This window comes from Lithobates pipiens, unplaced genomic scaffold (assembly GCF_037356315.1).
Source record: "Lithobates pipiens isolate NorthernLeopardFrog02 unplaced genomic scaffold, aLitPip1_a1.2 Scaffold_16, whole genome shotgun sequence".
Lineage (NCBI taxonomy): Eukaryota > Metazoa > Chordata > Amphibia > Anura > Ranidae > Lithobates > Lithobates pipiens.
This window is the reverse complement of record NW_027507748.1, coordinates 294,380,804-294,452,892: the sequence shown is the minus strand read 5'-3', so window position 1 is coordinate 294,452,892 and position 72,089 is coordinate 294,380,804.

The window sequence follows — 72,089 nt, the reverse complement described above, 5'->3', positions numbered from 1 at the left end:
TTGGTGAGGACCTTGGTGTCAGCATTGAGCAGGGAGATGGGTCAATAGGGGAAATACAGCTCCGGGTCCCTGCCTGGCTTGGACATAACCACTATAATTGCCTCCGCCATAGATGTTGGGAGAGTCCCCTGCCCCGGAGCCTTGACTATCATATGGTGGATTTTGGGTGTCAGTTGGTCCCCATATTGCCTGTAAAACTCCGGAGGGATCCCATCCATACCCGGAGTCTTCCCTGCCTGGAGTTCACCCAGAGCCTGCTGGACCTCCTCCACAGTTATGAAGCCATCAAGGTGTTCATGAGCTGTGTCAGATGGATTGGGGAATTTGATCTGATATAGAAATAGATGCAGTTCCTCATTAGTGTAGTCCACCCTGGAGGCATAGAGATTGCTGTAGTAGGAAGAAAAGCGGGCATTTATGACTAGGGGATCCACCAGAACTGCCCCGTCCAAGTCCCGAATATGGGCAATCAATGTAGTTGGCTTTTGCTCTCTAGCTAACCAGGCCAGAAAGTCGTCCGATTTTACCCCCCGCTCAAAAATGCGTTGAGTTTGCGCCAACTGTTGCTTTTTGGCTGTGGAGACCCTAAGGAGAAATATAATTTTTAATACCTCCAATGGCTAAGACCTGAATTGATCAGGTAGATTCTGTGGTATTCATGTATACATACCATATACCATATCCGAATGTTAAGTTACTTGAAGGAATGACTACAGCTTTTACATGGAAATCTTGTTCATCTTTGTTGTTCTAATGCCATGGAATCCCCTGATTAAGGCACGTGATGTAACGTAATGAGTAGGGCGCGGTCAGGTGTTGTAATGAACCGGACGTGACGTAAATAGTGTATTTCATTTTTTTTTTCTGCTTTTAAGTAAGGATTCACTTGGCATTTGAATAAACGGAATCATTTTACGTATTAAACTATGAGAGGCTTTCTTTTATGTAAACGGTTGGAACCAGAGTGGCATCCAGTCACAGTGGGGTCAGCAGACCATCAGCATAGTGAGAATACAACCTGGCTGGACAACACCAGCATCTTAAAAATACCTCCCAATATAGCTATCAACTGGAGTCCCACTGCGGTGCATCCATTTCCACTACAGGATACTTTCAAGGCTTGTTATACTCCTAATGGAGGCAAGCGCTCTTGCGAAGATTCACATAAGAAGAAGAATTGGTTGTCACTTTTCAGAAGAACTATTTCACTTTTACGTGTTTGGACATTTTTGTTGTATTTCACTTTATTGGTATTTATTATTATATTCACTGGAATTTTAGATTTGATCACTTTAGGATATTGCGCATATCACTTTCCTTTTAGTCCAGGTGAATGTCAGGAGCATATTGGGGGAAACAGGGTTTGTGATTTTCATGTTCGTAACAAAAGAAATGATTAAAAGAGTTATGGAAAAAGCCCCCCTTATGTTCATATTGTGTTTTGCAATCTAATACTCGACTGCACCTTTAAAGTTTATCATTTTGCTGATCAAGTGAAATGATTGATGTTGAAGAAGTGAACTTGTGTTGAAGTCAAAACCAGACATAGGGAAGTTATGTTTGTCATGAGATGGTCTGCAGTTATATCTGTCTGGGTGACATAATATGATGTGACATAATATAATGTGACATAATGAGTTATAATGATAAAGAGTTAATGACTATGACTGGTTGAATGCATGTTAAAAGGAAATATGTCAGGAAATATGTCATTTGAACATGTACCCCTTATTGGTGGAAGATGGTCGGTAATGCCCATCTTTTATTCATACTTAAAACCTTGTCTGAGCCATAATAAAGTGGAACATTGTATGAAGCACCATGTTGTGTCGATTATTTATATACTCTTTAGGTGTGGGAGAAATGGAATCAGCCAACAATCAGGTAATTATAATTAGATAATAAGATAATAGTCAGGACTAGTGGTTAAAGGTGCAGGTGCACCTTTCAACACCCATTGAGCATACCACTGAGTGGAGCCCAGAGCTGTAACTTGTTCCAACCCTGGGACCCGAGACTCCAGCCCAGATTTTTGGGACTCCAGGACTTACTTCAAATCATGGGATGGTCCCGCGGAATCCGGGATGGTTGGGAGGTATGGACTGCTACATTTACACTCACAGCTGCTGGAGGGGAGCCTGCCCACTGCGCAAGATTCAGAGGACACTATCATTAAAATAATTATATATATATATAAAACACTATTGATAGTTGGTTGTCCCTGAGACTGCATGCTTCACATAAAGTTTCACTTGCCCCCATTGCCCCCCTTCCCCCGTAATTCTTCCTAAAACAATAAGAGCGTTGAGTGCTTTTCCAATATATAATCAATAGAAAAATATGTTAAACAAAAAGTGGGTGTATTTTAAGAACATATGGCATTCAGCAGGGCATTCCAATAGGCAACAAATAAAAACAAGAACAAAAGTTAAACCTGGGTGGATAAATGCTAATATAAAAAGGCATATTAACAAGAAAAAATGGTCTTTATTTAATATAAGACCGAAGGGTCACTATCAGCATTTCAAAATGAAAAAAAATGAACTCATTAGATAATTTTTTTGCTTAACATATTTTTTTCTATTGATTATATTTGTTTGGGTGTTGCTATTTGTGATATTTGGAAGTAGGGTGCACTTCTCGGGATATTGGTACACTAATGTGGGTAAACTAACAAATACATATTGCAGCAAAGAAGCAGCCAAAGGAGTATTAGGATGTATATCATACATTATATCAACTAATTTGCAATACTGTCAATCCGACTCCCTTGGGGCTGCAGAGGACTCAGTTAAAGAAGTCCTACTACCATATCATTGTTTAACTATAAAAATACACTGCCGAGGAGTGTGTGAACAAGAAACAGTAATAAAGGCAAGAAAGTAAAGAAGGGGATCAGGGAGGGGGCGGGGAGGGTGTAGGTGGTCTGGTCTGGTCCGGATGATGGGGATACTGATCAGGTTAGGGGCGTACATCAGTCCCTATTTTTATACCAAGTTGTCCAACTCTTCCATTTATTATCAAAGTGTTTTTTGTTTCCTCCTGCTGCTGCTATTAGTGACTCATATGTATAGTGGGTCTGCGTAGTAGTAAACACTTCAGCCACATCAGGGGCCTTGTCCAGTTTCCAATGTCTTGTGATCAGGGATCTGGCTACTAGGAGTACGTGCGTGACCACCACTCTAAATTCTGGTGGGAAGGAGTCTATGCCTATGTTTAGTATTGCCAGGTTAGGGTTAGGAGGTGTGATGATGTCCGTGATGCTGGAGAGCGAGCGGAATACGGAATTCGAGTAGCTAGTAAGATTTTTACATGTCCAAAACATATGGAGTAAGTTACCCACTTCTCCACAGTTCCTCCAGCATAGTGGGGATCCATCCTTACTGAACTTGGCAAGTCTATACGGGGTAAGATACCATCTAAGGTCTATCTTTTGTGACAATTCCCAATGGTTAACGCATTTTGAGGCTCTATATAGCCACCTGAAAGCTTCCTTCCACTGTGAAACAGTAAAAGTTGTCTTAAGGTCAGCTTCCCATTTTTGATGAGGGGGCGATTTGACAAATTCCATTTTTTGTTGGAATAGGTTATAAAATAAAGAGATACCTTTGCAAAATGCAGGGACAGTATTATAGAATTGCCAGGCTTCCCTAGGGACATGAATGGTGGGCGATTTAATGGGCCTGCAAAAGTGGTGGACTTGGTTATATTTGTATTTATCTGAGGACGGTAAGTTGAAACAAAGTTGGAGAACATCAAATGGAATAAGGGAGTGCCCATCATACAAGTCAGTGATAAGTTGTATACCTTTTTCCTGCCAGCTTATGAGTGAAAGATTGGGAATGGCCTGTTGGAGGGTCAATAAGGGTATCGGAATGGCAGTTAACCTATCAGATGGAAGAGAAAGCTTCTGAAGAACTCTCCAGGCATCTAGGGAGGCATGGAGAGTGGGAGGTAGTTTATGAATAGGGATTGGATGGAGAGCGTCAACCATCAAAAGATGTTTGAGATTCTTGGTCGGGCTTAAAGCTTGTTCGACACTGTACCAGGGAGTGTCTAGTGAGTGATGGAGCCACTTTTTGAGTTATATAAGGATAGAGGCCCTATAGTAGTCCTGCATGTCAACCAGACCCATCCCCCCGGCTGATCTGTGTTTGGTTAGTAAAGGTTTTGCGCATCTAGGCCTCAAATTTTTCCAGATGAAGTTCTTAAGTAAAGAGTTCAGAGCTTTGATATGTTTCGATTTCAATGGGATTGGTAGGGTCCGGAAGACATACAGCACTTGAGGGTGAAGTAGCAGTTTAAATGTAGCAAGTCTGCCCGACCAAGTCAGTTTAGTGTTTGTTAATCTTTTGGCTTCCTTGTTAAGTTTGTCTATGATGGCCACGTAGTTGGTGTCCGCTAACCCGCCTAATATCAGTAATTTTTAGGACAAGGTATGTTATACTGTCTTTGCTCCAGGTATAGGGGAAGGCGTTCTGTAGTGATTTACACAGGGGGGGGGGGGAGGCCTAGTTGGAGAATAATCGATTTCGTACAATTGACCTTATAGTAGGATATATTGCTAAATTCTATTAGTGTACTTTTGGTTTTGGAGAGAGAGGTTCGTGGTGAGGTTAGAAACAGAATGATATCATCTGCGAATAGATTTATAACGTGTGAACTATTTGGAAGGTCAAAGCCACAAATATGGGGGTGAGTTCTAATTCTTTCTGCTAGGGGTTCAATGAGTAAGTTAAAGATGGTGGGGGAGAGGGGGCACCCCTGTTTGTACCATTGGATATAGTAAACGTGGTGGACAGCATATTGGACGTATAGACTTGTGCGCAGGGGGACGAGTAGAGGGCCATTATAGTCGAGTAGATAGGGCCTGAGAATCCAAACTTTTGCAAGGTGAGTCTCATGTAACCCCAATGGATCCTGTCGAATGCCTTCTCCGCATCCAAAGAGAGGAGCAGAGAAGGCATCTGACAGGTCCTGGCATATTGCATTATGCCAATAACTCTTCTTGTGGCATTGGAGGCCTGCCTACCCAGAGTAAAGCCCGCCTGGTCAGAGTTGACAAGCCCAGGCAGTATCGGGAGCAGTCTATGTGCAAGGATTTTCGCAAACAGCTTAACATCAGAATTAAGCAAGGAAATCGGTCTAAAATTGGCTGGTGAGGTAGGTTCCTTCCCTGGTTTCGGGATGGTGACCACGTAAGCTTTAAGCATTTCTGCAGGAAACGAGGCAGAGGACATTGCTGCTGAATAAACATGCTGAAGTGTTGGTATAAGGTTTTCTTGGAAAGATCTATAGTAATCATTGGGGAGCCCATCTGGGCCTGGAGACTTTCCCAAAGGGAGGGTCCTAATGAGTTTCCTATTCTCAGGCTCCGTAATAGGGGAGTTCAAAGAGTTAAGTTGGTCAGGGGTAAGGGAGGGCAAATAAATTTTTGCTAAAAACTCCTTTATATTCTGCTCATTCGGTTGTGGGGTGTTAGAGTCTGTTTTTAGGTTACAGAGCGAGGAATAGTACTCAGCAAAGGGAGAGAGGAAAAAAAAAAAAAAAAAAAAACAAAGTTCTGTAAGAAGAGAGGTGCAATCCTGCACTCAGAGGCATAACAGCTGCCCATGGTTTGGGGGGGGGGGGGGGGAGAACAGATACATGGAGCGGGGTCCTCAGTGCAACAGGAACATTATTGTAAAAAGAATATAATCGCATCTATGATGTGTATTCAATACTGACGTTACTTGTGCTTCTTCTTGTGTACCACCTTTTGCCACTCCATCTGTAGGTGTTCACTGGAGGAGAGGGAGGCACCCTCTGAAGTCAGGGCAGGGAGAATGTCCAATGACCGCAACAGTGTAAGGCCCTCTTCAATGGAGGTAACAACTGTAGCTTTGCCCTCGTGGGTGACTGTTAATTTAACTGGATAACCCCATCTGTATGGGATATTGTGATTGTGCAGGGCCTTAGTTACAGACAGAAGGGATTTGCGCTTCTGCATGGTGAACTGTGAGAGGTCTGCAAATAGTTGGATGCGAGCATATTCTGCAGGCGGGTTCTGGTGTTTGCGGAAAGCAGACATGAGTTGTTCTTTTGTTTGAAAAAAGTGAACTCTCATTAAGACATCACGAGGAATGTTATCAGGGAGGAAAGTAGGTTTTTGGCAACCTATGTCAGAGATAGGTTTATCTGTGGTGGGGAAGGCAGTAAAGGGGTCAATCAGCTCCCTCGTGTCCTCTAATGGATCCCGGCCCGTGCTCACCTAGGTGGTGTCTGAAGCCATCCTTGGCTTAGATTTGGCCGGGCTGCGAGAGAGTGGTGTGGAGGCCTCCGGGGATCAACGGTAGTCCGTCTCATGGTTCTCAGGGCTGGGTGCTGCAGAGCCGTCCGAGAAGGAGGCCGCGCGGGAGCAGGGGCCGGCGCCATTTTGCCGCAGATCACGGCCTTCCCGTCTGAAGAAATCGTCCAATTTATTTGGAGCCGCCGCTCCCCTCTGCTTTCTGGACATCTCTCTAAGGTGGCCGGAGCTTTGGATGTTCGGCGAAGGGCCGTCTGATCAGCAATGCAGTCTGTAAGTCGTTTGGTTCCCGTTGCTGGAGTGGAGCTGTGTTAGCAGACGTCCATCCAGCAGCGCGGTAGCCATGCCCCCAGATACCATCACATTCTTGTCATGTTGGGCCACTTTATCAAGTTTGTGGTGGCTGTACTGACCCACATTCTGACCACCAAGACCACCACCGGGATAGTGTGGAAGCAATTCTGACCTCCATATAGCTGTCCGTAGAAGGCAATGCATTTTAACAAAAGGGATCCTGTTTCAAAATTAGTTCTTCCAAGAATGGTGTACAAGATCCAAACAAGATCTCACTAGGCATTTGGAACCTCTCCCATCACCCTTTACCACTTACAAGGCAATGGAATATATGAGAAGTCCAATCACACCCTGATACAACTGCTGGGAGGCTTAGCAAGTGAAAAATGAAGGAAATGTACCCATTAGTTCTCGACAGGTTGCTTACCCATTTATGTTATGTTATATTACTTTTGAAGGTACACAGACCTATGGGCCACAGTGCCCAAAATGTAACTTGAACAATCTCTAATGTCCTTGATTTGGGAGTGGAAACAACTCCTTTATGAAGTCCAACAGTTCATTAAAGACCAGTCATGAGTGGAGCAAGAAGAGTTGAAAGCACCAGACTTTGAGCCTCAACCAGGGGATAGAGTGCTACGCCAACATAAAGGTGAACACCAGCAAGTAACATTGCATCCACTTTGGGAACGTCCAAAATATATGATAAAAGCTAAGGGATTACCTCATCCTAAATAGTGTTAACAAAAAAGTAAAGGAAAAAGACGGACTATATCAGTACCTGAACAAGATATACAGACAAAAATTAATACATTTCTAATTTTATTGATACAAAACACAGACCATATACATATAAAAGTTAAAAATAAGAACACATGTTCAAGTATACTTTAACCACTTTCAGACTGGACCAATTTGCTGGTCAAAGACCAGACCACTTTTTGCGATTCGGCACTGCGTCGCTTTAACTGACAATTGCGCGGTCGTGCGACGTGGCTCCCAAACAAAATTGACGTCCTTTTTTTCCCACAAATAGAGCTTTCTTTTGGTGGTATTTGATCACCCCTGCGGTTTTTATTTTTTGCGCTATAAACAAAAATAAAGCGACAATTTTGAAAAAAACGCATTATTTTTTACCTTTTGTTATAATAAATATCCCCCAAAAATATATAAAAAAACATTTTTTTCCCTCAATTTAGGCCGATACGTATTCTTCTACATATTTTTTGGTAAAAAAAATCGCAATAAGCGATTATTGATTGGTTTGCGCAAAAGTTATAGCGTTTACAAAATAGGGATAGTTTTATAGCATTTTTATTAATAATTTTTTATTATTTTTTTTTTTACTAGTAATGGCGGCGATCTGCGATTTTTATTGTGACTGCGACATTATCAGGGACCCATCGGACATTTTTGACACATTTTTGGGACCATTGTCATTTATACAGTAATCACTGCTATATAAATGCAGTGATTCCTGTGTAAATGACACTGGCAGTGAAAGGGTTAACCAGTTGGTGGCAGTGTAGGGGTTAAGTGTTCCTAGGGGTGTGTTACTAACTGTGGGGGGTTGGGCTTTCATTTAGTGTACGCTGATCTCTGCTCCAATCACATGGAGCAGAGATCAGCGTCACTAGTTGCTAGGCAGAATGGGAAAATGTTGTTTATACAGCATTTCCTCCATTCGGCCGCTCCGTGAGATGATCGCGGGGATGCGCGAGGCGATCGAGTCCGCGGGTCCCCGCGACCGGACTCACGGGGGTCCCGACCAGCGCGGGAGCGCGCCGCCGGCGGCACGCTCCCGATGGCATGGCGGCAACGAATATTGGACGTACATGTACGCCAATATGCCTGCCCATGCCATTCTGTCGACGTACATCGTCGTGCACTGGTCGGGAAGTGGTTAAAATATAACTCATAATATCCAATCTCCTTAAGAATAATCAAATAACCATCATTATAAACTCATATTGAAAATACTTACAACTGTCGTATCCAAATATCCCCTCTGATTAACCAAGGACACATGTGTGCAAAAGAGAAAACACAATTGGCAACCTAAAAGTTCCAGAAAAGACAATGCATACCTAATTAAATACGGGAGCTATACCAAATACTCTCATATCTACCTATAGGACAACTAAATATAGTACATTATAGTACATTTAAATTCCAAAAGGAAAATGCCTTGTATTGGCCACTAGAGGGCCTCTCCCATACTGGAGACAATGTTCTCAAACAGCTAGTGTTCTCAGATGATCAGTCCATAGACAAGATCCAACTTATAAGGAACACATCAGTGTCCCTGATAACAGATTAATATCAAACAGGAAAACCCCACTATAGAAAACAAAGAAAAAAGAGAAAGTGATCCCAATTAATCATCGCATAAAATGACAAATGATCCCAATCAGATGCACATAAAACCATAAGAAACAGATAGTAAACAGCTCCTTACCTACAAAACATCCATCCATCAGGTGGATACACCACACACAGAGACTGGCAGTCCAGCTGTTTATAAATGTGCATTGGTGTCAAAAACACCTGCACATTAATCTAATTCCTAACAGCTGGGACTTCACTTGTATCTCCAAGGAGACACCTAGGCGCATCGACATGCGCATTAGCGCATATATAATTCACCCTTGCGCATAAATTATACATCATTGCGTACGCATACTCTATGGCATTGGCTCATATCTAATGCGTCCCCGTGCACAGAATATACATCATTGCGTGCGCCTATTCTATGGCAGAATCTGCGCATGCGCAAGAACACACCAGTATGCAACAGTGCGTGTGCCTTTTGTGGCAGAATACGTATCTGCACACAAGTAATGATCCCAATCGTGTCAATCACATGCCATCTGAGACCATACAAAAGGTGCTAGTTGGACCAAAATAGATCCCAACATGTCCATACCATCAGCGCTAACGCCCAAAGGCTAACAATGCCCTAGTATTAGCCTAAAATCAAAAATGGATGCCTAGACCGTCAAAATAGACTACTCAGGGAGAATAACAATCACATATAAACAACTGTAGATTGAAACAGTAATTTAGGAAGAACTAGTATATCCCTTCGTCTAGAATATTACAAATGCCATATCGACTAAGGAAAGGGGAGGTCCTCTCAATGCCACCACTGCAACACCACCCCCAAAGGTGAACGGAGAGCAACTACCATTGTCTTCCAACCCCCGATGCTATCCAAGCCAAGAGCGACACTCACCATCCGAAGTCGATAACTCAGAGTCCTAAGCATGCACAAACATGCGTCCCACCTGTACAAAAGATGAAAGTTATAAGCCCCATATAGGGACTGTACAGAAATTCTTTAACCTCATTTCTTACTCCCATATTTTGTCCAAAATGAATATACCAACAAATCAAAAAACTATATATAAAACCCAAAAAAATCAATAAATTATATACATCTCATTTACATAATTGGCAGAACAGTATATCCCCCCACAGAACAACAAAAGAACGGACATACAGGTTAACAAGCATCAAAATAAAGCATCCTCATAACAGATCAACTCCGAAGTAGGCATACAGAGGAGCGCTGCTCTTTAGAAAGGTCTCAATTTCAGAGAAAGGGTCTATAGTTAAGAGAGTCATTCAGGCTCGGTGCCCTCGTAGAATTCAATTTAAATATCCATTTAGCCTCTCGTTGGAGCAACTTTTGATCAATGTTGCCCCCTCTCGTGTTTTTCTGACCCTTTCTAAAGCTGTAAAGCATACCATGGATGTGTCATTCTTGTGTTCTAGAGTGTATGTCTTCCTATGGGGGTATAGAGAAAAATGTTCCTTATGTAATATATATGGTCATAGACCCATCTCCAGAAGTTCCTAAACAATTCCCTTGGTCTGGCAATTGGCAAAACATTTCATATTGTAAACCTCCCCATTAGGAAGCATGTAGGACGAACCTTCTAGCATCCAGTTACAATATTCACATCCATGGCATCTGAACATGCCCATTGGTTCATCCTCACCCCCAGCCAAATCCTGGAAGTGGGTATGAACCAGTCTATCTTTGAGAGATTGGCATCTTCTATAGGTGATTTGAGGAGCAGTACCAATATACTTACTGATGATGCGATCACCCGTTAGAAGATGCCAATGCCTATTGATTACGTCACGTATACTTTCGTGATTACTTGAATATGTGGTTATCACTCTCGTAACATCTACACATTATTTCTGATACTTATCTTTCTCAATCAATAATTTGATCCTATCTCTATCAAGAGCTTTTTTAAACGCCTTTTTCAGAATAGTCTTACTATAGCCACTTTCACTGAGACGATTTCTCAATAAGTGGGCCTCAAATCTAAAGTCGTCCTCAACTGAACAATTTCATCTGAGGCGCAGATACTGTGAGTACGGGGTGCTTCTGCATGGAGAAGGGTGTTCCCAGCAGTAGTTTTTCGAAAAAGTGATGTGTTTATAGTTCCATCCTCTTGTTTAAGGATCATTAAATCTAGGAAAGGTAGTGATCTCAAACGATGTTCCATCATGAATTTCAAATTATAGCTATTGATGGCTAACTGTTCCAAAAACCTATTCAGATTGTCCGCACCAGCGTCCCACACCATAAATATATTGTTGATAAACCTGTGCCAACATCGGATATTGGCCAGGTATACCAACAAATCAGGGCTGGAAAAAAAGTGACTGCTCCCATCCCTCCAGGTACAGGTTGGCGTATGATGGGGTACAACATATCCCCATCGCCACCCCCTGCACCTGGAGGTAGTGGGAGCCATCAAAAGAAAACACGTTCTTAGTCAAAATGTGCCTCAGTAATTGCATAATAAATGCATTGTAGGGTCAAGCAATTTCCTCGCTCTCATTAAAGAAACTCTCTACCACTGAGACGCCAAGAGAGTGAGGTATGCTACAATACAATGCCTCAACGTCTATAGAGAATAAGATACTCTTAGCTAAAAATTTCTTATTGTGTAGGACCCTTAATAAAGCCAAGGTGTCCTGAAGATAAGAGGGGAGCTTCATTACATATGGTCATAAAAACGCATCCATCAAACGACTTCCTTTCTCACTTTTAGCTCCTATGCCTGATATAATCGAGCGTCCGGGGGGTTTTTGGATATTTTTATGCATTTTTGGTAAAGAATAGAACAACGGTATTCTAGGATGGGTAGTTCTTAACGCTTCAAAAATATCTTTATCTATTATCCCATTATTATAAGCCTCAGTGATGATTATTTCATAGTCTCCTCCTCCATCTCCTCATCCTCCACCTTGTCATCCTCCAGAACTGTGCCCTTGCTGGACAATTGTGTACCTGGTGTTTGTTGGTGCAGGAACCCACCCTCAGAGCCACTTGTGAATGACTGCCCTGAAAGCCTTGGAAATTATCCCTCTTCCTCCACCTCTTCCTCCTCCTCCTCCTGTGCCACAACCTCTTCCATCATCGCCTGAAGCGTTTTTTCAAGGAGGCATAGAACTGTGATAGTAACGCTAAGAACGGCGTAATCGGCACTGGCCATGTTGGTGGAGTACTCGAAACAGCGCAACAAGGCACACAGGTCTCGCATGGAGGCCCAATTATTGGTGGTGAAGTGGTGCTGTTCCGCAGAGGGCTGCATGCGTGCTGCAGCTGAAACTCTGCTACTGTCTGCTGCTGCTCGCACAGTCTGGCCAGCATGTGCAAGGTGGAGTTCCACCTTGTGGGCACGTCACATATGAGGCAGTGAGTGGGAAGGCCGAAATTACGCTGCAGCACTGACAGGCGAGCAGCAGGGTGAGAACGCTGAAAATGTGCACATACGGCCCGCACTTTCTGCATCAACTCTGACATATCGGGGTAATTTTTAAGGAACCTCTGCACAACCGAATTCAGCACATGCGCCAGGCAAGGGATGTGCGTCAAACCGGCTAGGCCCAGAGCTGCTACGAGATTTCGCCCATTATCGCACACCACCAGGCTGGGCTTGAGGCTCACTGCCACCAATCACTCATCGGTCTGTTGTTCCATGTCCCTCCAAAACTCCTGCGTGGTGTGGGGTTTTTCCCCCAAACAGGAAAGTTTTAAAACTGCCTGCTGTCGTTTACCCCTGGCTGTGCTGAAGTTGTGGTGAAGGTGTTATGCTGACCGGATGAGGAGGCGATAGAGGATGAGGAAGTGGAGTAGGAGGAGTTAGCAACAGGGGGCAAACTGAAGCGCCCTACAATCCTTGGTGGTGGAAGGACATGCGCCAAACTGCTATCCGCCTCAGGCCCAGCCGCAACTGCATTTACCCAGTGTGCTGTTAGGGAGGTATAACGTCCCTGACCGTGCTTACTGGTCCACGAATCCATAGTTAGGTGGACCTTGCCACAGATGTTGTTGTGCAGTGTACACCTGATTTTGTCCCCCACTTGGTTGTGCAGGGAAGGGATGGCTCACTTGGAAAAGTAGTGGCGGCTGGGCACGACATACTGTGGGACAGCCAATGCCATCAGGCTTTTAAAACTCTGCGTCTCCACCAGACGGAATGACAGCATTTCAAAGGCCAGGGATTTTGAAATGCTGGCATTCAGGGCCAGGGATCGCGGGTGGGTAGGGGGGTACTTCCTCTTTTGCTCCAGTGTTTGGGAGATAGAGAGCTGAACGCTTCCATGGGGCATTGTGGAGATGGTTGGTGACCCAGGTGGCAGTGTTGCTGGCAGATTCCTCTGTTTGTGGGGTGGCAGGTGCCACTGTCACTACAAAGGTGGATGAAGAGGCTGAGACTGTAGCAGAAGAGGAAGCTGGAGGAGCCAGAGACCTTTCTTGGTTTTTGAGGTGTCTACTCCACTGCAGCTCGTGCTTGGCACTTAGATGCCTGGTCATGCAGGTTGTGCTCAGGTTGAGAATGTTTATGCCTCCCTTCAGGCTCTGATTGCAAAGCGTGCAAACCACTCATGTCTTGTCATCAGCACATTGTCTGAAGAACTGCCATGCTAGAGAACTCCTTGGACCTGGCTTTGGTGTGCTTGGTCCCTTGCTACGTTGGGCAGTAGCAGATGTACTGTCTAGGGGACGGACGCTCTGCTTTTGCACCCTGCTCCCTCTTCTGATGTGCTGGTGGCTCTGTGCGACCACTGCCTCTTCCTCCGAATGACACAGGTCACCTGCATGACGTTGATGTGGGGTCGAGGACCTCATTGTCCTCCACATCATCTTCCACCCCTGCCCTCCTTGTCGGTCTGCACAATTGCGAAAGCAGCATCAGTTGGCACCTGTGTTTCGTCATCATCCGAGAAGTGCTGCAATGGTCCTCCCATGTACTCATCTTGAAACATAAGTGGTTGGGCATTGGTGCACTCAATCTCTTCCACTTCTGGGGCAGGGCAAGGTGGATGGCCCTGGGAAACCCTGCTAACAGATTCATCAAAAAGCAGAAGAGACTGCTGCATGATTTGGGGCTAAGACTGCTTGGTTGATTTGCAAGGGGGTGAGGTGAAAGACTGATGGACATGGGCTGCAAATGCCAACTCTGATCTTTCAGCAGGAGACTGGGTGGGAGACAATGTGAAGGAACTGGAGGCACTGTCACCAACCCAATCTACTATCGCCTGTACTTGTCCTGGCCTCAACATTTGTAGAGCCAAATTAGGCCCGACCAAATACCGCTGCAGGCTCTGTCGCCTACTCGCACCTGAGGAAGGTGTTTCACTTGTGCGTGTAGCTGGCACAAATTGACCATGTCCCCGCAACAGGAGCTCCCCCAGCATCACCATTACCGGGGCCACGTCCCTTATTTGACGTTCTCCTCATATTTCTCACATTTAGGATCTTGCCCTAAATGGGTGTTTTTGAATAGCAGAATAGAACAATAGTATCTAAAGGGTGTATCTCGCAGGTACAGATATGCAGAAAATGCACCAAAAATTTCTTTTTTGCCTTGATTATTATTTTTTTGAATAGCAGAATAGAAGTACAGTTTCTAAAGTGTGTATCTCACATGTACAGATATGCAGCAAATGCTGCAAATTTTTTTTTTGCCCTAAATGTGTGTTTTTAGAATAGCAGAACAGAACAGTATTTAAAGGGTGTATCTCACACGCACAGGTACAGACTAGGCCGCAATTTAAGATTTTTTACCTAAATGTGTTTTTTGAATAGCAAAATAGAGCAACAGTATCTAAAGTGTGTATCTCACATGTACAGATATGCAGGAAATGCTGCAAAATATTATTTTTTGCCCTAAATGTTTTTTTTTTTTTGAATACCAGAATAGAGCAACAGTATCTAAAGGGTATACCTCACAGGTACAGATATGCAGAAAACGCATCAAATTTTTTTTTCCCCTAAATTATTATTTTTTGAATAACAGAATAAAACAACAATATCTAAAGTGTGAATCTCACATGTTTAGATATGCAGGAAACACAGAAAAATATATTTTTTGCCCTAAATGGGTGTTCTTAGAATAGCAGACTAGAGCAACAGTATCTAAAGGGTATATCTCACATGTACAGATATAAAAAAATTAAAAATGCAGCGCTAAAAGTGAAAAAATCACCTACTTGTGAGAAAGGTGAAATTTTTTTTTTTGCAAAGTGGCATAGCATAAGCCAAGCATAATAGAAATGACACAAATGCAATATGTATAAATAAACAATACCAAAATCCACTTGAACAATGTGTAAAGATCCACACAATATATGTAGATAACTAATAAAGAGATCCATGTGAACCGTACCACGTAGATCAAACAGCGTGGCCACTGATCCCAGCTCCACCACTTGCAGAAAATTCTAGCCCCCCTGGCTGCCACCAGCGGCACCCGGCTGCTTTTCTCCTCCCAGTCCTTCTGACTGGCACACACATGAAGATTCCACCAATGTCTTCAAGAGACCACTGCTACAGCTGCCAGCCTCTCCACTTGTCTGTCCATGCACCGTTCTGATCTACTCACTGCCTCTCTGGCTTGAATCCCTTCAACTGTCTCCTGTGGTGGGATCCTTCCAGGTCAACCTCCCAAGCTGCAGTCCAAGGTTTATCCCAGAGCCAGACTGTTTTGTCTGCAGTACACTTCTAGTAGCACGCACTAGAGGGTGCTACACAAAGTTCGAAGATTACATTTTAAAAGTGTAGTCTGTAGGCCAAAGCCACAATTTTTACAAGGTAACATTTAAGCTACTCTAGACTCACTGAAAAAAGTCAACACAATTATTAATAAGGAAAGCTAGAACAAAAATATGTTAAAATCAAGAAGTATATGAAAATATACCCTTAAAGTGTATTTATAGAAACCAAAAGTTGATTTTTGTTTTGAATAAAGCAGGGAACAACATTTTGATACTGTATAAGGCCCTATGATTTTCAATTATGATTCTGCAAAAGAATGTCAATTAAAATCAGCATAGTCTTGCTGTTCTATCTTGGCATAACTTGAAATAGAATAGAATCAGCTCTTTACTTCATGCACTAAAGTCCTGGATTGCTTAATTTTTCTATTTGTTAGCTGCTCTGGAATAGGGTAATTTTTTATACACTAGAGTTTGGAAGGCCACAACTTGTCTCTTAACATGTCCAGACATAACCACCATCCCCCATGAATTTTGTAGTCTGCAGACTAGAACAGCTGTCAAGCTGGTCCATTTTCCCATATAGATGCTTTCTTAACTCATTTAACTCATCCTCCAACCTCCAAATGCCAGAACTTTCTCTCTACCACAAAAAAACAAGCCCTTACAACTCTTTAGCACATATATCCCAACAATCCCAGATATCAGAGGATTGCCCCAGGAGTTTAACAAAACCCCTGAGTCTTGCAGATCATGTTTCTGGCTGGAACACTGACTTCTGTCCACTATCACAGATCTTTTGTGTAACTCTTGGAGCCTGTCCTGTGCAATGCAGATCCAGTGCTGATAGGTGTGCCCCTTTCACTACAAGACACATGTACACACTTTCCTGGTTACCTAATGGATGTTAGCGCCCTTTGGTGCTTGTACTGTCGGCAGTAATAACATTCTTTCTAACAGTCCGAGATTTTGTCCAAATCTTGGTATCTCACATATCCAGGCTATCCAGATGCCATCTGGATGTTCGATCCCTCATTCTTGCGCATGGGTTTGGCTTCTTTACTGCTCTTTTGGATGTAAAGTTCTCCTGCCTGAAACACTGAAATTCTTGCAGAAGGAGGCAGCAGCATGGGGTGAAGAGCATGGAAAATTAAAGTGAATGCAAGCCCTCACATATAGCCAGTGAAGTGAACAGCCTCAGATGATACACAGGGATGAAACAAATCTCCCTACATAAGTTTTACATATATATCTTCTGTCTTCAGCTTTATATATTCTTTAGAAAGTTCCGATCGTGTTAGGAGATTTTTGTTATCTGTTCACTATTGCAAAAAAAGAAGAAAATTGGGCTATGGACTTTCTAGGCACAGTTACAACAACTTATTGGTTAAAAATATAAATTTTATTTACAAAAACACTAAAAAACATAATCAATACAAGAAATAGTCATCAGTAATCAAAGAATCATCCCCAATTGTGTTACCGCTATTTGTAAACTAGTAATACTATATTTGGTGGAAACCACCACAATTCACTCTCAAAAATAAAGTAATAGATAATCAAAAAGTGGGTCTCTCACGTGCTTTTTTATTCATATGGTCCTCCGAGAGTAAAGTAGTTCTATCAATATTTGCCACCTCCTCCAATGTTTTCTCCAATACACCACCCTCATAACCTTTCTCCTCCAATCTATCTTTGAGAATCCCTGCCTGGATCCTAGAGTCGTACAGAATCCGATCAGATACCATCCGTGGCATCCCCGCCCCTCTCATTGGCACACCGAACTCATAATCATGACCATCTCCTTCTCTTCCATATTGTGGGTGGTTCCCGTAATATGGACCCTGGTTATAGTATGTGTTGGGGCCATAATTGCTATACAGTATTAGTTCAAATCCCCTCATATCATGAGAAAAATCCCTATTGGGCTGGTAGTATTGGCCATGGATAGGTGGCTGTCCATAGCCACGATCCAACTTCTCTCCATATCTTTGGGGGGGTGGTTGGTTCCTCATTGGGCTTTTAAAAGAACCCCCTTTGCCGTCTTATCTTAAGAACACCAGACAGGTGATTAATATGTTATCAGGATTAAAACCAAATAATCGGACTATATTAGTAACTGCAGATGTAACATCTCTGTATACCATTATACCACATGATCTGGGGATAGCGGCAGTACAGCACTATTTGAGTAATCTCTCCACTTTGTCTAGAAAACAACAGGCCTTTATTATTGATCTTCTGCAATATGCAGTGGGTCATATCTATTTCTGGTCCGATCACCAGTATTATAAACAACAATGTGGCGTGGCTATGGGGGCTAAATATGCCCCCAGCCTAGCCAATTTATTTATGGCTAAGTGGGAGGAGGACGTCATCTATAAGGACCGAAACCCACACCTATGGCTCTGGGCTAGGTATATAGATGATGTCCTCCTCCTATGGGAGGGAACTACTCTGGAGTTGAATGATTTTTTTTGCTCCTTGAATAAAAATAATAGGGGCATCAGATTTGTACATGAGGCAAGTTTGGAGAAAATTAACTTTTTGGATATCATTATCTCGAAGTATGAGGATACCTTTAAGACGATTTCATATTTTAAGTAGTCAGGTCGGAACGCCTATATACCCTTGGGGAGTTGTCATCAGGACTCTTGGCTTAAATCAATCCCCAAGAGTCAGTTCATTAGGATGAGAAGGAACTGTACGACTCTGGAGGACTATAGGATCCAGGCAGGGATTCTCAAAGATAGGTTGGAGGAGAAAGGTTATGAGGGTGGTGTATTGGAGAAAACATTGCAGGAGTTGGCAAATATTGATAGAACTACTTTACTCTCGGAGGACCATAGGAATAAAAAAGCACATGAGAGACCCACTTTACCCTTCATTACCACCTTCTCAAGTCAACATTATTGTATCAAGAAAATTTTCCGGAAACACTGGCATATATTGGGGAATGATAGAGTTATTAAAACCTTTCTTCCAATACAGTCGCAGGTGATATTTAGGGGGCTCCTTCTCTTAGGGATAGAATTGCCCCTAATGTAGTGAATCCCCCTAACAAAAAGGTCTCCTTCTTTCAAAATCTATCTGGATACCATTGGTGTCGCAGGTGTCAGGTCTGCACACTGAATGTGAGTAAGCAAAGAAAAACTGAGACCTTTGTTTCCACTAGTACATCAGTTACACACAAAATTGAACCATTTATCACCTGTAATTCAACGGGCGTTGTCTACTTGTTACAATGTCCATGTGGGTACCAGTATATCGGTAGAACCAAGCGATCCATGCAGGTTCGCTTGGGTGAACATATCACCAATATTAAGAATGGTTTTAAGTACCATTCTGTTTCTAAACACTATGCGATTCACCATAATCACAATCCAGCTAACACACTGTTTTTGGGAATCGACAAATACAGTGCCCACTGGAGGGGGAGCTCCCTAGTTAGGGAACTTTCCAGGTTAGAAATGATGTGGATATACAAGGTACGGTGCTACACCCCCCATGGCCTCAATGTTGAGACAGATGTCAATGGTCAATGCATTTATTGACAACAGTTGAGCGCATGGGGGGATTGTTTACGTAGGGTGTCACTCATGGATAATGGCTGAATTTCTATGTGAACTAGCGTTGAATTCCTGGTGAACCTTAATCAAAAGAAATGTTTACCAACGATGGGGGATTATTTCAGTATGAAGGGTGTGGTACCTCACCTTCCCCTTCTCCTTGGTGAGATGTTTCCCCTTCCCTTTCTTCCGTCTTTCCTTTTTTTTTTTTTTTCAGCTATTTCTCTACTGTTGAAATAATTCTCACAGTATTGAACATTTTTTTTATAGAATGTTGATGATTCGTCTTCTATTTGGGAATCAATTTGACAGATAGAGACACATTTTAATTTGGCGATTAGTTTGCCTCTGTTTGAGGTTAAATGAATCTACCGATGGTCTCTTCTTATACTCTTTATAACCTCTTCTACATTTTCTTTTTGAGATGTAGTTTTATATAAAAAAATTATATATTTTATTATGGTATTAATTCTACCTCTGTATGTCAGCCTATGGTGATGTGGATACACACGTATGGGCTGCATATGAATTATAATGTACTTATATACAATGAGAGATCACTGGGGGAGGGCATAGTTGCAAACCTAAAATGCCCACTTAGTGAATGGCGGAGGTAGAGGTTTGCCAGGAGTTCAGCGCTGGGAGTCCACTTCCGTGTCTTAATGTGTTTATATGGCGGTGAGTCAGCACGCCGCCTGTGCCCCTGGAAGATGTCATCTGTGATGAAACGGTGTAGGGAGGAGTGACGTGCTGACGTCACCGCATACCGCACTGGACCCGGAAGACACGGGCAGCATCTATGAGCCGGCCGGCTTGATGATTTTAATTGAAGTGTTTTTATGAAAAAATGTTTGTAAGTGCGATAAATTCTTTTATTTAATAAATATTTTGTGTAAGACCCCGTACACACGGTCAGACATTCCGGCAACCAAATCTGTCGGATTAATTGTGCATCTTCCAAATTTGGCTTTTTGTAAAATACAAAAGTTGTTTTTTCAAAACACAAAAATAAAACCCTAGCTAGTTTGGAGTGTTTCAGACTCTCCCCAAAACATCAATGATGTTCTTCATTTTATTTTGAACATATTTTCAAAATCACAATTGCACCCCATTATCTCCTCAATCACTATCTGGGCACTTTCACTGTTAAAGTGGAATTTTTCTTCCACATCCCCTAAAAAAAATACAAAAAAAACACCATGTATTATAAATATGACGACATACATTGATTAGCTCACCGGAAACTGTGGTCTCCGACACTCACCTGTTGTGGTGACAATTTGACCAACTTCAACGATCTCTCCTTCCTCCTCCTCCTCCTCTGCTTCTGGTGTTGGAATTTCGCCTTCTTTGGAAGGTGTGGGGTCCCTGGTGTCCTCAGACTTCCCGAGTCTTCTCTCCCCTATGAGATGATGTAAAAAAGGAATACTTAGCACACAGAGGGCAGAATTAGGAATATGAAACTTTACTTGGAAGTGTCGTACAATTGTGTTTTTTGGCCGAGTTCAAAGGTGAGAACATTATTTTGGACACTTTGGAAAGCTGGAATACGTACCTGCAGTGTGAAGAAATGTAGTGAAGTGTAATTTGTGAAAACATCGTGTTGCAAGTGGGCTAACGAAAAATGTTTCTTACGAACATTTGAACCATGAACTTGAAAGTGGCCATTTTAAACTGTACAACATTAAATCCAAGCACATGGAGCAGTATGCAAGCAAGAATAATCATATGAACACACAACAGCTACTTACTTTTTTTCCTCAGTTTCAGGTCTGACCAGCGTTTTCTCAGTTGATCCTTGGATCGTCGTACCCCAAAATTCTTCTGAAGACTCTTCACAACTTTAGTCATGATCTTGGCCTTTATGATATTTGGGTTTGGGTACGGTCCATACTTCCCATCATAGTCGGTCATCTTCAATATGTCCACCATCTCCAACATATCAACAAAAGACATATTTGAGGCCTTTAAAGCTTCTCCTCCAAGATCGTTTCAGGCTCCGGGCTTTCCTCGGCCTCCTCGTTAGTAGTGATGGCCGAACGGTTCGCCCGGCGGTCGTTTCGCGGCGAATTTCCGACATTCGCGGTCCGCACGTTCGAACGCCTTTTTCCGTCGTTCGCCGCGGCGGACTTACGTGTTTAATGTATACAAGAACTTTAACCTTTGGTGACACGTTTATCATGTGATACAGGACAGCCAATTGAGACATGACAGCACATGGACACTTGTACATTCCCCCTAACCTATAAATACACCCGATCCGGTGGCCATTTTACATTCTTTCTTCTGTTAAGATAGGGACAGGTTCCTGTGTGGAGTAGGGAGAGATAAACCACTAGCTATTTGGTACACAAAAGTTCTTTTCAGGACTGGTATAGGTGTTAGGTGTTGATAGGTTTGCTGTGCTGCTGATTCTTGCAGCAGCCTGAGTGTCTTTTGTTAGTTTAGAGAAAGGGAAAGGACGGTGTATGCTACAGGGACAGCCAGATTAGTCTTTCATCATCATCATCATCATCATCATCATTAGCTGTTACTATCAAGGTCCACAAAAGAGCTGTTCCAGTAACCACTAATCGTTCTCTTTTTTTGCCAATTTGTATAGGGACAGGAAGGAAGCAGTGTTGTCAGGCAGTGAGGGTAATTTTAAAGACTTGCTGTTATTATTAGTTCCACAAAGGTTCTTTTCAGGACTGGTATCAGTGGTACAGTAATAGGCTTGTACATGTATAATATTCTTTCTTCCAAATATAGAAAGGATATTATACTTGACTGCTGCCCTTCTGCTGCAGTCTGCTAAACATTCACAACTCACTTGTTCCACAAAAGTTCTTATAAGGACTGGTAACTTGGTATAGGGTGCTACGGTACATAGGCTTGAGTGCGGTACAGTCTGCTGTTCTGTAAGGACCGCTATCGGTCCACAATAGATAGGGTTGACGTGCACCACTGCTGACCGCTGCCCTATACTGCAGCAGTCCTTCAGCGGTATAGGGACTGACGTACAGTCTGCTAATCACTAACACACAACCTGCTTGTTCCACAAAAGTTCTTATAAGGACTGGTAACTTGGTATAGGGTGCTACGGTACATAGGCTTGAGTGCGGTACAGTCTGCTGTTCTGTAAGGACCGCTATCGGTCCACAATAGATAGGGTTGACGTGCACCACTGCTGACCGCTGCCCTATACTGCAGCAGTCCTTCAGCGGTATAGGGACTGACGTACAGTCTGCTAAACACTAATACACAACCTGCTTGGTCCACAAAAGTTCTTATAAGGACTGGTAACTTGGTATAGGGTGCTACGGTACATAGGCTTGAGTGCGGTACAGTCTGCTGTTCTGTAAGGACCGCTATCGGTCCACAATAGATAGGGTTGACGTGCACCACTGCTGACCGCTCACCTATACTGCAGCAGTCCTTCAGCGGTATAGGGACTGACGTACAGTCTGCTAATCACTAACACACAACCTGCTTGTTCCACAAAAGTTCTTATAAGGACTGGTAACTTGGTATAGGGTGCTACGGTACATAGGCTTGAGTGCGGTACAGTCTGCTGTTCTGTAAGGACCGCTATCGGTCCACAATAGATAGGGTTGACGTGCACCACTGCTGACCGCTGCCCTATACTGCAGCAGTCCTTCAGCGGTATAGGGACTGACGTACAGTCTGCTAAACACTAATACACAACCTGCTTGGTCCACAAAAGTTCTTATAAGGACTGGTAACTTGGTATAGGGTGCTACGGTACATAGGCTTGAGTGCGGTACAGTCTGCTGTTCTGTAAGGACCGCTATCGGTCCACAATAGATAGGGTTGACGTGCACCACTGCTGACCGCTGCCCTATACTGCAGCAGTCCTTCAGCGGTATAGGGACTGACGTACAGTCTGCTAAACACTAATACACAACCTGCTTGGTCCACAAAAGTTCTTATAAGGACTGGTAACTTGGTATAGGGTGCTACGGTACATAGGCTTGAGTGCGGTACAGTCTGCTGTTCTGTAAGGACCGCTATCGGTCCACAATAGATAGGGTTGACGTGCACCACTGCTGACCGCTCACCTATACTGCAGCAGTCCTTCAGCGGTATAGGGACTGACGTACAGTCTGCTAATCACTAACACACAACCTGCTTGTTCCACAAAAGTTCTTATAAGGACTGGTAACTTGGTATAGGGTGCTACGGTACATAGGCTTGAGTGCGGTACAGTCTGCTGTTCTGTAAGGACCGCTATCGGTCCACAATAGATAGGGTTGACGTGCACCACTGCTGACCGCTGCCCTATACTGCAGCAGTCCTTCAGCGGTATAGGGACTGACGTACAGTCTGCTAAACACTAATACACAACCTGCTTGGTCCACAAAAGTTCTTATAAGGACTGGTAACTTGGTATAGGGTGCTACGGTACATAGGCTTGAGTGCGGTACAGTCTGCTGTTCTGTAAGGACCGCTATCGGTCCACAATAGATAGGGTTGACGTGCACCACTGCTGACCGCTGCCCTATACTGCAGCAGTCCTTCAGCGGTATAGGGACTGACGTACAGTCTGCTAAACACTAATACACAACCTGCTTGGTCCACAAAAGTTCTTATAAGGACTGGTAACTTGGTATAGGGTGCTACGGTACATAGGCTTGAGTGCGGTACAGTCTGCTGTTCTGTAAGGACCGCTATCGGTCCACAATAGATAGGGTTGACGTGCACCACTGCTGACCGCTCACCTATACTGCAGCAGTCCTTCAGCGGTATAGGGACTGACGTACAGTCTGCTAATCACTAACACACAACCTGCTTGTTCCACAAAAGTTCTTATAAGGACTGGTAACTTGGTATAGGGTGCTACGGTACATAGGCTTGAGTGCGGTACAGTCTGCTGTTCTGTAAGGACCGCTATCGGTCCACAATAGATAGGGTTGACGTGCACCACTGCTGACCGCTGCCCTATACTGCAGCAGTCCTTCAGCGGTATAGGGACTGACGTACAGTCTGCTAAACACTAATACACAACCTGCTTGGTCCACAAAAGTTCTTATAAGGACTGGTAACTTGGTATAGGGTGCTACGGTACATAGGCTTGAGTGCGGTACAGTCTGCTGTTCTGTAAGGACCGCTATCGGTCCACAATAGATAGGGTTGACGTGCACCACTGCTGACCGCTCACCTATACTGCAGCAGTCCTTCAGCGGTATAGGGACTGACGTACAGTCTGCTAATCACTAACACACAACCTGCTTGTTCCACAAAAGTTCTTATAAGGACTGGTAACTTGGTATAGGGTGCTACGGTACATAGGCTTGAGTGCGGTACAGTCTGCTGTTCTGTAAGGACCGCTATCGGTCCACAATAGATAGGGTTGACGTGCACCACTGCTGACCGCTGCCCTATACTGCAGCAGTCCTTCAGCGGTATAGGGACTGACGTACAGTCTGCTAAACACTAATACACAACCTGCTTGGTCCACAAAAGTTCTTATAAGGACTGGTAACTTGGTATAGGGTGCTACGGTACATAGGCTTGAGTGCGGTACAGTCTGCTGTTCTGTAAGGACCGCTATAGGTCCACAATAGATAGGGTTGACGTGCACCACTGCTGACCGCTCACCTATACTGCAGCAGTCCTTCAGCGGTATAGGGACTAAGAGTTTTGTCACAGGGTCATTTAAAAAATGACATGCAGAGGAAGAGGCAGGCCCTTCCGCAGGGGTGGTAGGGGTAGGGCAGGAGCAACAGGCTTGAGCCAAAGTGGGAAGTTGCAGAAGGTGCGTTCAATTACTTTAAAGGATGCACCAGACTTGGTTGAGTGGCTCGCTCAGCCTTACTCTTCTGCACCCTCCTCATCCTCTCGATCTGCACCCTCTTCTTCACTCTCTGCTATGTGCACCCCCAAAGACACTACCACCAACAACACGACCACCACCACCACCACCACATACCTTCCGCTTGAGTCACTGGAATTATTTTCCGATCCATATCAAGAGGACATTTCTGATGCGCAGCCACTCTTGGTATTGGATCAGGAAGAGGAGGTAGCAACAAGCGCTACTCAGCAGTCTGACGCCAGTACCCAGATCAGCCCAAGGAGGAGGTTGGTCCCCGGTGTTGCTGCCTACTCCGAGATCTCTACTTATAGCGGTGGGGAAGGTGACGTTGATGATGACGTGTCTAGTGATGTCACGTGGGTGCCCACAAGAGAGGAAGAGGAGGGGAGTTCAGAGGGAGATATGGACCAGCAGATAGGGAGGAGAAGCAGCAATGACTTACATTGCACAGCAGGGACAAAGCAGACTGCAAATGTATCAGGAGCGAGTCATCGACCATGTACGGTCACATCTGGCGCTCCCAGGACACCGGCACATGGCTCCGCAGTGTGGGCTTTTTTTAACGTGTCCGCTGCTGACAATAGCGTTGCCATCTGCAATCTTTGCAGTCAACGCGTTAGTCGCGGTAAGCCCAATACTCACCTAGGGACGACCGCCTTAAGAAGGCACATGAGCAGCCATCACCGAGCCCAGTGGGAGCAACGGAACACACAAAGCCACACTGCAGGCTCTCACCGTCCAGCCTCGTCTTCTACTTCTCCTTCTCCTCTCTCCTCACAATTGTCCTCCACTCCACCTTCCATCACGCCAAGCTCACATTTTTCTGCAAAAAGGCAGGCTTCCGTGGGCCTAATGTTTGAGCGTAAAAAAATGATGATGCCGGATAACCCTCTTGCCCAACGGTTGGCGGCTGGCTTGTCAGAACTCATAGCCCGCCAACTACTGCCATATAAACTGGTGGACTCGGAGGCCTTTCGCAAATTTGTGGCCATTGGAACACCACAATGGAAGGTCCCAGGAAGGAAGTATTTCTCAGAGAAGGGCATCCCAGAGCTATATGGCCATGTTCAGCGGCAAGTGAATGTATCTCTGGCACACAGTGTCGGTGCCAAGATACATCTGACCACAGACACGTGGTCTAGCAAACACGGGCAGGGAAGGTATATCAGTTTTACTGCCCACTGGGTGAACCTTCTGACGGCCGTCAAGCATGTAACCCGTGGCACCCGTGTAGATTTGGTTTTACCGCCACGGATTGCATGCAGGCCTGACTCTTCTTCTCCTCCTCCTACTCCATCCTCCTCCCTCTCCTCCTCAGCTGCCTCCTCCTTTTCCGCTGCTAGCGTCTCTTCCACTGCACCGCCCAAGCTCCCCAGAACCTATTCCACATGCCAGGTGAGACGTTGCCATGCCGTGCTGCGTCTGTTGTGCCTGGAAGCAAAGAGCCACACTGGCCCGGCACTCCTTTCAGCTTTGCGTTCACAGGCAGATGAGTGGCTAACACCGCTCAATTTGACAGTTGGTAAAGTGGTGTGTGACAACGGTGCCAATCTGCTTAGCGCATTGAAACAGGGCAAAATCACGCACGTGCCGTGCATGGCACACGTCTTAAACTTGGTCGTGCAGCGATTCCTTGTCAAATACCCTGGGGTCCAGGACATCTTGCGGCAGGCAAGGAAAATCTCGGCCCATTTCAGAAGATCTTACACGGCCATGGCTCGCCTTGCTGACATTCAGCGGCGACACCATCTGCCGGTCAGACGTCTTATTTGCGATTGCCCGACGCGATGGAACTCAACCTTCTATATGCTTGATAGGCTGCTCCAGCAGAAACGTGCAGTTAACGTCTACCTGTATGAACTCTGCGAAAGAAACGGTTCTGGGGAGCTGGGTTTTTTTTCACCGCGCCAGTGGCTGCTCATGCGCGACACATGCAGACTTCTGCGGCCATTTGAGGAGATCACCAAACTGGTCAGTCGCAGCCATGGCGCCATCAGTGACATGGTACCTTATGCCTTCTTTCTGGAGCGTGCATTGCGTCGTGTCATTGATCAGGCTGTGGAGGAGCAGGAGCGGGAAGATGAGGAAGTCGCAATGCTGGATGAATTCCCAGGGGGGGCTACTCTATCTGAGACAAGTCAACAACAGGAGTCTGATGAGGAGTCAGAGGAGGATGGTGCCGGGGCGGATGAGCAGGAGCAAGAAGAGCATGCTTTAAACCTTTCTGGGATCCCTGTTGTGCGAGGATGGGGAGAGGAGAATGAAGAGGACGACATTATCCTGGATGATGAGCAGGAGCCAGGCCACCACACCGCTTCCACTTTAGTGCAAATGGGGGCCTTCATGCTCCAGTGTTTTAATAGGGACCCCCGTATAAAAAGCATGAGGGTCAAGGACCAGTACTGGGTGGCAACGTACTTAGACCCCCGGTACAAACACAAAATGGCGGAAATGTTACCGCTGTCGCAGAGGGCTGTCAGAATGCAGCACTTCCAGGCCTTGCTTCGAGAAATGCTGCATTCTGCTTTTGCGTGCGCTGGCAGAGGAGCAATTCCCACTCCCAGAGAAGGATTTGCGGGTACCAATCCAACAGCGCCTGCAAGAAGAGGCCGGTTTGAAGATGTGTTGGTGACTTCGGATATGAGGTCATTCTTTCAGCCGACCCATCGACAGGTGTCATCCGGATCCAGCATCAGGGAACGCCTAGACCGTCAGGTGTCCGACTACATTGGGTTAACGGCCGATGTGGACGCTCTGAGGAGTGATGAACCCCTAGACTACTGGGTGGGCAGGCTTGACCTCTGGCCAGAGCTTGCCCAATTTGCAATCGAACTGTTGGCTTGCCCCTCATCCAGTGTCCTGTCCGAAAGGACGTTCAGCGCAGCAGGGGGGATTGTGACCGATAAGCGTACTCGCCTAGCTCACCACAGTGTTAACTACCTCACATTTCTAAAAATGAATGAGGCATGGATCTCGGAGGAATTCAACACATGTGACCAGTAGACCATGTATATGTCTATAAACTATTTTTTTAATCAAGCACACAGACCTTCTTAATTCATTTGGCTCACTTCCTTGACCCAAAAAAGCACACCGTACTATATGCCCCTACCCTCCTCTTTGAAGAGGTTGAGCGGTGTCATATTTCTACTGGGGCTGCTTATGATATCCCTGTGCTGTGCTGACTTCCTCCTGGGGGTTCTTATTATGAAGGGATCACACTATCCCTGTGCTGTGCTGACTTCCTCCTGGGGGTTCTTATTATGAGGGGATCACACCATCCCTGTGCTGTGCTGACTTCCTCCTGGGGCTGCTTACGGTGCTGCTGTCAGTGCTGTATGTCACGGTGCTGCTGTCAGCGCTGTATGTCACGGTGCTGCTGTCAGCGCTGTATGTCACGGTGCTGCTGTCAGCGCTGTATGTCACGGTGCTGCTGTCAGCGCTGTATGTCACGGTGCTGCTGTCAGCGCTGTATGTCACGGTGCTGCTGTCAGCGCTGTATGTCACGGTGCTGCTGTCAGCGCTGTATGTCACGGTGCTGCTGTCAGCGCTGTATGTCACGGTGCTGCTGTCAGCGCTGTATGTCACGGTGCTGCTGTCAGCGCTGTATGTCACGGTGCTGCTGTCAGCGCTGTATGTCACGGTGCTGCTGTCAGCGCTGTATGTCACGGTGCTGCTGTCAGCGCTGTATGTCACGGTGCTGCTGTCAGCGCTGTATGTCACGGTGCTGCTGTCAGTGCTCTGTATGTCACGGTGCTGCTGTCAGTGCTCTGTATTACGGTGCATGTGTCATTCCGGTATGTCACGCTGCTGGTGATCATCTCCTGCACCCTCTTCTTTGCCTACCCTGGTCCCTGACCTTCCCTCTCCTCCATTGCCTTCATTAGCTCCATAGTCCTGAATTGTTAGAACAATTTCCCAAATAAAATAAAAATGCTTGTAGTTATCGATCCCAAATTCACCTCATACATGTATTATGTCATTGTCCAGATGGTGGGACTACGTTTTACCCCCTAATAATTACCACGTGGCCGCAAATTCGACATGAAGGTTTGCAAAGTTCGCCTCCCATTGAAGTCAATGGGGCCCGCGGCGAACGGTCGGTTTCGCGAACGTTTGGGTCCGTTCGCATTTCGCGTTCGCGAAACGTCCCGTCGGAAGTTCGTCCATCACTACTCGTTAGTGGAACTCTGATTGCGCACCTGTGTTCTCTCCGCCATGTGCTCTCCCCACTGCGCCGAAAGAGAAGGGGTGGGGAATAGTCTTGAAAGAACGTCAGGGGTGGGCAGAGTTTCACACATGCGCACTGTATATAAAACACAACACTCGTGTGTCTTACGTACGATCTGTGAACAGAGGGAGAAGCTGCCGCGACGATCGTAACATTTTTAACTTGGTACATCACTAGCCTATACTGCTTCTAGATTGAGGCCTGGATTAGTGGAGTTTAGTCAGACATTAGGGTTTGTCTTGTGTCTTGCAGAGATTATGGACGGTTTCAATGACCAAAGTTTCCGCCCTCTGTTCATTGATAAATACAGGGAGCTGCCCTGCCTGTGGCAATTGACGCACCCACATTACAGTAACAAACTAAAGAGGCAGGCAGTGATGGAGAAACTGGTTGAGTTTGTGAAGCCGGTGGTCCCCAGGGCAAACATCAACTATTTAAGAACAAAAATTGGTGGCCTCAGGAGTACATATCTGAGGGAGAGGAAGAAGGTGCTGGAGTCCATGCAATCTGGAGCTGCAGCAGATGAAGTTCATGTCCCCAGGCTGTGGTATTATGACAGGATGCAGTTTCTGTCAGACCAGGCTGATGTCAGGGAATCACTCTCTACCCTTCCTTCCGTGTGTCCTTCTATGCTACATTCCACACCCGCTGAGTCTTCCGACGCCCAACCTGGGCCTTCCACTCAGGAAGAACTGGAGGGGCCCAGCTTGAGCCAGCTATAGTATTGTTATACTAATATTAATATTTTGGGAGTAAAAATTAATGATGTAAAATTTAGTTTTGCTCTCTAATTGCTTATTTTAGAAAGTGTTTCACGTATCAATAGACAGTAGTGGCCAAAACCTTTGGGCCAAGAATGAAAAATGCTGGGCTCAGAATGATAGTCTTTTCTATTGGTTAACAATTTGCAACAGTCTTGAGGCGAAAATTGTGTGTGTTTGATGAACCAAAAACTAAAACTATGTCCCTTTTTCATACACAGGAAGACATCAGCCAGGAGGAGGGTGTGGAATGCAGCAGCCAGGAGGTGGCTGTGGAAAGTGGCAGCCAGGAGGAGTCAGGGGTAAGCGGCAGCCAAGCGGTGGGCGGGCGGAGGAGCCTGACGGAACCCCAGGTCCCCCCCCCCCCTCCGCCTTCCACGCAAAATGGCAAGAAAGGGGGGATGTGGAGAAGTCGGCTCTGAGGCTCATCGGGGAGGCTCCAAGCCACCCCCACCTATCAAGAGGCCTTTGCCGCCTTGGCTGCATGTAAACTCCAGAAAATGGAGGAGGGGCAAAAGATCTTGTGTGAGGAGCTAATTCTCCACACCCTCAACAAGGGTATGTTGGGCCAAATCACACAAGCAACACACTTGTGTGATTTGGCCCATGCCCCTCCTCCTCCTCCTTCTGCCACACCTCCAGCACCACAGCCACAGCCTGGAAGAAAGGAAGGAAGACCAGAGTGTGATGACCTGGGTTCAGTCTGGTCTGACAGAAGATGCAGCCTCTTGTAGTACCACAGCCTGGGAATATAGATGTCATCTGCTGCTGTTCCGGGTTTCATGGACTTCAGGACCAGACTTCTCTCCCTCAGACATGTACTCCTCAGGCCACCAATTTTTGCATTTAAATAGTCGATGTGTGCCCTGGGGGCCAAAGGCTTTCCTAATCTCCCCAGTTTCTCCAGCGCTGCCTCCCTCTTTATTTGTTACTGATACCTAAATAAAGTTTTTTTTTGTTTGAAGAAATGCTTGCGTATATGTTTGACTTCAAAAAGGACAGTTTATATGTGAGCAGGCAGGTACATTAAAAAAAAAGTGAAAGGAATAACAAGGGGTACCAACACCAAACAACCTCCTGTAGATTAAAAAAGAAAAACAAAATACAAAAAAGATACACACCCAAAAAATGCAAAGATGAGCAAACTGTTAAAAAAGGAGATGCTGATTAAAAAAAACAACCACAAAATTATAAAAAACAAAAAACAAAAAAAGATTGTGTAGATGTGACGAGTTAAAATATTGTATTGCTGAAATGAGTAAAAAGACTAAAGAAATACATTCGGGAGAAGTGTGTGTGAATATGAGCATAAAAACAAGTTCATTCTTGCAGCATTGTAAAGAACAAGAGAATGCACTGCATGAAAGAATTTTTAACATTGCAGCGTGACAAATGTGCTATATCGATTACGAGCAGTAGTTTTACCTGAGCAAGCGCTTCCGTGTCCGAATTTGATTGTGAGCATGCATGGCACCTTATCCGTTGGAGTAGGCTACACATGATTGGACTATGTTCGCTCGGAGCATGTTGTCGGAAAATTTTATAGACAAGTTGGAAAACTTTGTCCGTCGGATATTCTGACGGAAACAGTCCGATGGAGACCCCACACAGTCGGTTTATCCGACAACACGGTCCGATCGGACATTGTCCATCGGAATGTCCGACCGTGTGTACAAGGTCTTAGCCCTTGTACACACGGTCGGAGAATCTGTCGGAATGAGTCTTATCGGACCGTGTCGTCAGATAATCCGACTGTGTGTGGTATGCATCGGACTGATTCCGTCCAAATCTCCGTCCGACCCAATTTTCCAACATGTTGGAAATATTTCCCGACTAACTGGGCCGGACGGACCTAATCCGATCATGTGTAGAGCATTTTCATCGGACCAAGTGCCACGCATGCTCAGATCAAATTCCTACATCAAAGCTATTGGCTACTAGCCTGAATGTAGTCCCATCGTAACGAAATTACGTCATCGCGTTCTGAAAGATCGGATTTTTCGCCAACTTGGCCCGACCGTGTGTATGCAACAGTTTCGGACAAGATCCGACGGACAAAATCCGACGGGCAAAATCTGACGGATTTGGTTGTGGAAATCTCCGACCGTGTGTACAGGGGCTAAGAGTTACACTATGGAGGCTTTTCTGTTTTCTACATGGGGGAGGAATACTGCCTAGAATACCTTGTTACCATCTGGGACGCAGTTGTGGGGACTACCCTCCTGACTCTTAAAGTGAACCCCTGTCTGTCAAAGGAATCACAAGCTCTTGTAGATCTCCTGAAAAAGAGATCTCAGAATCTGGTAAGGGGCAGTGTGAACAGTGGTGGAGGATCTTTCCTTTGGAATTTGTCACTGCTTCCCGGGTGTTTCTTTTGTGTGATGTCACGAATAACAGATTATTAAGGATTCAAGTATATTTGAGGGACTTTATTTTTTGGACCGGTTTTTCCGGGACTATATTATTTATTCATTGCTTTAATCAATTATTTGTTTTGTTTTTGGATTGGGTTATTTCACTGATTGCTTTGACTCATCACTTTAATGTCTCACTAAGTTCATTTGTCTTTGGTGGCAATTTACGTAAATCTCTTTTCAGCGCAGCTAATAGGTTTGGAATTGTTATTTTGGTGTGGGTATCTCACATAATTTAGTTGCAACAGTTAAATGAGTATTTATTCAAATTTTTTAGGACAGCACAGTATCACATTATTTTATTTAATAACTTGCATATAAGCCTTTAAAATTAGCACTTTTGGTTTTTCATGTTAGTGTCCCATAGACTTTAATGAGGTTCCTCAGCTTTCGAATTTGCCCGAACCGTTCGCCCATCCCTAGTGCACAGTCATGTTGGAACAGGAAGAGGCAATCCTTGAACAGTTTGCATAAAGTTGGGAGCATAACATTTTCCAAAATATCTCGGTATGCTGATGCCTGAAGAGTTTCTTTCACTGGAACTAAGAGGCCAAGCTGGCAATAGAGGGTGGAGAAAGGGGGCAAGCTTCACACTACGCTGTGCTATAAAGGTCAGAAACAACCCTTCTGATGCTGGCTGGTAGAGGAATTTGCTCACCCTTAAAAGGGGAGATTCTGTGGCAGGAAGGTTGCTATGGTTTCCCTGAATGGGGTGGGGCCAGGGTGGTCACTTCAATGTTATTACCAATTACATTCACCTGTGGCCAGTCTGTAGGTGAGATGTTCTGTTTATATGTACTCGACCAAGCATTAAGAAGGGTGGCCTTCAGCATCTTGGACATCTTTTTCAAGGGTCAGAGCCTATCCAGCTGGAACTACAGAGTTGGAACCTTGACCCACAGCAATGGACACAGGATCAGTGGTGCAGTAGCGGGCCACCTGCAGTGGTATTGTCGGTGAACACATGGGATCTACCACATTGTCCACAGCTGTTACCGAGCTGATTTTTCCCAGGGATAGTCAGACCTTTCCAGTTCAGCCACCATATGTCAAAGTTGGGCAGTTGCAATGGGGTAAGGAGAAGGCAGTGATCTGCTATCCAAGCAAAGTGAATTGTTGGACTGTTTGGATGAGGAAAAGAGGAGGTTGATCAGGAGACCTGTTGCAGCTTGTTCAACTCCACCTGCATCTGTAGGTGCTGTTCACATTATTGAGGTGGATTGTTAAGTGAGAGGACATTGAGTTTGGTTATGGCTCTGTTGAATGCTGTTACTAACCTGGTATCAGCTTTTTTTCTTTTTTTGCACATTGGTGAACATTTTTGTGAAAGCTGAGCCCCACGGTACCTACCTTAGTGCCTCTGACCTTGTGGAAGCTTTGTCCAATCTGAACCCCACTGTCCATCAGCCCTGGGAGCACAAACTGCTAGCATCAGATTATGCTTGCGTGGGAAGTCATGTGAGTAGAAGAGGACTCTATGGTTATCAGCAACAGGAGGAATGGTGATATGCTCTCATCCTGCACCATCCATGACACTGTTTCATCTGCAGCTGTTGCAAACGAATGACTAGACCAGGAAACATGTCCACATACTGCGATCAGAAATTGCAATAAAATTATTATTATTATTATACAGGATTTATATAGCACCAACAGTTTACGCAGCAGTTTACAATATAAAAGGGAGACAATACAGTTTTACTACAATAAAATACAACAGGATTAAGAGGGCCCTGCTCAGAAGAGCTTACATTCTAATAGGTTGGGGCAGGTGGTACAAAAGGTTGTAACTGGGGGAAATGAGCTGATGGAAGTGGTAAAAGATTAGTTGGAGAAGTTATAGGCTTTCCTGAAGAGATGAGTTTTCAGGGATCGCCTGAAGGTAGAAAGAGTAGGGGATAGCTGGACAGGTGGAAGTAGCAAATTCCAGAGGATGGGAGAGGCTCTGGAGAAATCCTGGAGACGAGCGTGGGAGGAGGAGACAAGAGAGCTTGAGAGTAAGTTCTTGAGATGAGCGGAGAGGATGATTTGGGTGATATTTGGACACAAGATTGGTGATGTAGCTTCGGGCAGAGTTGTTAAGGGCTTTGTATGTTGTGGTTAGTATTTTGAATTACATTTTCTGGGTGATTGGGACTAGTGATGGACGAACCTCTGACGGGACGTTTCGCGAACGCGTAACGCGAACGTGGCTGATAGTTCGCGAACTGTAACGTTCGCGGTGGGCCCCATTGACATCAATGGGAGGCGAACTTTACAAACCTACAGGCCATATTTGCTGCCAAAAAATAATTACTAGCTGTGCACACATAGTCCCACCACATGGCCAATGACATAACAGATGTGTGAGGTGAATCTGGGATCGACAACTACAAGCATTCTTTTTTTATATGTGAAATTCTGACAATTCAGGACTCAGGAGCGCAAGAAGACAATGGAGGAGAGGCAAGGTCAGGGTAGGCTAAGAAGAGGGTGCAGGAGATGATCACCAGCACGTGATATAGAGCACTGACACCTGCACCGTGATAGAGTGATCTGACACCAGCACCGTGATAGAGAGCACTGACATCAGCAGCGTGACATAAAGCACTGACACCAGCACTGTGATATACAGCACTGACACCTGCACCGTGATAGAGTGATCTGACACCAGCACCGTGATAGAGAGCAATGACATCAGCAGCGTGACATAAAGCACTGACACCAGCACCGTGATATACAGCACTGACACCTGCACCGTGATAGAGTGACCTGACACCAGCACCGTGATAGAGAGCACTGACATCAGCAGCGTGACATAAAGCACTGACACCAGCACCGTGATATACAGCACTGACACCTGCACCGTAAGCAGCCCAAGGAGGAAGTCAGCATAGCACAGGGATGGTGGGAGCCCCTCATAATGAGCATAGCACAGGGATGGTGGGAGCCCCTCATAATATGCACAGCAGAGGTACAGCCCCAGGAGGAGGTCAGCACAGCACAGGGATGGTGGGAGCCCCTCATAATAAGCAGCCCCAGGAGGAAGTCAGCATAGCACATGGATGGTGGGAGCCCCTCATAATGAGCATAGCACAGGGATGGTGGGAGCCCCTCATAATATGCACAGCAGAGGTACAGCCCAAGGAGGAAGTCAGCACAGCACAGGGATGGTGGGAGCCCCTCATAATAAGCAGCCCCAGGAGGAACTCAGCATAGCACAGGGATGGTGGGAGCCCCTCATAATGAGCACAGCACAGGGATGGTGGGAGCCTCTCATAATATGCACAGCAGAGGTACAGCCCCAGGAGGAAGTCAGCACAGCACAGGGATGGTGGGAGCCCCTCATAATAAGCAGCCCCAGGAGGAACTCAGCATAGCACAGGGATGGTGGGAGCCCCTCATAATGAGCATAGCACAGGTATGGTGGGAGCCCCTCATAATATGCACAGCAGAGGTACAGCCCCAGGAGGAGGTCAGCACAGCACAGGGATGGTGGGAGCCCCTCATAATAAGCAGCCCCAGGAGGATGTCTGCATAGCACAGGGATGGTGGGAGCCCCTCATAATAAGCAGCCCCAGGAGGAAGTCAGCACAGCACAGGGATGGTGGGAGCCCCTCATTATGAGCATAGCACAGGGATGGTGGGAGCCCCTCATAATGAGCATAGCACAGGTATGGTGGGAGCCCCTCATAATATGCACAGCAGAGGTACAGCCCCAGGAGGAAGTCAGCACAGCACAGGGATGGTGGGAGCCCCTCATAATAAGCAGCCCCAGGAGGATGTCAGCATAGCACAGGGATGGTGGGAGCCCCTCATAATAAGCAGACCCAGGATGAAGTCAGCACAGCACAGGGATGGTGGGAGCCCCTCATAATGAGCATAGCACAGAGATGGTGGGAGCCCCTCATAATATGCACAGCAGAGGTACAGCCCCAGGAGGAAGTCAGCACAGCACAGGGATGGTGGGAGCCCCTCATAATAAGCAGCCCCAGGAGGAAGTCAGCACAGCACAGGGATGGTGGGAGCCCCTCATAATAAGCAGCCCCAGGAGGATGTCAGCATAGCATAGGGATGGTGGGAGCCCCTCATAATAAGCAGACCCAGGATGAAGTCAGCACAGCACAGGGATGGTGGGAGCCCCTCATAATGAGCATAGCACAGAGATGGTGGGAGCCCCTCATAATATGCACAGCAGAGGTACAGCCCCAGGAGGAAGTCAGCACAGCACAGGGATGGTGGGAGCCCCTCATAATAAGCAGCCCCAGGAGGAAGTCAGCACAGCACAGGGATGGTGGGAGCCCCTCATAATAAGCAGCCCCAGGAGAAATATGACACCGCTCAACCTCTTCAAACAGGAGGGTACGGGTATATAGTACGGTGTGCTTTTTTTGGACAAGGAAGTGAGCCAAATGAAGAAAGAAGGTCTGTGTGCTCGATTAAAAAAATTGTTTATAGACATATACATGGTCTACTGGTCACATGTGTTGAATTTCTCCGAGATCCATGCCTCATTCATTTTTAGAAATGTGAGGTAGTTAACACTGTCGTGAGCTAGGCGAGTACGCTTATCGGTCACGATCCCCCCTGCTGCGCTGAACGTCTTTTCGGACAGGACACTGGACGAGGGGCAAGCCAACAGTTTGATTGCAAATTGGGCAAGCTCTGGCCAGAGGTCAAGTCTGCCCACCCAGTAGTCCAGGGGTTCATCACTCCTCAGAGCGTCCACATCAGCCGTTAACCCGATGTAGTCGGACACCTGACGGTCTAGGCGTTCCCTGATGCTGGATCTAGATGACACCTGTCAATAGGTCGGCTGAAAAAATTACCTCATATCCGAAGTCACCAACACATCTTCAAACCGGCCTCTTCTTGCAGGTGCTGTTGGATTGGTACCCGCAACTCCTTCTCTGGGAGTGGGAATTGCTCCTCTACCAGCGCACGCAAAAGCAAATTGCAGCATTTCTCGAAGCAAGGCCTGGAAGTGCTCCATTCTGACAGCCCTCTGTGACAACGGTAACATTTCCGCCATTTTGTGTTTGTACCGGGGGTCTAAGTACGTTGCCACCCAGTACTGGTCCTTGACCCTTATGCTTTTTATACGGGGGTCCCTATTAAAACACTGGAGCATGAAGGCCCTCATTTGCACTAAACTGGAAGCGGTGTGGTGGCCTGGCTCCTGCTCATCATCCAGGATAATGTCGTCCTCTTCATTCTCCTCTCTCCATCCACGCACAACAACAGGGATCCCAGAAAGGTTTAAAGCATGCTCTTCTTGCTCCTCCTCATCTGCCCCGGCACCATCCTCCTCTGACTCCTCTTCAGACTCCTGTTGTTCACTTGTCTCAGATAGAGTAGCCCCCCTTGGGAATTCATCCAGCATTCCGACTTCCTCATCTTCCCGCTCCTGCTCCTCCACAGCTTGATCAATGACACAACGCAATGCATGCTCCATAAAGAAGGCATAAGGTACCATGTCATTGATGGCGCCATGGCTGCGACTGACCAGTTTGGTGATCTCCTCAAATGGCTGCAGAAGTCTACATGCGTCGCGCATGAGCAGCCACTGGCGTGGTGAAAAAAAACCCAGCTCCCCAGAACCTGTTCTGCCGCAGAGTTCATACAGGTAGACGTTAACTGCACGTTTCTGCTGGAGCAGCCTATCAAGCATATAGAAGGTTGAGTTCCATCGCGTTGGGCAATCGCAAAGAAGACGTCTGACTGGCAGATTGTGTCGCCGCTGAATGTCAGCAAGGTGAGCCATGGCCGTGTAAGATCTTCTGAAATGGGCCGAGATTTTCCTTGCCTGCCGCAAGATGTCCAGGACCCCAGAGTATTTGACAATGAATCGCTGCACGATCAAGTTTAAGATGTGTGCCATGCATGGCACGTGCGTAATTTTGCCCTGTTTCAATGCGCTAAGCAGATTGGCACCATTGTCACACACCACTTTACCAAATGTCAAATTGAGCGGTGTTAGCCACTGATCTGCCTCTGAACGCAAAGCTGAAAGGAGTGCCGGGCCAGTGTGGCTCTTGGCTTCCAGGTACAACAGACACAGCACGGCATGGTAACGTCTCACCTGGCATGTCGAATAGGTTCTGGGGAGCTGGGGCAGAAGAGATGCTAGCAGCGGAAAAGGAGGAGTCAGCCGAGGAGGCGAGGGAGGAGGATGGAGTAGGAGGAGGAGGAGAAGAAGAGCCAGGCCTGTATGCAATCCGTGGCGGTAAAACCAAATCTACACGGGTGCCACGGGTTACATGTTTGACGGCCGTCAGAAGGTTCACCCAGTGGGCAGTTAAAGTGATATACCTTCCCTGCCCGTGTTTGCTAGACCACGTGTCTGTGGTCAGATGTATCTTGGCACCGACACTGTGTGCCAGAGATACATTCACTTGCCGCTGAACATGGCCATATAGCTCTGGGATGCCCTTCTGTGAGAAATACTTCCTTCCTGGGACCTTCCATTGTGGTTTCCCAATGGCCACAAATTTTCGAAAGGCCTCCGAGTCCACCAGCTTCCACTGGGCTTGGTGATGGCAGCTCATGTGCCTTCTTAAGGCGGTCATCCCTAGGTGAGTGTTGGGCTTACCGCGACTAATGCGTTGACTGCAAAGATTGCAGATGGCAACACTATTGTCAGCAGCGGACACGTTAAAAAAAGCCCACACTGCGGAGGCATGTGCCGGCGTCCTGGGAGCGCCAGATGTGACCGTACATGGTCGATGACTCGCTCCTGATACATTAGCAGTCTGCTTTGTCCCTCCTGTGCAATGTAAGTTATTCCTGCTTCTCCTCCCTATCTGCTGGTCCATATCTCCCGCTGAACTCCCCTCCTCTTCCTCTCTTGTGGGCCCCCACGTGACATCACTAGACACGTCATCATCGACGTCACCTTCCCCACCGCTATAATTAGAGATCTCGGAGTAGGCAGCAACACTGGTGGCCAACCTCCTCCTTGGGCTGATCTGGGTACTGTCGTCAGACTGCTGAGTGGCAGTTGTTGTTACCTCCTCTTCCTGATCCAATGCCAAGAGTGGCTGCGCATCAGAAATGTCTTGATATGGATCGGAAAATAATTACTGTGACTCAAGCTGAAGGTATGTGGTGGTGGTGTTGTTGGTGGTAGTGTCTTTGGGGGTGCACATAGCAGAGAGTGAAGAAGAGGGTGCAGATCGAGAGGATGAGGAGGGTGCAGAAGAGTAAGGCTGAGTGAGCCACTCAACCAATTCTGGTGCTTCCTTTGACGTAATCGCACACACCTTCTGCAATTTCTCACTTTGGCTCAAGCCTGTTGCTCCTGCCCTACCACCCCTGCGGAAGAGCCTGCCTCTTCCTCTGCCTGTCATTTTTTAAATGACCCTGTGACAAAACTCTCTACAGAAGTGCAGTATGTATGTGGAAGAAGGTATATAACACCCCGCTTCAATCTGTTGTTTTTGGGGGCCACTGGTCTATCACACCAGTTACAATACTTTTTTTTTGGATTGAGTTTGTCACTCTTTGTAGTATCGCTGCAGAACTGCTCAGCAGTCACAATGCTGCACAGTGGAAACGCACTATACTATGCTTTTGTATTACACAACTATATACTGCACATCGAATAGTACACCCTTACCAGTCCTTATAAGGACCTTTGTGGAACTAGTAGGTTGTGATTAGCAGACTGTACCTCAGTCCTTATACTGATAAAGGACTGCTGCAGAATAGGGCAGCAGTCAGCAGTAGTGCACCTCAACCCTATATTTTGTGGACCTATACTATTCCTTAAGGATTAGCAGACTGCACCTCACTCAACCCTATATACTGTAGTACGCTATACCTTACCAGTCCTTAGAAGGACCTTTGTGGAACTAGTAGGTTGTGATTAGCAGACTGTACCTCACTCAACCCTATATACTGTAGTACACTATACCTTACCAGTCCTTATAAGGACCTTTGTGGAACTAGTAGGTTGTGATTAGCAGACTGTACCTCAGTCCCTATACTGATAAAGGACTGCTGCAGAATAGGGCAGCAGTCAGCAGTAGTGCACCTCAACCCTATATATTGTGGACCTATACCAGTCCTTAAGGATTAGCAGACTGTACCTCACTCAACCCTATATACTGTAGAACGCTATACCTTACCAGTCCTTAGAAGGACCTTTGTGGAACTAGTAGGTTGTGATTAGCAGACTGTACCTCAGTCCCTATACTCATAAAGGACTACTGCAGCACAAGGGCAGCAGTCAAGTATAATATTCTTTCTATATTTGGAAGAAAGAATATTATACGTGTACAACCCTATTACCATACCAGTCCTGAAAAGGACCTTTGTGGACCTAATAGTAACTAATGATTAAAGTGACTGTCCCTCACTGCTACACACAGCTTCCTGTCTGTCCCTATTTAAACTGACAAAACACAGGCTGCTGCAACAATAACTTGAATAGCACTGCACTCAAAACTATATCCTGTACTACTACACCATACCAGTCCTGAAAAGGACTTTTGTGGACCTAATAGTAACAGCTAATGATTAAACTTACTGTCCCTCTCTGCAACACACAGCGTCCTGTCTGTCCCTCTCTCAGCACTGACAAAAGACAATCTGCCACAACAATGACTTGAATAGCAGTGCCTCAAATCTATATCCTGAACTACATCTACACCATACCAGTTCTTAAAAGGACTTTTGTGGACCTAATAGCTAGCGATTTGGGTCACTGCAGTCTCTCCCTGCTCCACACAGCAACCTCTCCCTATAGTGACAGTAGAAAGAATGTAAAATGGCCACTGGATCGGGTCTATTTATAAGTTAGGGGGAATGTCCAAGTGTCCATGTGCTGTAATGTCTCAATTGGCTGTCCTGTACCACATAATGGATGTGTCATCATAGGTCAAAGTTCTTTTACACAGTAAACACGTAAGTCCGCCGGGCGAACAGCGGCAATAGTCCACCGATCGGGTTGACAGCGAACAGCCGAAATTCGCCACGAACCGACCGCCGGGCGAACCGTTCGGCCATCCCTAATTGGGACCCAATGTAGGGATTGAAGGAGAGGGTTGGCATACACTGAGCAGTTGGTAAGGTGTATAAGTCTGGCAGCAGCTTTCATGATAGACTGAAGAGGGTATAGCTTTTGGAGAGGCAGGCCAAGGAGAAGGAAGTTGCAATAGTCAAGGTGAGAGAAAACAAGGGAGTGAATGAGGAGCTTGGTGGTTTCATTTGTTAAAAAGGGGTGAATTTTAGAGTTGTTACGGAGATAAATTCTACAAACTTTTGACGACGATTAGACTTGAGGCTGAAATGACAAGTCAGAGTCTAGGATAACACCTAGTACCCTGGTGTGAGGGGAGGGACTGATAGTTGCATTGTTGATTTTGATGGAAAAGACATGGAGGGGAACATGGGGCAGTGGGGGGGATATTAATAGCTCAGTTGTAGGAAGATTTAGTTTAAAGAAGTAGTGTGACATCCATGCTGATATGCCAGTTAGTAAGTTAGTAATGCGAGAGGAGACTGAAGGAGTGAAGTGAGGAGTAGACAGATTTAGGTTTCATTGGCATATAAGTGGTATTGGAAGCCATGGGCGGTTATCAGGTGACATAGGGAGGAGTGTAGATAGAGAAGAGAAGGGGTCAAAGAACAGAACCTTAGGGGACCCCCACAGAAAGGGGCAATGGAGGGGAGTAGACAGAGTTTTAGGTGACACTGAAGAAGTGCTGTGATAGATAGGCAGAGAATGTGGTATATTGAGAAGGAGTGGGTGGTTAACAGTATCAAACGCTGAGGTCCAGTAGTAGGAGTATGGAGTACTGGCTGTTGGTTTTAGGAGTTAGTAAATCATTAGTGAATTTTAGTAAGGCAGTTTCTGTAGATTGCTGCGAGCAAAAGCCAGACTGTAAGGTTATTTTCACTGAGGTAGGAGCTAAGATGGCATTGTACTGATATGTTGTGGACATCTCTTGTCACAGAAGAGAAGATGTCAGACCAGACATTAACAGATTGCATTGCACCTGCACAGTATAGTGCAATGGCAGTATGCAAGGCCAACACTCATCAAGTCATAGGGCCTAAGAAAGGAGCACCTTGACTATAAGCATTCTTGTCCACTAAAATATAGCTCTAGGATGTGATATACTCTGAGCTGAATTATACCATAGAACACAATATGGAAATTGAAGCATTTAATGCAGCAGTGGTTTGAGGGCTTTCAAGTTCCTTTCAGGACAAGGTTGCTACTTATCTAAAGGAAATAGAGCACATATTGTCCTTGGCAACCAGTGATAATTTCTCCCTTTCCAGAGGAATTTGTGCCCCCCACCCCATCCCTGACTACTGCACTCTATATTATATGTTACCTAGTATTGAGTGTCTCATAATTTGCTAATTTTAATTAAATTTCTCTTTTAAGGTAGGCTCAAATAAAGTGATACATTTTTGTGTGCAGAAAATCAATGTAATGAAGAATTTTTAAACATGATCAGTCTGGCGCCATGGGAGTGCTCTTGGTATCATTATGGGTTTGGGATCCCACTGTGAGAATGGGCACTAGGCCACAATACCGCTTGTGTATTATGCACTACGCTTCATGGGCTATACTTTTTGGCTGAGACTGGGGCAAATTTTGGTTACCAAGCAATAAGCTCTAACCAATGCGCTCACACTTTTTTATGTTTACATATTAATTTATCTATTTTTCCTTTCCACATGTGTCACCTGCACTTATGTTTGTGTCCCTGCTTTATTCAGGATGGAGGGTGTGGTTCCTCAGGCCTACCCAGATTACCACGGGATGGATGTATGGCCATACGGATCCTTCCTCCCCTACCCTGGGGTCTCTCTTTTGAGAGAACTCTTCACCTAGTACTCTGTGGTCAGCTTTGAGAGTGAAAAAAGGAACTATTCACCATGGTACAATATGCTTTTTCTAGGTTCTATTCCATAATATCTCTGGGTCTTTCGTAGTCCTAGTTATGCTCACACACCCCTCCCACACCTCCATGCAATTTTGCTCTCCACCTGCCTGCACACCATGGTCTGGGGTGGTGAGGGAACCCATCAATAGACAGAAAACTACCAGGGATCCTAGAACCCCTGGGATCAGTGGTAGTGCTAGGGGAGAGGGGGGATCAATAGCAATGCTGATTTTTTTATTTTATTTTTACAGACTACCAATATAAAAAGCAGTTTCAACACTGGCCACCAATATAATAGGAGTTTACACTAACCACTAATGTAATAGAAGCATTCACAGTGATCTCCAATGTAAGGAAGGGGACCTTCACACTGGCCACTAGTGTGAATAAAAGGATTGAACACCAAGCCCGAATGTAATGAGAAGATTTACAATGACCACTAATGTAATGGGGATTTACACAGACCACTAACGTAATAGGAACATTCACATTAACCACCAATGTAGGGAGGGATTTATACTGAACACTACTGTAAAGGGGAACTTCACACTGGCCACTAGTATAAATGAGAGGATTCCACCAAGCCCCAATGTAATGAGAAGATTTACACTGACCAGCAATATAACTGAGGCATTTAGACTGTGTTCACATTTGTGTGTGTCGGGAACACATGCAAAATCGCTTTCCTGACACCACAGAAATGTGCTGCCCTTAACAGATACACAGCAGTGCCATTAATTGTTAATGACACCCTCACACATCTGCTGACATGTGATGAGCAACCGATTGATTTTGAAAAAGCGCTAGGGACTTTCTTCTGTATTTCTAGTGCATAGATCAGCCCAATGGCATGACCTACAATTTTATCCACCCTGTCAGTACACCTTTGCACCCTAAAATCCCTGCTAATCTATGCACCCCACACCTCCCCCATCCTCTCCACTCAAACCCTCCCTCCCTTTAAATCTACCTGCCTCCTCTGCTCATCTTTGCACCCACATTCCTTACCTCTATACATCCCCCTCCTTGCTTACCGTATATACTCGAGTATAGGCCGACCCGAATATAAGCCGAGGCCCCCAATTTACCCCCAAAAAAACTGGCAAACTTATTGACTCGTGTATAAGCCGAGGGTGAGACATGCCTGTCCATCCCTGTGTGTGTGTCCGTCCATCCCTGTGTGTCCGTCCATCCCTGTGTGTCCGTCCATCCATCCCTGTGTGTGTGTGTGTCCATCCATCCATCCATCCCTGTGTGTGTGTGTCTCCATCCATCCATCCATCCATCCCTGTGTGTGTGTCTCCATCCATCCATCCATCCCTGTGTGTGTGTGTATCCATCCCTGTGTGTGTGTGTGTATCCATCCCTGTGTGTGTGTGTGTCTCCATCCGTGTGTGTGTGTGTGTGTGTGTGTGTGTGTGTGTGTGTGTGTGTGTGTGTGTGTCCAGCCTACCTGTGTCCCGAGCCTTTGTCCCGAGCCTCCGTCCCGTGCCTTGCCTCCTTGCCTCCGTCCCGTGCCGTGCCTTGCCTTGCCTTGCCTCCGTCCCGTGCCTTGCCTTGCCTTGCCTCCGTCCCGTGCCCTCTTCGTCGGCGCCTCGGCGGCCATTGTAAAATTCAAAAGCCGCGCCTCCGCCTTCGCCTGTGATAGGCGGAACACTGAATTTCCCAGCAGCCTGTGTTCCGCCTATCACGGACATCGTATCATCCTCGTCCGTAGTACGAGGATGATACGATGTCCGTGATAGGCGGAACACAGGCTGCTGGGAAATTCAGTGTTCCGCCTATCACAGGCGAAGGCGGAGGCGGAGGCGCGGCTTTTGAATGATAGAATGGCCGCTGTCTGTCTGCTCGACACGCTGATCGAGCGGGCAGACAGCGATGACTCGAGTATAAGCAGAGGGGGGCACTTTCAGCCTCAAAAAAGAGGCTGAAAATCTCGGCTTATACTCGAGTATATACGGTACTTGAGCACTCAAACTGTAATTCCTTCTCTGCCTTTTTCTGCAAACCCAATACTACCCCCCCCCCCCCCCCCCCACACACACACACACACACACACACACCAATATTCTTACCTTTGCAGAACAGGTTGATGTTGACCAAATTGTAGGAAGGACTTTTAAGCATGCCCCTTTATCTCCCCAGTGGGCAGCATTCAGTATAGGTGATGGTGGATATGACCTCAGGAGGGCATGATATACATATGAATGTCACCTCTATTTACATATGAATGCCACCAGTAGGGATGAGCCGAACACCCCCCTGTTCGGTTCGCACCAGAACCTGCGAACAGACCTAAACTTCGTGTGAACTTTAGAACCCTATTAAAGTCTATGGGACTCGAACGTTCACAATCTAAAGTGCTCATTTTAAAGGGTAATATGCAGGTTACTGTCCTAAAAAGTGTTTGGGGACCTGGGTCCTGCTCCAGGGGACATGGATCAATGCAAAAAGAAGTTTTAAAAACGGCCGTTTTTTCAGGAGCAGTGATTTTAATAATGATTAAAGTGAAACAATAAAAGTGTAATATTCCTTTAAATTTCGTAGCTGGGGGGTATCTATAGTATGCCTGTGAAGGGGCGCATGTTTCTGGGGCTTAGAACTGTCCCTGCACAAAGTGTCATTTGTGCAGGAAAAAAAGTCTTTTAAAATCACTTGCGGCTAAATTGTCGGCTCCCAGTAATACAGAGAACACTCAATGAGTGATCTCTGTATTAGCCGACAATTCATTCATTCATTCATTGATAAAAAAAAAAGCGTGGGGGTTCCCCTAAATTCAATTACCAGGCCCTTCAGGTCTGACATGGATATTAAGGGGAACCCCGTGTCAAAAAAAAAAAAAAAATGGACGTGGGGGTCCCCCTAAATATCCATACCAGACCCTTCAGGTCATATATGGATATTAAGGGGAACCCCGCATCAAATTTAAAAAAAAAATTGACGTGGGGGTCCCCCTAAAAATCCATATCAGACCCTTTATCCGAGCACGCAACCTTGCAGGCCGCAGGAAAAGAGGGGGGGACGAGAGAGCGGCCCCCCCTCCCTCCTGATCTGTACCAGGCCACATACCCTCAACATTGGGAGGATGCTTTGGGGGTCTGTGACCCCTCAAAGCACCTTGTCCCCATGTTGATGAGGACAAGGGCCTCATCCTCACAACACTGGCCGTTGGTTGTGAGGGTCTGCGGGCGGGGGGCTTATCAGAATCAGGAAGCCCCCTTTAACAAGGGGACCCCCAGATCCCGCCCCCCCCTGTTTGAAATGGTAAGGGGGTACAAAAGTACCCCTACCATTTCACAAAGAAAGTGTCAAAATGGTTAAATAAGACAAACACACTTTTGAAAAATTCCTTTATTAAAAATGAAAAAAATAAAAAAAAGATTCCAGCGGTGCTAATCCACTCTTGCTATCCAGCGACGGATCTCCGGGGTCCAGCGATGGATGATCATATCCAGCGACGGGGGATCTCTCAGTCCAGCGCTGTCCATACATCCTTCTTCTGTCTCCACTCCGGAGACACTGCAGAGATCCCAGCGCTGACGTTTCTTATATTAGGAGGGCGGGGCCACCCGTCATCTGACCCCGCCCCTCTGACGCTTGAGAGGGAAGCCAGGGGTTCCCCAGTGACGTGTGGGTGACCCCGCCCCCTGTGATGTAACGCAGGTTTCCGTTACATCAGAGGGGGCGGGGTCACCCATACGTCACTGGGGAACCCCTGGCTCCCTTCACCAGCGTCAGAGGGGGCGGGGTCAGGTGACGGGTGGCCCCGCCCTCCTAATATAAGAAACGTCAGCGCTGGGATCTCTGCAGTGTCTCCGGAGTGGAGACAGAAGAAGGATGTATGGACAGCGCTGGACTGAGAGATCCCCCGTCGCTGGATATGATCATCCATCGCTGGACCCCGGAGATCCGTCGCTGGATAGCAAGAGTGGATTAGCACCGCTGGAATCTTTTTTTTATTTTTTTCATTTTTAATAAAGGAATTTTTCAAAAGTGTGTTTGTCTTATTTAACCATTTTGACACTTTCTTTGTGAAATGGTAGGGGTACTTTTGTACCCCCTTACCATTTCAAACAGGTGGGGGCCGGGATCTGGGGGTCCCCTTGTTAATGGGGGCTTCCAGATTCTGATAAGCCCCCCGCCCGCAGACCCTCACAACCAACGGCCAGGGTTGTGAGGATGAGGCCCTTGTCCTCATCAACATGGGGACAAGGTGCTTTGAGGGGTCACAGACCCCCAAAGCATCCTCCCAATGTTGAGGGTATGTGGCCTGGTACGGTTCAGGAGGGAGGGGGCCGCTCTCTCGTCCCCCCCTCTTTTCCTGCGGCCTGCAAGGTTGCGTGCTCGGATAAAGGGTCTGATATGGATTTTTAGGGGGACCCCCACGTCAATTTTTTTTAAAAATTTGATGCGGGGTTCCCCTTAATACCCATATCAGACCTGAAGGGTCTGGTATGGATATTTAGGGGGACCCCCACGTCCATTTTTTTTTTAATTTGACACGGGGTTCCCCTTAATATCCATGTCAGACCTGAAGGGCCTGGTAATTGAATTTAGGGGAACCCCCATGCTTTTTTTTTTTTTTTTAATCAATGAATGAATGAATTGTCGGCTAATACAGAGAACACTCATTGAGTGTTCTCTCTATTACGGAGAGCCGACAATATAGCCGCAAGTGATTTTAAAAGACTTTTTTAAAGGAATATTACACTTTTATTGTTTCACTTTAATCATTATTAAAATCACTGCTCCTGAAAAAACGGCAGTTTTTAAAACTATTTTTTGCATTGATCCATGTCCCCTGGGACAGGACCCTGGTCCCCAAACACTTTTTAGGACAGTAACCTGCATATTACCCTTTAAAATGAGCACTTTCGATTTCTCCCATAGACTTGTATAGGGTGTTCCGGCTTTTCGAATTTGCTGCGAACAGCCCAAATTGTTCACTGTTCGCTGAACAGGCGAACAGGCAATGTTCGAGTCGAACATGAGTTCGACTCGAACTGGAAGCTCATCCCTAGCTACCAGCCTGCTGCTATTTACATATCAATGTCAATTGCTTACATACAGGGGCTGCAGGTCAGTTGTCTGTACACAACAGGGCAGAGCTGGGAAGCAGCAACATAAATACACACTGAGATAGCAGGACACAGCACGGGACTAAAATTTCAAGGGACAAGGGAATTTAAACTGGGATAGTTGTCACGTATAAGATAGCTGCTTTGGGCTCCACAACAATTACAGGGCCCAGGGTCGCTGGCCCTTTTGCCCTGCCTTAAAGATGGCCCTGGCTGTGAATACAGATCAAGTCAGCCTCTGTGGTCCTTTTGACCTTTTATTTGTTCACTCTTTATTCACCTTAAAGTAGTGAATGTGTATGGATTATTTTTTGGAGAAAAAGTATATTGTTTAGTGTCACTTTTAAGGTGGTGGTTATATAATATAAAAATAATGCAGTTCAATGGTGCAATAGTTCCAGGCCAAAGTTATCTTAAATACACAAAAACAACTACAATATGAAGCAATACAATCAATTACAGAGAATTTATAACACAGTTGCATAAGAAATCAGATAATGTTTTGAAGTGTCAAAAGCACTCTTGGAAACAAAGCAAAATAATATGAATATTTACTAGTACTGTCTAACAATATTTCTGTTTAATGAGCTACAATATATGAAGGATGTCTTATGGGTTACCACAGTCTGAAAGTACTGCATTTAAATTCATACATAAACCGAAATACACAAATAACATTGAAAAAGAATGGAAAACCTTGTCCCCACATTTTAGCTAAAATAGAACTCTTTTCATGAAAAATATGATTACATAAACCATTTTTTATTGTATAAAAGTATAGCAGTGATTAATAAAAAATATTGCCTTTCTGACACAAAGTTCTGTCAAAAATTAAAAACTTTCTTTTGTTAGGTGGTTAACATGTACCTCTAGAATGTGGAGTTCAGTTACCAACATGGGCACTACTTCTACAATGGACTTTCTCAACCTTTTTAAAACTGAAACCATCTAAATAATGTTAAACGATCAGTTCACTTATTTTTAAAATAAATAGTAAATGCACATTTTTTTGTGGTTAAAAAAATGTGCATTTATTATTTTTATGTTTTTTACCCTGTAAAACATCATACCAGTGATCAGCAGATTGCTAGTGCCATGCAGGTCTCCTGAACATCTTTCTGTGTATCTGTGTGTCCATACATCCCATACAGGCAAGCAGATACACTGAAAGGAAGTATCAATGAACTACCACAGCACTTCACGTTGCCGTGGCAGTTCACAGAGAACTACAAGCTGACAGCTGAAAAGGATCTTGGGGCTTGTAGTTCATTCACACACAGAGCTGTGTGAATGAATGATGCAGCTGCGTGGGCGAAGCCCGGCACAGCCGCATTGATTTCAAAAAGTGACAGCCAGTACAGGAAACTTATCTCTGTACTGCTGTCACAGGGAGGGGGTATCGGGCAGGGGCTGAAATATTGGGAACTTGTTATATGTTACACCCTAACAGGTGGAACATGTAACATGCTCCCAAAGGTAAACGCATCCTTTAATGTCTCAGGGGACCCTTCTCTAAAGTATTACATTTACAATTTAAGATACATTAACCTAAAATGTAGATTGCAAATTTAGCATTTGACACCCTTAGCAGATAATTTTTAAAGAAGAATTCCAGGTATTGATATTTTTACATAGTTACATTGGTCTGATTTGGACCAATGTAACCATACCTGTTAGTAGGGGTGAGCTTGGTGTTCGAGTTGACGCATGTTCGAAGCCAGAGCTCTGTGGGGCGTTCGCGCCAAATTCATGTGGCGCTCACGGCCCACAATGCACTGCGCTATCGCAGTGCATTGCTGGATCGTCATTGGCCAAGCATGCACTGTGACCCCGCATGCTTGGCCAATCACAGTGCCGGCGGCGCGGAGAGCCATGATTGGCCACAGGCAGGATGCCTGTGGCCAATCATAGCTCAGGCTGTATAGTACACGCCCCACACTATATAAGGCCGCCAGCGCGGAGGACTTGTTTAGTGTGTTGGCGTCTGTAGGAGTTAGTGGGTGTTCTCTGTGTGCCTTCAATGCAGTATGCACCGTCCGTTATCCACCGATTTAGCGTTCTTGCTCTTCTGTAATTGAGCTTTCAGCCAGCTGCAGGAGTTTGTGGGTGTTGTCTGTGTGCCCAGACCGCAGTATATACCATTATCCACCTATATATCTATATTGCTCTTCTGTAATTGAGCTTTCAGCCAGCTGCAGGAGTTTGTGGGTGTTGTCTGTGTGCCCTGAGCGCAGTATACACCATTATCCACCTATATAGCTATATTGCTCTTCTGTAATTGAGCTTTCAGCCAGCTGCAGGAGTTTGTGGGTGTTGTCTGTGTGTGCCCAGACCGCAATATATACCATTATCCACCTATATAGCTATATTGCTCTTCTGTAATTGAGCTTTCAGCCAGCTGCAGGAGTTTGTGGGTGTTGTCTGTGTGCCCTGAGCGCAGTATACACCATTATCCACCTATATAGCTATATTGCTCTTCTGTAATTGAGCTTTCAGCCAACTACAGGAGTTTGTGGGTGTTGTCTGGGTGCCCTGAGTGCCCTGAGTGCAGTATACACCATTATCCACCTATATAGCTATATTGCTCTTCTGTAATTGAGCTTTCAGCCAGCTGCAGGAGTTTGTGGGTGTTGTCTGTGTGCCCTGAGCGCAGTTTACACCATTATCCACCTATATAGCTATATTGCTCTTCTGTAATTGAGCTTTCAGCCAGCTGCAGGAGTTTGTGGGTGTTGTCTGTGTGCCCTGAGCGCAGTATATATCATTATCCACCTATATAGCTATATTGCTCTTCTGTAATTGAGCTTTCAGCCAGCTGCAGGAGTTTGTGGGTGTTGTCTGTGTGCAACGACCGCAGTATACACCATTATCCACCTATTTTGCTCTTCTCTAATTGAGCCATCTGCCATCTGCAGGAGTTAGTTGGTGTTGTCTGCCTCCAGCACAGCACAGTATACACCGGTATATACCCTTTAATTCCTGTTGTTCTAGAATAAAGGCATCTGCAGGAGTTGGGAGTGGGTGTTGTGCCCCTCCAGCACAATATACACTACCCATTTGCTGTTTTCCCATCTCCCTTCAGGCCATTACCATGTCTGGAAGGCCAACCAGGAGAGGCAGACAGGCACGAGCCAATAAAAGAGGGCAAGCAGGCTCTGTGTCTAGAGACAACAGTGCTGGTCGTGGACGCGGTGCATCGTCATCAGGACGTGGCCATGGGACACGCTTGTCCTTATTTTCGGCAGCTGAACGTGTTGAGCCGCATCATGCCGAAGACTTGGTAGAGTGGATGACCAAGCCCTCTTCATCCTCCTCATCCTCTCTCACCCAGGCTCAGGGTACTAGCAAAGCAGCTGCCAATGCATCGTCTTCCTTCGTCTCAATGTCATCATCAGTGACTCCTTCCCTAGACCCACCATATCCACCTGAGGAGTCCCCTGAACTCTTTGAGCACAGTGTTGGGTACATGCTCCAAGAGGATGCCCAGTGTTTTGTAGGCTCTGATGATGATACTCAGGTAGAGGAAGGCAGTAGCGTGAGCGCAGAGAGAGGGGATGCTCAAGAAGGACAGCAATCTGGCAGTCATGTTCCACAAGCTGCAGCATACTGCCAGGTTTGCTCCAATGATGAGTGAGGGCACTGACTCCACGTGGGTGCCTGGTAGGAGAGAGGAGGAGGAGGAGGAGGCACATCTCCAACAAGGCAGGATGCTCCCCGGGGGAAGGTTTAGGGGCAGCACACTGACTGAATCACACCGCAGAGCTCCGCCTGTGCAGGGAGCTGCCTCTGCGCGTTATTCTAAAAATTCTTTGGTGTGGGCCTTTTTTGAGATGAGTGCATCAGATCGCACCGCTGCTATTTGCAATATATGTCTCAAGCGTATCTCGCGTGGCCAAAACATCAGCCGGTTGGGCCCCACATGCTTGACCAGACATATGTTGACCTGCCATGCAGCTCATTGTCAAGCGTACCTCAAAGACCCACACCAAAGAACAAAGCGGACCTCTCCTTGCTCCTCATCAGCTGGGATCTCCAACCCCACTAGACCATCAGTCCTCTCTGAAACCTGTGCGGAGAGGAATGAAGATGTAGAATTAGGTGTGTCACAGCCAAGTGCTTGTGGGCACTCTGCTAGCAGTACACCCATGTCCGATTATAGCAGGCAAATTTCCCTGCCCCAGCTGCTGGGTCGTCGAAAGAAGTTCACTACCAGCCATCCACATGCCCAGAGGTTGAATGCTAGCTTGGCTAAATTTCTAGCACTTCAACTGCTGCCTTTTCAGTTGGTAGACTCGCCCCCTTCCATGAGTTTGTACAATGTGCAGTTCCTCAGTGGCAGGTCCCCAAACGTCACTTTTTCTCACGGAAGGCGATTCCGGCTCTCTACCGGCATGTGGAAGGCAATGTCCTTGCCTCGCTGGACAGGGCGGTCAGCGGTAAGGTGCATATTACCACTGACTCATGGTCCAAAGGGCATGGACAGCGGCGCTACCTGTCTTTCACGGCCCATTGGGTCATTCTTCTGGCAGCTGGGATGGATGCAGGACAAGGTGCAGTGGTGTTGGAGGTTGTTCCGCCACCATGCCTCCAAAATGCTACTACTGGTTTTGACACACCTCTCTCCTCCACCCCCTGCTCTTCTTCTTCCTCCATGGCCTCTTCCAGTGCTCTGTCCTCAGAACCAGTGGTGCTCCGTAGGCATTCAAGGGGCTACACAAGAATGTAGGCAAAACGATGCCATGCCGTGCTTGCGCTGGTTTGTTTGGGGGACAGGAGCCACACTGGGGCAGATATTTTGTCAGCTCTGCAGGGGCAGGCCGAGAGGTGGTTGACACCACACCAGCTTAAGCCAGAATTGGCGGTTTGCGACAATGGCACCAACCTCCTCTCCGCCCTCCGACAGGGACAACTGACCCATGTGCCCTGTGTGGCTCACTTCCTTAACCTGGTGGTGCAGTGGTTCTTGGGCACGTACATGGGCTTACAGGATGTCCTGAAGCAGGCCAGGAAAGTCTGTGTGCATTTCCGCCGATCATTTAATGCCTGTGCTCGGCTGGCTGAGGTCCAAAAGGAGTGGAACCTGCCCAAGAACCGCCTTATATGTGACATGCCCACCAGGTGGAACTCAACGTTGGCCATGCTGCAGCGGCTGCACACGCAGCAGAGGGCCATCAATGAGTACCAGTGCGACTACGGCACCAGGACAGGGTCAGGGGAGCTCGGTTTTTTCTCACCACGCCATTGGGGCATGATCAGGGATGCATGCACTGTCCTGTCACTGTTTGAGGAGGCCACAAGGATGGTGAGCAGTGACAGTGCATGCATCAGTGACACTGTACCTGTTGTCCACCTGTTGGAGCATACGCTGCGTGGAATAATGGACAGGGCATTTGAGGCAGAACAGAGGCAGGAAGAGGAGGACTTCCTTGCCTCTCAAGGCCCCCTTTATCCAGACAGTGTCCCTGCTGCCCCACCCATCACACAGGAAGAGGACGAGGGGGAGGAGGATGATTGTGTCAGCATGGAGGTGGAGGCTGGCACTCAGCATCATCAGCAGCAGCAGTCTTGTAGGGATGATTTACAGTACCAAGAAACCCATGGACTTGTACATGGCTGGGAGGAGGTAGCTGTGGATCATGTTGTCCTTAGTGACCCAGAGGACTCCGGACCGAATGCCTCAGCTAACCTAGGCTGCATGGCCTCCCTGATCCTGCAAAGCCTGCGGAAGGATCCTTGTATTCTTCAGATCAAGGAGAGGGACCATAACTGGCTGGCCACTCTCCTTGATCTACCGTAAAAGGGTAAGGTTGCCGACCTTATCTTGCCATCGCAGAGGGAGCAGAGGATGAGACATCTCCGGGAGGCCTTGCAGAAAGGTCTGTGCAACGCATTCCCAGAGACTGGGAGGTTACAAACTCCTGGTCCTGGACAACGTGTTGCTGAGGCATCGGTCAGAAGGAGCGGTGGAGAAGGTGGCCGTCTGACCGATGCGTTCAGACAATTTTTTAGTCTGAAACCCCAAGGTATGATCGGTTTCAGCAACCTTAGCCAGCGTCTGATTTACATGGTGCAGGAATACCTAGGGGCAAGGTCAGACTTGGACACCTTTCCCACCGAAAATCCTCTGGCTTACTGGGTCTTGAGGATGGATCACTGGCCAGAGCTTGCACAGTATGCAATTGAGCTACTGGCCTGTCCTGCATCCATCGTTCTTTCGGAACGCACCTTCAGTGCTGCTGGTGGCTTTGTTACCAATCACAGGGTGCGACTGTCCACCGACTCGGTTGATCGACTGACCTTCATAAAGATGAATCAGTCTTGGATCACCCACAGCTACCAAGCACCTGAAGCTGATGTAACAGAATAATTTTTTTTGAAATATCACATCCCTTCAAGACTGCCTATGCTGATGCTGAGTGACTGTCCTGTTATGTTGATTCCTCCTCTGCTGATATCTTGGAAGAATATTTTTGATTCTGGGTGATGCCACCAGCCACATTTTTCTGCCCCTGTTTAACAGGGGCGTTTAATTACAATGTTTGATGCAATGCTTTGCAGCAGGGCTCATTCCTGCACTACAACTAGAGTATATGGGAGAGGTTGCAGTGCCGTGGCACCAGCACCAGTGCCTAAGGCCCAATTTTTCAGCCCCTGTTTAACAGGGGCATGTAATTACAATTCTTGATATAATATTTCACAGCAGGGCCCATTCCTGTGCCCACCGAGAGTAACTGTGAGGACTTATAGTGTTGTGGCACCAGCACAAGCACCACAACCACCAAAGGCCCAATTTTTCTACCACTGTTCAACAATGGCATGTAATTACAATTCTTGATATAATCGTTCACAGCAGGGTTCTCCAGTGCCCACCAAGAGTCACTTTGAGGGCTTGCAATGTTGTGGCAACACCAACACCTTGTTCCGCCATTTCTGCAGAGCATATAGGACAGACCCCTACTTTCAAACATCCAACTTACAAACGGAAGGAGACAACAGGAAGTGAGATGAAAAAAGACGGACGGCAAAACACATTATCCACTTCAGCCCCGAACCAATAAACACCTTAAGGACCAGAGGTCTTTTTCCAATTTCGCACTGCGCTGCTTTAACTGGTAATTGCGCGGTCATGCAATATTGCACCAAAACGAAATTTGCATCCTTTTCTTCCCACAAATAGAGCTTTCTTTTGATGGTATTTGATTGCCTCTGCGATTTTTATTTTTTGCGATATAAATGGAAAAAGAGCGAAAATTATATTTTCTTCTTTTTTTTATAAGAAAAATCGAATAAACTAAATTTTAGTCATACATTGAGGGCAAAATTTATTCAGCCACATGTCTTTAGTAAAAAAAATGTCAATAAGCGTATATTTTTTGGTTTGCGCAAAAGTTATAGCGTCTACAAACTAGAGTACATTTTCTGGAATTTACACAGCTTTTAATTTATGACTGCCTATCTCATTTCTTGAGGTGCTAAAATGGCAGGGCAGTACAAACCTCCCCCCAAATGACCCCATTTTGGAAAGTAGACACCCCAAGGAAATTGCTGATGGGTATGTTGAGCCCATTGAATATTTTTTTTTTTGTCCTAAGGGATTGAATAATGACAAAAAAAAAATAAAAATTTTACAAAAAGTTGTCACTAAATGATATATTGCTCACACATGCCATAGTTATATGTGGAATTGCACCCCAAAATATATTCCGCTACTTCTCCCGAGTATGGGGATACCACATGTGTGGGACTTTTTGGGAGTCTAGTCGCGCACGGCACCCCGAAAACCAATCACCACCTTCAGGATTTCTAAGGGTGCAAATTTTTGATTTGACTCCTCACTACCTATCACAGTTTCGAAGGCCATAAAATGCCAAAACAGCACAAAACCCCCCAAAATGACCCCATTTTGGAAAGTAGACACCCCAAGCCATTTACTGAGAGGCATGTTGAGTCCATGGAATATTTTATATTTTGCCACAAGTTGCAGGAATATTACAAACTTTTTTTTTTGCACAAAGTTGTCACTAAATGATATATTGCTCACACATGCTATGGGCATATGTGAAATGACACCCCAAAATACATGCTGCTTCTCCTGAGTACAGGGATACCACATGTGTGTGACTTTTTGGGAGCCTAGCCGCGTACGGGACCCCGAAATCCAAGCACTGCCTTCCGGATTTAAATATAAAATGCTACCAAAAATACTGTTAGTGATCGCAGGGATCAAGCCTGACTCTGCGATCGCTGCAGTTATGTGTTTAGTGTTTTGTAAGTGACAGTGATCGATCGATACTGCACTTGGGTGGGCTGGGCAGAGGGGCAAAACGCAGGTGTTAGCAGGTATCTGGGCTGATCCCGCTAACAATGCGTTTTTTTGGAACCCTGAACTGCTGGGGACGCTAGTATAGATCTGATCAGATCAGATATTGATCTGTTCAGATTCTATACCACTACAGGAGGTTTATGCTTTGCGTGTGGGTGTTAGACGTACTGGCACTAACCTAGCGCTGCCTGGGGCGACGCAGACCCTGACCCTAAAACCTAATTGATATCACCCGCCGGGTGATCAGGGGGTTAAACCTTTATTGGGTAATAAATGGTGGGTGCCCCGATGCTATAAAAAGCAAACTAACCAGAGTCACCCGTAACACTTATACGGTGATCAGTGGTGAAAGGGTTAACTAGGGGCAATCAGGGAGTTCAAATTTTTATTAGGTAGTATATGGGGCTCCCTGGCACTATATAAAAACCTGACGGGGAACCTAAATAACTAACTGGCTAACCAGCGTCACCAGTGACACTTATACTGTGATCGCTGGTGAAAGGGTTAACTAGGGGCAATCATTGGGTTAAAACCATTATTGGGTAGTATATGGGGGTACCTAACGCTATAAAAACCTGGCGGTGAACCTAAAAAAATAACTAGCTACCTAACGACACTAGTGACACTAATGCAGCGATCAGAAAAAACGATCGCTTAGTGACACTGGCAAAAGGGGGTGAAAGGGTTAACTAGGGGCAATCAGGGGGTTAAAACCATTATTGGGTAGTATATCGGGGTACCTAGCGCTATAAAAACCTGGCGGTGAACCTAAAAAAAAACTAGCTACCTAGCGACACTAGTGACACTAATGCAGCGATCAGAAAAATGATCGCTTAGTGACAGTGGCAAAAGGGGGTGAAAGGGTTAACTAGGGGCAATCAGGGGGTTAAAACCATTATTGGGTAGTATATCGGGTACCTAGCGCTATAAAAACCTGGCGGTGAACCTAAAAAAAAACTAGCTACCTAGCGACACTAGCGACACTAATGCAGCGATCAGAAAAATGATCGCTTAGTGATAGTGGCAAAAGGGGGTGAAAGGGTTAACTAGGGGCAATCAGGGGGTTAAAACCATTATTGGGTAGTATATCGGGGTACCTAGCGCTATAAAAACCTGACGGTGAACCTAAAAAAAAAAACGAGCTACCTAGCGACACTAGCGACACTAATGCAGCGATCAGAAAAATGATCGCTTAGTGACAGTGGCAAAAGGGGGTGAAAGGGTTAACTAGGGACAATCAGGGGGTTAAAACCATTATTGGGTAGTATATCGGGGTACCTAGCGCTATAAATACCTGGCGGTGAACCTAAAAAAATAACTAGCTACCTAGCGACAGTAGCGACACTGATGCAGCGATCAGAAAAATGATCGCTTAGTGACACTGGCAAAAGGGGGTGAAAGGGTTAACTCTAGGGGCAATCAGGGGTTAAATCTTTATTGGGGGGTGATAGGGGGCTACCCTGGACCTAACACTAACTGCCCTGACAGTTTTAACTGTTACAACTGACACTGAATACATTGATCAGTAAAGAAATGATCAATGCAATCAGTGACACTGTGACTGGGGGGGGAGGGGGGGCGGGGGGGATCGGGGGGCGATCGGGGGTGGGGATCAGGGGGGGTTTGTGTACCTATGTGTACCTATGTGTCAGTGTAGTGTTTTGGTGCACTTACTTTGTGTCTTCTCCTCGTAGTTCGGTCAAAAAGACCGCCCTGAGGAGAATGACATCACTTCCTCCTTCCTGTGTAAACAATACACAGTGGGAGGAAGTTTGTCATTGGTCAGGAGTGATCCAGAGGGGGTGGCCAGAAACCAACGGCCATCCCCTCATCATGGATCGCTCCTGGAGGGAAACGGACCGCCGTATCCAGCGGGAGGGGGTCCGATCGGACCCCCCACCTGCTGGAAGGCAGGCACGTACATGTACGTGCTTGTGCCTGCCTGTGCCATTGCGATGACGTACAATGGCAATACGGCGGTCCTTAAGTGGTTATACAGGGGTGATAACCCTTCCCTATGTTTTCCAAAAAGCTTAAAAACAGATTTTTTGACTGGAGCTACACTTTAAAAATGTACCAGTTCAAAATTACAAACATATTCTATTTAACACAACAAACCTACACAGTCCCTGTCTTGTTTGCACCGCCTGTATACTGCTGAGTATATAGGGCCCGGGGGCACCACACCTTTCCTTTTTTTGATATGGGTACGGGGTTCCCTTTAATATCCGTACAAGACCCAAAGGGGCTGGTAAGGGTAGGGGGGCTACCCATGCCATTTTTCTCAATGATTTTCATCCATATTTCCGGAACCAGATATTACATGAAAACCGCAAGCAGTTTTAAATGACTTTTTTCCGTTAGATGTAATTTTGTGCAGGGACTGTTCTAAACACGAGAAACACGTGGCACTTCACAGGCATACTAGAGACACCCCCCAGGCATGATATTTAAAGGAATATTGCACTTTTTTTCACTTTAATCGTCATTAAAATCAGTGCTCCCGAAAAAACTTCAATTTTTAAAAACATTTAAGGCATTGACCCATGTCCCCTGGGGCAGGAGCCAGGTCCCCAAACCCTTTTTAGGGCAACATGTTGCATATTAGCCATTCAAATTGGCACTTTTTATTTTGAACATTCGAGTCCCATAGACTTCAATGGGGTTCTAAAGTTCGCAGGAATTTGCGGTCCGTTCGAAAGTTCTGGTGCGAACCGAACCGGGGGGTGTTCGGTTCATCCCTACCTGTGAGATCCCTCTAGAACAGAGGTGTCAAAGTAAATTTCTTTGCAGGCCACATCAGCAGTATGGTTGCCCTCAAAGAACTAGATATATCTGTAATTATATATATCTATATCTATCTACTCTTTTTAGAGGTGTGCTACTACAGAGTGCAGAGTTCAGGAGTGCTTTGAATGTAGAGTTCAGGGTGTTCTGTGTACAGAGTGCAGGTTTTAGGGGTGCACTATGCATAGTTTACAGCACCACTCCCCCCAAAGCTTTGTTGCATCTCTAGTCACTCATACCTCTACCTATGTAGATGACCCTTGAACTGCCCTGTGTAGGAGGATCTCTTTACTACCAATATATTTGACTCTGTTATACCTTCCAGGTTAGCCAGTGATGCCTTGCAGGGAGATCGTTTTCACTCTCACATTCAAGAGAGTTGTCCCCATCATACCCTACTCTGAGGGATCTGTTGCATTTGGAAGTTGCTGAAAACAAAGCTCTATGTTTATAAGTGACAGCAAGAAGCAGAGGGTGAGAGCAGAAGGCGGTGGAGTAGAGCTTTGCCATGATCCGGCTGCAAAACTGGGTCACATGGCAAAGTCTGGTGGGCTGGATTCAACTTTTGGGCCTTGTGTTTGACATATGTACTCTAGAAGCCGGAAATCACTATAGTAGACACCACTGATCTAATTCTCTCCACTAGGCTGCCTGCTCCATGCCAGACAACTGCCCTGCTGCTCACTGAACACAGGAAGTTAGCGCCATTCTGAAATTGTTTTGCATTTTCTCAGTGAATGCAAAGTTTTCTCTGAGCAAGGTGAAGAGGTGGGGCAGTGAAGGCCACGCTCTCCGTTTAATTCAATCAGAGAACGCCTTGCATTCACTGAGAAAATGTAAGATATTTTTTGAATGGTGCTAGTGCCTAGTGGCTGACTTCCTTTATTCACACTGCACAATTTCCAGCCTCTTGAGGGATCCTACAGGAAAGCGTTCGATACAGTTCCGCACACATGGCTCATGTGTAAGGTAAAGTCTACAGGTTTGGAAATATCAGTTTGTAAATGGATAGAAAACTGGCTAAAAGACGGAATTCAGAGAGTAGTGGTCAATGATTCTTACTCTGAATGGTCTAAGGTTATCAGTGGTGTACCCCAAGGATCAGTGCTGGGACCCTTACTTTTTAATATCTTTATAAATGATATTGGGTCTGGGATCAAAAGTAACATTTCCATCTATGCAGATGACACCAAGCTATGCAGTGGAATAACGTCTTTACAGGATGTCTCCAATTTACAAGCCAACCTCAATGTTCTGTCTAATTGGGCGACTATGTGGCAGATGAGGTTTAATGTTAAGAAATGTAAAGTTATGCACTTGGGGGCTAAGAATATGCATGCATCATACATGCTAGGGGGAGTACAACTGGGGGAATCCATAGTGGAGAAGGATCTGGGGGTTTTGGTAGATCATAAGCTCAATAATAGCATGCAATGCCAAGCTGCAGTTTCCAAAGCTAGCAAAGTCCTTTCCTGTATTAAGAGATATATATACTCCAGAGAGAGAGATATCATTTTGCCCCTGTTCAAATCATTAGTAAGACCTCATCTGGAATATGCAGTTCAGTTTTGGGCACCAGTTCTCAAAAAGGATATGGGGTAACTGGAGAAAGTGCAGAGAAGGGCAACCAAACTGATAAGAGGCATGGAGGAACTCAGCTATGAGGAAAGATTAGAGGAACTGAATTTATTCACCCTTGATAAGAGGAGATTAAGGGGGGATATGATCAACATGTACAAATATATAAGGGGTCCATATAGTGAACCATATAGTGAACTATAGTGAACTAGTGGACTTTCTTTAAATGTTTTTTTTTTCTGTATATTGACGGGATCTGGCAATACATAAAATGCCATTTTTTCCTTTAGAAATGTAATTTCACTTTGCTGCGGTGCTTTTCTAAACATGGGAGAAAAACACTACTTTACAGGCAGACTAAGGGGGACTGGAATATTTAATTTTTAATGTTTCACTTTAAGAATTCTTAAAATCACTGCTCCTAAAAAAAAAAAGCCATTTTAAACTTTTTTTTTGCCTTGATACAAGTCCCCTGGGGCAGTATTTGGGTCCCCAAACACTTTTTATGGCAATACCTTGCATATAAGCAATTAAAATGAGAACTTTTGATTCTCCATATCCGTGTCCCATAGACTTTAACGGTGTTCGCACAAATTTTTTGTCTGTTCGCAAGTTCTGGTGCGAACCGAACCGGGGGGTGTTCGGCTCATTCCTAATATTAAATATGCGACATATAAATCAATATATGTACAAAATAGTATTTTATTATTTCATATATCTCTATAAAATTTATGAATGTAGAACAGACCCCAAACGGACCTTGCAGATTTGTCCTAGGTTATATTCCCACATAGGTGCATAGCGTCCAGGCACACATCGGATCCCACGGTCTTACAGCACAATGATCAGGCAGTTAGTGTCTTTTTAAAGTTTAATGTTCATTGAACTTGGATGGGGTGTGGGGAAGCCTTAGGATAGTCCAAAATTGAATGCACCAAACACTACAAGGACTCTCTCTCTTCTGCCTACTCTCTTCAGGAGCCTCTCTCCCTTTATTCAAAGACTACTGGCACAACACTTCTGGGATTCTCAGCAGGATGAGATGAATCCCACCTTGGCAGCTCTAACACAGTCACTCAAGGGGTTAACCAGCAAGCAGTCACTAGGATCCCACTTCCAGGCCTTTACTCACTTTGCCTCCAGATTCTTGGATTGATTCTGTCCAATATTGGCTTGACACTGTACCATGAATCTCCAGGCTGTATCCTCAGTGCTTCCCCTTACTTGGCTCTAAACTGCTTTCAGGAAAATAGCTCCCAAGCCCTGGCATGGCTGGGACCTTGGTGAACTCTCTGCAGGTTCTCGGCTGATATGCCAAGAAGGACAGCAGCCCTTCCAGGCTGGGGTCTCCTTTAGGATAGAATCCTGCTACTCCAGGCCTCAGACTATTTAAGGGCTCTCTCTCTCTACCTTCTGGGCCCCAGGGATTGGTTAAAATCCCATAAATATTTAAATTTAGCATCTGCCTCTTCAAGTCCACTACATTCCAGAACCAACTAGAAGGCAGGGAGCAGTAGTGGAGCCTGCAGTCCTGGGGTGTCGGGGGGGGGGGGTGCTGGGGGGCTGAAGCCCCGAATGTGACCCGCAAAAGGCCCTGAGTCTCAGGCATGCAGATCTCCATTGTTAGCCCCAATCAGCGAGCAACGGGACCTATATGATCCCAAGCGCCATAGCAGGTCCCGCCTTCTGGAGCCGGCAACTCCTATGATGGATGTCCAACTGGTCCAATGCTGGTACCGCGGGACGTGTAACATCTATCATCAGGCGCTGCAGGCTCCAGAAGGTGGGAATTACAATGCGGCAGCCATGCCACATCAGCGCTCGGCGCTCCGGCAGGCGGCTCTTCTCTCCTCCTCGGCTCCTCCTCTGATGACTGACTGACTGCCTGCCTGCATGCCTGCTGTGACACCGCACACCACGGCTAGCTGAGGTAGGTCAGACAGTGTATGTACATGTCAATGTAGGCAGGTCAGTGTAGGTAGGTCACTAACGTCAGCGTAGGTAGGTAACTGTAGGTAGGTCAGTGTATGTAGATCACTACCATCAGTGTAGGTAGGTCACTACCATCAGTGTGTGTAGGTCAGTGTATGTAGGTCAGTGTATGTAGGTCAGGTAGATCAGTGTATGTAGGTCAATACCATCATTGTATGTAGGTCAGGTAGGTCACGGCCCAGCCAAAAAAAGCCAGCGCTGCATACATCACCCCCCTCCATTTCTGGCCTTGGACTTTGGGCTAAAGCCCCTGGTCTTTTGCCACCTAGCATCGCCCCTGCTGCAGCCTGTGAGACCCAAGAACAGACAAAAATAATCACACTCTGCTCCAATGACTACAGAGCAGCCCAAAAAAGCTAAATTTACTTTAACCTCACTAGCAACCTAACCAACATGCTACATGTATAAAATGAATCAGTGGGAGTAATTAATACAGTTGTCAACCTCTGCTGGAGGAAGTTTACAAACAATTGATAATACAACTATTCGAGTAACTTAGCTGATAGACAATACTCTTCAAGTTACCACAGAGTATGGCCATATAAATATGAGACATAAATAATGAGGTAAATAAATAGTTTTTGTTAATTCTTATATTGAGTTATATATATGTTATTCACCAGCAGCACTTGAAAAGTCCCATTGTTAATTTTTGTTGGCAGAAACTGATGTCGGTAGTTCTATGCAATCTGTAAAACTTTGATAAATGTATAACAATGTATACCAATGTATAACATAAATACATTTTCATTTATCTTGGAAAACCTTTTCAGAGTTAAAATTGTAAAACTTGAATTGATGTTAAAAATACGTCAAAAATAATATAAGTGGGTTTTTAAAATGAGCTGCGGCGACAAAAGTGTATTCTGGCACCTGATCTGAGAGAACCGCTTTATCCTAGACATATAGACTTTTCTGCACAACTGCTATCAGATAAGGTACCATCATATCTCTGTGTTGTGATGAGAGATGACGAGCATAGCTCAAAAGGAAATGAAAGTTATTGCTGTACAATGGAAAAATAGTATTGACACTCTAGTATCAGCCATCCTTTCAAATTGATTCAAATATGCACTGCCTTTAATCCTTTGTTGTTATCTTAGCCCTAGTAGCAATGAGCTGTTATCGTGGATTTGAATGTTCTATTAATTAAAGTTTGCCAGCTAAAATCTGGTCCACCGACCTTCACTGCAATTGAATTTTCAACTCTTTTCCTATATCTTTTTTTTTTTTACCAGTAATTGTTTCAATGCCACTGTCCCAAATTTACAGCCAACAGTACTTTTAATAAATCTAGCCAGTCATGCAAAGAATATAAGGGCACAGGTGATTGTAGACACTTTTAGTTATTTATAGCAGAATAACTATTCATAGTTATATAATGCACCCTTGTTTTCAAGTAAACTTCGATACATTAATTCAGTGGATGATACACATTAGCAAATCATAAATCCACCCTAGGAATTTTATGTAAATTAATGCAGAACAAAGAATGTATAGTACAAAAGTAATGTCTATGAAAATATACACAGGACAGCTAATGCTGTGTCAGGGGTTACAAAGGGTTCTGTAAGAAAATATGAGCAAAACTCTCAGGAGACATCTAAGGGTTACCCTTATGACCTCATGACATTATAATGTGTGGTACATTCATAACTGCCTAGATTATGACTGTTTGCATAGCTCTCCACACTTGTCAATCAGTGGGCTCATATCTTGCTATCCTAAAAAAATCTGAAAACTAAGTGAATTGCAGTGAGAAGTGAAAACCATAGAGAGGAGCAGTTTTAGGATCAGAATACATGCATCCTGTTTATTCGAAACGTATCTGTGTTTCGGTAAACTTCATCAAAACGCAGTATAATAAAAACAATTAATATAGTTTGTTTCTGTGGGGTTATATTTTGTAGAATATGTATGTGTTGTATTTACTTACATAGCTGTGTTAGGACCTGGGGGCGGGAACAGGAAGTAGGAAGTTATTAAGTCAAACTAGAATATAATGGTTTTACATGTGGCTCTCTGCTGACTGGAATAAACAAGCTCTTCACAAGATTCGCCTTACTATTCATCATTGCTTCTACAAAACGTACATGGTGAGGAATCGCTGAAACATCATGGCGAGGAATCTACGTGGCATACAACCCCTAACCTTTGATAAGGACATTGCTAACAACTAGCTGATTTTCAAAAGAAAATGGAACGTGTACAGCAAAGCAGAACTCTCAGACAAGTCAAAAAAGGTACAAGCTTACACTCATCTCAATTTTGCTGGTTTAGATGCACTAGACACATATGAGTCATTTCATTTTTAAGATAATGAGGACAGAGAGGACCCTGATGTCTTATTCAAGAAATTTGATGAGATATGCTTACCACAATGCAATGTGATAATAGACAGACATGCATTTAACATGATGGCTCAGAAACCTGAAGAAGGAATACAATCCTATGCAGCCACATTGAGACTGCTGGCTAAAAAATTTGATTTTGGTACACTAATGCCGCGTACACGCGATCAAACAATACAGTGGAAAAGTCCAGCGGACTCGAGTTCGCCGGAAAATCCCCCCATGTGTGGGCTCCGGTGGACTTTTTTTACCCAAAGGTCCGGCGGACTAAGGAAGTAGTTTTGCACCAAAATATTTCCGCCGGAGTCGCAGTCCGGCGGACAATACGGCCGTGTGTGTGCTAGTCCGCCGCACTTTTGAAATTAACAGACTTTTCCCACACGGAGAAAAGTCAGTTCATTTTGAGCGTGGCTCCAGGTAGCCGGGACCAGCGAATGAAGCGTCGCTGGACCCGTCACCTGGTATGGACTTAAAGGGGAAGGCCTACGCCAAAAAACGGCATGGGGGTCCCCCCTAGGTCCATATCAGACCCTTTCTCCAAGCACACAACCCGGCCGGTCAGGAAAGGGGGTGGGGACAAGCGAGCGCCCCCCTCCTGAGCCATACCAGGCCACGTGCCCTCAACATGGGGGGGTGCTTTGGGGAAGGGAGGCTGCACGGCCCCCCCACCCCAAAGCACCTTGTCCCCATGTTGATGAGGACAAGGGCCTCTTCCCGACAACCCTGGCCGTTGGTTGTCGGGGTCAGCGGGCAGGGGGCTTATCGGAATTTGTGAGCCCCCTTTTAATAAGGGGGCCCCCGGCCCCCCACCCTATGTGAATGAGTATGAGGTACAATGTACCCCTACCCATTCACCTGTGAAAAAAATGTAAAAAAAACACAACACACAAGGGTTCAAAATAGTTTATTGCACAGCTCCAGGGGTCTTCTTCCGTCTTTGGGGGTCTTCTCGCCGGACTCCTCCGCTATCTTCTGCTAGCTCTTTTACTAGTGGAGGAGCCCAGCTTTCTTCTTCGTCACCACCCTTTTCTTCCGACTTTGGGGGTCTTGTCCCCCTCTTCAGGGGTCTTGTCCCCCTCTTCGGTTCTTCTTGCCGGGCCTCGGCGCCTTCTTCTAGCTCTTTTACAAGCGGTGGCGCGGTCTTCTGTCACCGCCTTCTGTTCTTCTGTTCTCTTCTTCTGTTCTTCTTTTCTTCTCTTCTTCTCTTCTTGAGCTGTTGACTTGTGACTGTCTCTGGCCACAATGACAGGCATGCGGCGTGCAGCGACTTATATAGGGACATCGCTGGGTGATGTCCCCGCCCATTATGATGTCACAGTCCCAGTCCCCTCCCCCAAAGCACCCCCCCATGTTAAGGGCACGTGGCCTGGTACGGCTCAGGAGGGGGGCGTTTGCTCGTCCCCAACCCCTTTCCTGACCTGCCGGGTAGCGTGCTCGGATAAGGGTCTGATATGGACCTAGGGGGGACCCTCACGCCGGTTTTTCGACGTAGGGCTTCCCCTTTAACTTCATACTAGGTGACGGGGCCAGCGACGCTTCCTTCGCTGGTCCCGGCTACCTGGAGCCGTGTTCAAAATTAACTGACTTTCCCTTGTGTGTGTGGGCAAGTTCGTTCATTTCAAAAGTACAGTGGATAGTCCGCCGCAAAAGTCCCGTGTGTGGGCAGGTCTGCTCGTTCGGACAGTCCGGTGGTCTTTACTGCGGTTTGTCCACCAGACTAAGTCCACCAGATAGTCTGATCGTGTGTACGCGGCATAACAGATGAACTGACAATCATGCAGTTCATGTTTAGTTGTTCAGGGAGAAAAAAATTAATACTGGAAACAACTATCAGAATATGTATGTTGTTTGAACATTCTGAAAGGGCCACTAAGGAACTAAAAAGAGAGGCAGAAGTGTTTGTGGTGCAACAGAACAAAAGACAATGCAGCAACTGTGGTAGTGAACATGTTACTGAGCACAACAAGTTTCCTGCAAAATGTTGTAGGTCCAAGCTTCCAGAATTAATGAAGTGGAAGCTGATGAGCTGTTTTCATTGTGAAAGTGTGGACCTAATTGCAAATAGGGGAGAAGTATTCACCATCCTCTCAATGGCATGCAACAAACATGTCAAGTTGAAAATTGACACTGGTGCCAAATGCAATGCCATGTCCTTATCCACATTGCACAACATTGACCCCCAAAGCTGAAATTGATCAGTCAAATAAAGTAAACCTGATAGCTTATGGCGGTCAAACAATTCACACGTGGGTCACTTCTACCTTGGATCTATCAGGGGACAAGCTGCTATTCCACATTGTGGATAGAAATGTTAAGAGCCTGCTAGGCTTACCAGACAGCATGCGCTTAAATCTTATCCAACTTAGTCCCGAAATAAATGCAGCACAACAATAGGCTCCTGAGATGACTTCCTTTGAGGACTTACAATATTTTGAAATGACACTGTTGGTAAGCTGCCTGTCATGTATAACATGCACTTAGATGAAACGATACAGCCTTCCTATTGTATGTGCCCCTCGAAGGATCCCACTGGCTATAAAAGACAAAGTCTTGCAAGAGTTGGAAAGGATGACTAGACTGGGCATAATTGCACCAGTGCAGGAGGCCACCCCCTGAGTGTCTGCCATGGCAGCAACAGTGAAGAAAGATGGCACTGTCCACATATGCATTTATTCTGTGCACCTCAATAAAGCTCTGCTGAGGCCTTATCACTCATTAAAAACTGTAGAGCAAGTGATCAATAACATGCCACAGGCAAAGGTCTTCAGAATTCTAAGATGCAAAATGTGGATTCTGGCAAATCCTTCTGGGTGAGGAATCATCATTACTCACAACATTTATGACCCCATATGGGAGATACAAATGCTTATGGAATTTCAACTGGAAGCAAAGTCTTTCAGAGATGTATGGAACAGCTCGTTGCTGGACAGCCGTTACGTGCCTGCCGGATGAGCCTGACGTGCAGTGGGAAGGCTGTCTCATACAACCCCGGCTCATGGGCCACCGGTGTTGCAACAGTGGTCGCAAGAGCCTGGCAGTGTATGGGTGCCTGGTTTGTCTTTGGTCTTGTCAGTTCAGCTGGTGCAGTAGGAAACAGGAACCAGGCTGGTAAGCTGGGGAGACACTGAATACGTAGTCAGACAAGCCAGGTTTGGTAACAGATGATCAGATGTAGATACAGACGACAGACAGAGAATGGTCAGGATACAGGCAAAGTTCGGCAACAGGATATCAAGCAGTGTAGAGCTGAGCATGGTTACAAGGCAGGCCAGGGTCAAGATAACAGAGATCAATCGTAGTCAAACAAGCCGGGTCAAACACAGAAAACAGATCAGGTCACAGGAACAGGAAGTCACGGGAACAGGTATGAGCTGCAGGTCAGACAGCAAAGACACAGTGCTGCTGAGGTGTTTAAATAAGGCAGCCTGTTGCCAATCACTGAAATTAGTCTGCAATATTTTAACCCCTAGGTGCTAGATCCATGACAACAACCATGTGAAATAGTCACGGATGATATCTTGATTTGCGGATCCTCCATTGAAGAACATGCCAAATGACTTAAATGCATACTAGACCATGCAGTTTAACTGTACTAAATGTCACTTCAGGGTCTTAAAGGTGCCATATGTTGGACACCTTCTCACAGATAAAGGTGTCAAGCCTGACCCATAGGAAAAACATGGATTGCAAAGGTTTCTTGGCATGACCAATTATCTCTCGAAGTTCATTCATCACTATAGTGAGATAACATCTCCACTCCATCAGCTTCTGTGCCAAGATGCCGTATCAGGAATGGTGTCGTTACTGGTTTCACCTGCTGGTGGCACTGTTATGCTGCGTACACACAATCAGAATTTTGGTCGGAATAAGCTATGGTAGTTTTTCTGACGGAATTCCGCTCAAGCTTGTCTTGCATACACATGGTCACACCAAATTCTCACCGTCAATGCGGTGATGTACAACACGTACAACGGAACTAGAAAAAGGAATAGCCATAGTGCCTCCCTTTGGGCTCCTTTTGCTAATCTCGTGTTAGTAGAAGTTTGGTGAGAGACGATTCACGCTTTTCAGACTTGTGCTTTTTCAGATCTTTTACTGCTGTTCAGTTTGTGCTTGTGGGTTTGTATCTGGTTTCCAGTGCGTGTAGTCGGTTCGTATCTGTTTTTCAGTGCGTTCTTGTCCATTCTTTACTGATTTTCAGCTCAATCTTCACAAGCCTTGCTGTTCTTCAGTGCATTCTGTTTAGTTCGTTCTGACCAGCCGACCGTTTTGAAGCCATGTTGTGGTTATGTACTCGTCATAGAGTTCATGCTGTGTGGGGGCTTGGTGTTGGGGTTCTTACTTTGACCCAACCCCAGTCCATGAACAGGGTGAGGAGGAGTTCATGGACCAAGAATTGGGTACTCCAGTGTGTCCAATTCTCTCATATACCTTTGCTGCACGAGATCCAGGAGAATAACCCTGATGATTTCAGGAATTATCTCTGGATGACAGACCCCGTTTTTCACCGTCTGTTGGCTTTTCTTTTCCCTTATATTAGCAGGCAGGACACCTGCATGTGGTAAGCCATCACTCCAGAGCAGAGGCTAGTTGCCACATTGTGGTACTTGGCCATTGGGAGAAGTCTGCAGGGCCTCAAGTTCTCGACAGGCATCTTCCCCCAGGCTCTGGGGATCATTATTCCAGAGACCTGTTCTGCCATCATCCAGGTCCTGCAGAAGGACTATATTAGGGTAAGTTTTATCCTTTATTAACATCACATTCTATGTATTTGGTCTTTGCTAATGTATTGTATTTATTTCATCATTCCATAATTACCATGATTGGAATATGCTGTGAATGTCCCCTTTATCCTCATGGATGCTGGATTTTTTTAATGTTCCTTTTTTGGCCTACAAGCATATTTGCCTTCACTAACCTCCCCAGCATGCTGTCCTGGGCCCATACACACCTATTGCCTAGTCACTTAACATTGTACTGCTTTACCCAAAACACCCCCTATAATGTATACAAATGTTATGTGTGTGCTTAAATTAATGCAGAGTGCCAGAGGCTTTTTTTTGGGATCCCCAAATCATTTGGAACTTTCACTCTCCCAACCGCTAAGTCAACAAATACCAATACTCTATCTGCTGACTTTGCCAAACTCATACACACTATACCTACCTCTTTTGTGGTCCGATTTAGGGATGAATTCCCCAAAGTTTGTAGTGTAAGGGCCTGCCTGAATACTTTCAAATGCTAAAAATGTGCTTCCATTTGTACGGTGTGTATTTTAAATTTTTTGTGTTATGATACTTCTTACCTGTCCAGTGGGCTGCCAATAGTGTAAGTAAGGAGGGGCTGGCCAAAGTAACACACATCATGCATTCAGCTCTCAAAGAAGTGCAGAGGGTTATCTTTTCAAAACACCCCCCACCTAAAATTTTTACAATGGGCCATCCGGGGGGTTTGCAATCTGATAAGTGGACCTTTATATTTTTGTCTTTAACCACCTTAATACAGTGCAGTTACACCCCCTTCCTGACCAGACCAATTTTCAGCTTTCAGCGCTCTCACAGTTTGAATGACAATTACTCAGTCATCCAACACTGTATCCATATGAAACGTGCGTCCTTTTTTCCACACAAATAGAGCTTTCTTTTAGTTTTATTTAATCACTAGTGGGTTTTTTATTTTTTGTGCTATAAATAAAATAAAACGTAAATTTTGTGAAAAAAATGCCTTTTTCTTTGTTTCTGTCATACATTTTTGCTAATTAGTAATTTTTCTTCATAAATTTTGGCCAAAATTTATACTGCTACATATCTTTGGTAAAAATAACCCACATTAGTATATATTATTTGGTCTTTGTGAAAGTTATAGAGTCTACAACTATGGTGCCAATCACTGAAAATTGATCACTTCTGATCAGGCCTTCAGTACATCAGGTGTACCTCATTTCTTGAGACACTAACAAGTCAGGAAAGTACAAATACCCCCCAAATGACCCCTTTTTACAAAGTAGACATTCCAAGGTATTAAGTAAGTAGCATGGTGAGTTTTTTTAAGTTGTCATTTTTTCCCACAATTCTTTGCAAAATGAAGATTTTTTTTTATTATTATTATTTTTTACAAAATTGTCATATTATCAGGTTATTTCTCACACACAGCATATGCATACAACAAATTACACCCCAAAATACATTCTGCTACTCTTCCTGAGTACGGCGATAACACATGTGTTTTACACAGCCTGGCCACATACAGGGCACCAACATTGATGTAGTACCTTCAGACATTCTACGAGCAAAAATGACGCATCTCATTTCTCAACCACCTATTACACTTTTGAAGGCCCTGGAGTACCAGGACAACGGAATTTCCCATAAAATGACCCCATTTTGGAAAGCAAACACCCCAACGTATAATCTGCGAGGCATAATGAGTCTTTTGAATGGTTAATTTTTTTCCAGAAGTTTTTGGAATATGTGGAAAAAAATTTAAACACATTTTTTTTACACAAAATTGTCAATTTATAAGATTTTTCTAACACATAGCATGTATATAGCAAAAATTACCCCCCCAAAACACATTCTGCTACTCCTTCCGAGTATGGCGATACCACATGTGTAGGACTTTTACACAGCCTGGCCACATAGAGAGGCCGAACATTGAAGTAGTACGTTCAGGCGTTCTAGGAGCATAAAGGACA